General features: G+C 32.9%; 2 protein-coding genes across 4 annotated transcripts; one reads left to right on the top strand and one right to left on the bottom strand.

The window, feature by feature from the left end:
• Positions 1 to 24431: 24431 nt before the first annotated feature.
• LOC132740737 (uncharacterized) lies at positions 24432 to 38389 on the bottom strand. The gene is made up of 7 exons (XM_060728704.1): positions 38377 to 38389; positions 37664 to 37951; positions 36615 to 36902; positions 35947 to 36249; positions 29523 to 29660; positions 27055 to 27085; positions 24432 to 26721 (listed from the first exon to the last, which is right to left on the bottom strand). The coding sequence occupies exons 1-7, from the start codon at positions 38387 to 38389 to the stop codon at positions 26571 to 26573; spliced, it is 1212 nt and encodes a 403-aa protein (XP_060584687.1). The 3' UTR covers positions 24432 to 26570.
• LOC132740736 (uncharacterized) lies at positions 38326 to 65489 on the top strand. Of its 3 annotated transcripts, XM_060728703.1 has the most exons (10): positions 38326 to 38607; positions 44176 to 44268; positions 48928 to 49081; positions 55900 to 56024; positions 57581 to 57776; positions 58336 to 58413; positions 60395 to 60414; positions 60544 to 60604; positions 61250 to 61312; positions 61953 to 65489. In XM_060728703.1, exons 5-10 carry the CDS (start codon positions 57590 to 57592, stop codon positions 62159 to 62161), a joined length of 618 nt encoding a protein of 205 aa, XP_060584686.1. In that variant the 5' UTR covers positions 38326 to 38607; positions 44176 to 44268; positions 48928 to 49081; positions 55900 to 56024; positions 57581 to 57589; the 3' UTR covers positions 62162 to 65489. The 3 variants fall into 3 exon arrangements, 2 of the variants coding, with proteins under 2 accessions (XP_060584686.1, XP_060584685.1); XM_060728702.1 differs by having other exon boundaries at positions 38330 to 38607; positions 60395 to 60604; XR_009627204.1 differs by lacking the exons at positions 58336 to 58413; positions 60395 to 60414; positions 60544 to 60604; positions 61250 to 61312; positions 61953 to 65489 and adding an exon at positions 53427 to 53543 and having other exon boundaries at positions 57581 to 57718.
• The last annotated feature ends 5486 nt before the right edge of the window (positions 65490 to 70975 follow it).

Raw genomic sequence — 70975 nt, 5'->3', positions numbered from 1 at the left:
GTTCAGAGGTTAATTGCCTATCAAGTACTATTTGTTTTATGTGTAGATTGACAAGCTAATAATTTTAAGACAAGAAATCATGTTAAATAATATGAAACATAGCCAAATCGACTCATTATACATGTTTCGAGGAAACATTTTCAAACAAAGATCAAATTTATTATGCCACAAAAATACTGTCGTATCCAAAAACAAAGTGAATAATTCAATAAATGTGTTTACAATTTTGTATTAATAATTTCAAAATATATTTGCAGTTGCATTTAAATAAATTTATTACAGATCACTTACTTTCGAAATATGTTGAAAAGCAAAAAATAACTGCATTTCAAATTGGTGAATATCGCCATCACCCAATAAGTAAGTTTACGCTTCGTTTCTAACTAATGCAAGCTTAAGACACTTTTTTGACTTGAAACAGTCTTTTGGCGCGAGTGAGAAATTCACTGATACCTAAATTAAAGCTTTAAAGCACCATTGAAAATTAAATAAGAACACATGAGAATCTTGTTTATTTGTTTGTTGTTTTTGTTTTCTTTCTTGTTGTTCTTTTTCTTTTTCTTTGTTGTTGTTTTATTATATAAATTATTTATTTTCATCTTCTTTATTTTGGCTATCTGGTAAAACGAAAATACTACATTTGAAATGTACTCCAGGTCTTCCTTTCTGGAATGCCAATACAGCTACATATTCGACTTTATGACTAGGACATCTTTTTATCGAAAAGATACCATAACTACGATTATACAGTGTTAAGTATATCATATGAAATATGACTGATTTAATAAGGACTTTTTCATCAAATATGATAAACAAGATTAACAAGGAAAGGCCACGTTCAATGAACGCAACCCAAATAATTATGACCAAGCAACAAGAACCAGTGGCAAGGAGCCCAGGCATACCACAAACAAAAAGCAGGAAATGGCACTAGGCAGAGCACGGACAGGCTAATCACTAAAATGATAAATAATATGTAACCGACAAGAAATCAAAACCGACAATAACGTCGACCAAAATACTGATAGGGGTCATTGTCTGATCAATACTAACATCACTCTGCAGGCAAAATTAATTGATAGTTCAATATATTGAATGGTTTTATTAGTTCCAATCAAAGGTTTTATAGTGAGTGAAAGTCAAAATAAGTTTACATTTTTGCCATTATTCACTTTTATAATTTACTTCGCAAGAACGAGAAACTAACTCACGTTGGCCAATGGAAGTTCTGAAAATATCAATCGGAATTAACCTGTAACACTCGAACGCTCAATTTTAAGAAAAAGAAGATGGTCTTTTTATATTTCAGGCATATTCAAATTTTATCCTCAACATTTAGAATGTTTGTCTCAATCAAATACAGGTCAAGTTTGAATGTGGATCATCACGGGTTAAAAAGAAGGTCACAGGACCTTAAAATAAATAAAACCTTGTTAACAGTCTAGAGGCTTCAGTTTTGATCTAAATATCCTGGAAATTGACGAGAAAGGTTGTTTTGAGGATTTCTATGTCAAGTTCGAATATGGGTCTTCTCCGGTCAAAAACTAGGTCACGGGAGCTAAAAGTTGAAAAATCTTATTAACACTCTAGTAGCTGCAGTATTGATCCAAATATTCTAGAAATTTGTCAAGAGGGTTGTTTGAATTATTTCTAGGCAAAAAAAAGAATATAGGTCGTCTCTGGTCAAAAACAAGGTCACAGGAGCTGAAAATAGATCTTGTTATAAACAACTACAATATCCATGTAAATACTGTCAATTTATTCGTTAATGTTTTGTCTTATGTTAGCATGTGAGATTGTTTATGTTTCTGTATAGGAAGGAAAAACACCATTAAAATATGAATAAACTAAATTAAGATGCTCAAATTGTAGTTATTTACACTCTAAATACAAGGTAAACCCCTGAATTTGATAATTATTTTAGGATTATACGAATTTGTTTCTACATGAATGCCATATATCTTTTTATCATTGGTACTACTCGTTTCAATTTAATTGTATGTAAAAATAAACAGTCCACTTTCATAGAGTTGTATCTGTGTTAAAACAAGATACATTTTGACTCAAAAAAACGTTTTATTAAGATAATCGTGTAAAATAGACATTTTAGATTATAAAAAATATACATGCATGCATAATGATTTAAAAGACTAGACTCGTCTTTTGTAACATATAATATTAATTCGACAAAAATAAAACAAAATACACTTGATAACCAAACAAAACGTACGTAGTGTCATTCTTAAACACATAAAAATGCAATAATAAAAATTTATTATAAAAATTGTTCCCATTACGCGTGTAATAAAATTTTAATTCAGAGATTAGTGTTAATTTAACTTTTGATTGGGTTGGTTTTGATCTTTTTTCTTACGTAAGAATAAAGTATTTTATGCGGGTTTAAAAGTTTGATGATTGCCGATTGCCAGTTTCACATATATTTTTCTTTAATTTACAAACTGAGAAATAGTAAAAGTAAACAATGATACATAATATATTGAATCAGTAAATAAATATATAAAATCCTAAATTTAGCAATGAAGAAATGGTAGTTCAAATACTATAGTCTTCAGAGTTATCACAGTTAATGTAACAGTTCTTGCAGCATCATTATAAAGAAACGAAATGTCTCACTTAGAAAAATCAAAGAACAACTGTGACTATGAAAGTTGCAAACAGTAAACCTTTTTTCTCGTGATGCATTAAAAATCAATATTATAGTGTCTGGAATCAATAAGATATTTATTATGATTATATCATAATGTTTTGAAAAAATAATATGTTTTTGTACTATAAAACAAAAGCGAAGTTTCTGACCAGGGGCAGTGAACCAAACAAAATACTCAAATTCTAGTTCAAATAATTCAATTTATTATAGTGAAATTTTGTTTGAAATCTTCTTCTCGTGAAATCGTTATGCACAATAGAAAAAATTGTTTGAACTTAATTTTGGCTGAAACAAAATCTCATTTATGTTCATCACGAATAAAACATTAGAAAATAGCAGGAATAAAGAGTATACCTTACGAACAGCTACATTGCTATTTTTTACATGATATTTGTTTATTTTAGGTTTAAAAAGCTCTGCGCGTTTTTCTTTGTATCTAGGGAATATTGCGCGTTTGTAAGTATTGCATGCCATAGTAGTAGTCATACTAATGAAAAACGTAGTGTATTTCGTGATAAAAACAAATGTCATTTTAGTACCTTTTTACTGATTTTATTCATTTACGAAAAAACGAGTCCAAAGTTATGTTGTTTGTTTTTGAATTTGCCTTTTGTAATATGCAGGTTTTCATAACCTATGACCCCATTTTTTAAATTTCCATTTTATTCAGTTTCGTAATTGTTTTCACCTCTAGGGCACATTGTTTGTTTTTACTTTAAGTCCAATCGACGCTTTTTATAGAATGTAACTATCGTCTCACATGTAAAGTTCCATAAAGAGAGTAGCTTAGGGGCACAATGACTACATTCTGTGGACGTTTCTCAATTCAAAAATCAAAACCATTACCCAAACGATAACTGTTTAATTCTGCTCAAGCCGATACAGGAGGGGTATGGGCGTAGGCGATAGGTTTGCAGTCCAGTACCGTCCAATAACCAAGCTAATGAACAAGAGCCTGTAAATTTCTTCAATTTATCCATTGTAAACGTTCTTTGGGGATTCTTTTTTTTCTATATTTTGTAAAAAAACGTTAAACAGCAAATGTTTAAAAACTGTCACGTAAAACAAAAACATATTTAGTTTGGGATTGCTTTGTGTGGGTTTTTGATGTTGTTTTTATGTATCGTTTTCTTTTTCCCTTAGCGTTGTTGTTTTTTCTTGTGGTTTTTTATTGTACAAATGATAAGTGACTTGTCTTTTAAGTGTTGGGAATATCTCTGTCTACGTAAACAATTTCCCTTTTGTAAAGAAATAGTAAACGACAAAAGATGTCCTAATACAAGTAGGCAGTCATTACGTAAAATCAAAAATCTTATATTTGTTGTAAAATCGAGAAAATAAAATGATCCTTCAAATTGAATTTAAGTGTATACAATTTCAGAGAATCAGTTACTTATATAAGTGCCCGTTTGCTTCAAGTAATAAAAGTTCGAATATTTTAGTGCATTATCACCAAAAACTGAGAAAAACTTAATATGACACTAGCAATCTAAGCCACTTGTCTACGGATTCATCAGATTTATGAATCACATAGGTTAAGTCTGCAAAAAAAAATACAAGCAATCAGTGATAACTTGTCACCTGATGATAGCCATTTAAACAGTTATATTGAGGGATAGGATAATTGGACAGTTTGTTCCACCAGGCGACAGAAAATCATTAAAAGGACAAAACGCTTATTTATACGAGGGCCATAACTCAGCAAATAATAATTTAATCGAAAAACACATGTGTAATATGTACTTAAGGTACCGGTCAAGCTTGAAAAATTTACATTCAAATTGTATAAGTAGTATAAGGTACGTTGCAAACTTAAAAAATCAACAATAAAGGGCCATAGCTTCTGACAAGACTCATTTAACTGAGAAATGCTGACCATTGTCTTAGCTAAATTTTGCCCTGATAATTACTGTAATAGTTAAAAAAATGTGAAGGACAGACAGACAGACGAACGGAGTGAACGACAGACGACGGAGACGTGATCACGATAAGCTGTGGCTACTTTGTAGCATGTAGCAGCTACTATGAAGCAGATGACACAAAAAATATTAACTGCTCGAAACGCATATTTTATTCAAGGACCATAATAGGTGGCGCGATAGCTCAGTTGGTTAGACCACTGACTGTCACTCCTATGGTTCCGGGTTCGATCCTGGATAACACCCTTCGGATTTTTCAGATACATTTTCAGTGTTCCCCACCTACCTAGAGGTTTACTGGTAAGAAACCCAGGTAATCCTCGCATGTATGAGTGATATACACTGGACATGTAAAAGAACCAATGGGTCTTTTCAATAAGAGCTAGGGACTGGTTCCCGGACTCCCTTATATCTAATAGCTGTCTCTAGAGTCTGGTGAGGTAAGGACCCTACTGGAAATAAGTGCTTGCACTTTCGTAGGTTATCCTCTACCGCCCGGAAGAAAATCAATCAATCAATGAATGAATCAATCAATCAATCAATAATTCATGCACAATTAATTCAGCCAGAAAACCTGTTTAATGTGTACAAGAATATGAGGCGCCAATCAATCCTATTTAGTTTCATCAAACTGCATTAGTACTGTAAGAGAAGTAGTTAATCTTTATAAAAATAACAATTATTAAAAGACCGCTACTCTTACAAAATTTATAGAAACAGCGTCCCAATGAAGTATTTGTTTGGGGTAATAAAATCAATAACACATAGGTTTGTGATTGCAGTAAAATTTCATCATCCCGAGGAAAATGCTGCTTCTTAAGGAGTTAAAGAATAATCATAAACTATAAATAATGATAATCATTAGGACACTGTTTCTATAGGTTTTTATTTTTCAGATTTGAACTTTGAAAAATACTGTTACCAATGCCTCATTACAAAAGTTTTAGTCACATGGTATACAAACTGTAGGACGGACTGCCATTGGCATATGGGAAATCTATAATACAAAAATAGTGAGGGGTAATAATACAAGTTTAACAGTGATAAGGTGTGTTTATAGAAGTAGATATTTAATGAAAACAGGTTTATCGATATGTTTAGAACAAGTTTATATTTACATTAGAAATTCTTACATAGATCAAAATTTAAAAAAGGTTTTAAAAATTTTTAATTTTTTTAACAAACAAGAAAAAAAATTACCCGGGAACGGGGAAAAATTTTTAATAGATTTTCGGGGAAAAAAATTGGGGAACCCAAAAAGGGTTTAATAACCGGTTGAAGTTTTTAAGTTAAGCAAATAAAATAAACAACGAGTTGAACAAAAATTGTGTGAATTAGGAAATTAAAACTGGAAATGAAAATTTTAAAACGTGAAATTTTAACCTTTAAATTTAAATTTTGGAAATTAGAAAGGAACCAATTCAAAAAGTTTTTAAAGTCCACTCTACCAAAGGGAAGAAAAGTTTTTAAATGGGTTTAAAATGCAGAAAAATTTAATTACAATAAAGTAAGGCCCCGGGGAAACCCCAAAACCCCACCTGGGGGGCATTATTGGTTCCTTTAAAATATACATGCCAAAGATAGAGATCTTAGAAAACTAATCTTTTTTAATTTTTCCTAAAACGAATAATTCAGTTATGGTGGTTTGAAATGAATTAATTTGATATAAAAAGATTTATAAATAGATACATAAACGCTCATTGAATGTATACTTCCATACTATAGATAGGTAGAGACTCTATCATTGTTAGAAATTATTGACATGTTATCTTTTCAACAATTACATTATCCTATACACGCAATTTTAGTAAAAACGCTTCAATGACGATACTTAGCCTGTCGCACTTTCAAACATTATGTACATAATTGTTTATTCCATTTCATCTACAGATGCCCTTGTGATACTACTGAATAAATGTATTTCACAAGGAAGTCTCCGACATGACTAAACATGTATGTAAATGTCAATATACAATCTTAGTTGAAGTTGTATAATGATTCACGAACATATTTAGATACTTAAGCAACCGCTATATCATTAAAACACTTTATCACGGTGTCAATTGGCCTTCATGATAAGGAAGCAACTTACACTTAACTTGACAAGGAGACAATATAGATATTTATCACCTAACTAAAGTTTATAAAATATATTCATCTGAAACGGGGACTTTTTCAAGCAATTAACTAAAAATTTATCAATCGAAAAAAAAGATCAAATATTGCTGTCGGTAAATTGTTTGATGACAGTTAACTGGAAATATTTAATATTTACCGATATCTGATCACTTTATCTATGAATAAATCAATAAAAATGCGAGTACAAGTAATAAATTTTATCAGGTTTGAAAACTCCCCCATTAGACTAACTTTTATACAGAACAAAATAAATTGTAATTTTACCTAACTAAAGACTTAAGCCAGCTTGCGGAAGAACCTTTCACCGTATATAAAAAATTAAATTGTAATTATGCCTTATTTATCCGCATTACACCGGCAACAATACTTGAGTATATAAAGAAGCTTAATTCAAAATTATGAAAAAGCTGAATCGTTACAGTAGATCAATCTATATTCGACAAGGGCGCTTAATGCTATTAATTATATAAATCATAATTTACATTGTGTTTAATATAACGAAAATATCGGAAATAATACTTTGAAACTTGTGTGTGTATTATGTGTGTTCTGTTTAATGTATTGTAGAAGTTTAATGTAGAAGTTTTTTTAAGCGAAGCAGAGTACCATGATTATCCGACTATTTACCAAACCTATTCGATCATTTGGATCATTGCGATCACTTCCCCACCTTCTTTAAAAATATCTTTGTTGTATTTTAAGTTCATAAAGGTAGGTTGCGTTTTGTTCTCAATAATTATATTAAGATAATTTGATTTATAAACGACAAACAGACTGTTGAACAAAGGAATAAATTTAGATAATGGTTAGCATTTTATTTACGCATTTGCAGATTACTGAAAGCGCACAATCGTGGATAATAAACAAATAGAAGTCATCGTTGAAGTCTCACTTAATTTGTTAAAATTATCTACAGAACACCTTTCACTATGAATGTATTGTATGGAAAGTAAATATCAGCGTACAATCTGACTTTTTAAACTCCGCATTTATCGTAACGTACATATCTAGATCAATAAACAGCGTACTTAATCTACTGCAACAATGTTATCACGATATTGATTGACCTACTTAAACAGGAAGTAACAAAAATTCTAAATAAATTTTAAATGTCTTACCGAAGCTTCTAAATTATGATCAGACTAATGAGGGACCTTCTCAAGCAATACTTTTTGTTTTATTAAAAGTAAACTGACAGAATACCGGTGTTGTTATAATGTTTCATACAAGTAAATTGCAAATTACCAATGACTTTATATATGGTTGCTTTATATTCATGTTTATTTTGTTAAAAATGCATGTGCAAAAAATAAAGTTTAGCTACTGTGACAACTTCCCTCTTACATAACTATATACGCATAACCTAGATAACTGATATACCTAACTATTGAAAAGAATATAATTTTTCCTCTTCCTTTTTCAACGACAAAACGGTTCAATTGTGTTTATATGCTTAATTCGCATATACATGTTTTATATTCTATGAGGGCGTGAAGGAAAAAGGAAACAAATAAATAAGGGAGTATCAAATTGAATATTATAAATAATAGTGTGTATAATTATCAATGATTCCATTCATTATATTATGGATATATCATTGCCAGGTAATAACGGCCTGGTTAATAATAATAATAATACTAATAATAATACTAATAATAATTTATATAAAAAAAGCAAAGCATATCTGAAAAAAAAATGTATAACTGAAATAATGTATCTTTCAGACTTGACTATAGGCATTAAAAGTATTTAGTGATTCTTTCGGCGTCTAAATTTTGTTCAACATATATAGATATATTGACGCTTTAATCCCAAAATATATAGAATTTAAACAGAAATTTATGCTGAAATTATAAGAAACGTCATTTTAGCGTGATTTGAGTACATAAGATCATTTTAATATTTTTTCGATATTTTGCCTGAATATCCCTTTAATAATATATAGGAAATAAAGGGAATTAGTAAAAAAGGGATTTTATTCCACAATTTAGGAAAAAAATTAATATAGGAATAAGTTGACAGACTGTGTATTGATTCCAAGCAAAATGTATGCTTTTAAGGTCGCATTATGTCAATGACATTTTATGAATTTGTTTCATTCGCTATACAGTAATGACCAAAACTTCAATTATATCATAAATACTTGACGGATTTCAGATTGGTTGCTTATTCCATACTTTCATAGAGTATTTTAAATGAGGTAAGCAAGAGATTTTGTTGTTGTCATATTTGATGTGAATTATTTATGACAATCGCGTGCCTGGCGTAATAAACAGCAGCGTGCGATGAAATAAAACATAATTATGAGCCGCGTCATGACAAAACCAACATAATGGGTTTGCGACCAGCATGGATCCAGACCTGCCTGCGCTTCCGCGCAGTCTGGTCAGGATCCATGCTGTTCGCTATCAGTTTCTCTACTTGTAATAGGGTTTGTAAGCGAACTGCATGGATCCTGATCAGACTGCGCGGATGCGCAGGCTGATCTGGATCCATGTTGGTCGCAAACGCATTATGTTGGTTTTGTCGTGACGCGGCTCATATATTGTTCGCTAGAAAGCTAAAATTTCATTCAGTAATGGCCCTGTTATTTTTTTAGAAATCCCTTTCAAACCCGAGGCACTTCCTTATTTATTTCACAGTTCAGAATGAAAACAAGTGAGAAATGGGCGTTTAAGTCCAAGTAATCCAACAGCTTATGGCCTTTACCTAGCGTACCTAGGGAACGTTATTCACTAAATTTCCTAATTGGGCCTGTGTCCTTTATAGGGCAGCTGAGCCTGATAAAATTTAATATTAAAAGACAGTAGCATGTTTTTCTATTTATCATGTAATACATAAAAACCGTCGAATATCACATTTTCTATAGAGCATGGGTACTTATACTAGCGAAATTTGACAAATTAACGTTTTTTTTTCCTATGCTGTGTGATCCTCACGCGATAATTATCGCGTTGAAGGGCGCTAACAGATTTCACACTTAAGAGGCGATAATTATCGCGTGTTTAAATTTTGCTAATATCTTATGTTATAATCAGCACCAATTAACGCGATATTCATCGCGTGAAGAAACCACAACATATGTAAATTAAAACCAATTTCGCTGGCATATGTTTCCCTGTATTTTCGTTATGTGATCATCGTAATCGCAACTTTTCGGCCCATTCGTCAGTCTTTGGATAAAGACCCCGATTACAATAGTATGAATACACAAAACTAAAGCGGTTTTTCATTCTAATCTACGCTTAGAAAGTAAACAAGTCAACAATTTCATATTGTTTTTTTTGTGTTTGATCGAGGTTTACGTCGCATCGACACTGTATAGGTCATATGACGACGTTCCAGCTTTACTGGCGGAGAAGACCTCAGGTGCCCATCCGTGCATTATTTCAGGCACGAACGGGCACCCGAGTAGTGTAATGTCATGCTTGGAATTATTGACAAGTTTTGTTTTCAATATATCAAGTAAATTTCCACCTAAAATAAGAAAATTCATAGTCCGATATAAAAGAAAACCATACGTTATTTATATATTTATTACCATAATTGAAGAAACCGAAATTACGAAATGCCATACTGTTGACATAAGTCGGATTTTTAAGATTCTACATCTTTGGGCTTATTTAAATAAAATATGGTTGTTAGAAACAGCCTATCTTCGTTTGAAAATCAAATATATACATTCGTTTTACATTATCGAAGATTACACTCTCTGTTCTTTCTCAGGGTATGCGCTTAAAATTATTAAAATTATAAAAAGAATTCAAAGGATGATAAAAATGAGAACACAAGCTATTGAAACAAGTCTGTTATAATGGACAGGGCTTATTTTTGACTAACCTGATATCAAACATAATAACAGGCAAGTGTTACAATAACAGTTGCACGATAAAAGGGTATTTTATCTGAGTGAAACTGAGAAAAAATACTCACCAGCATTCAAACACACAATTAATCCACTTATTAACGTGTAAAGAATAATATCTCTAGGCATTTTGAAAAATATATTCAGGAGTCCTTCATCTGACTGCATAATTTTCATATTTGAACCAGGAAGCTATCATAAGTATGTACATAAGGACGCTTTAATGTATGAAAATTGATCACTCGGTTTACCAATTACGGTAAACCTTATACAAAATAATGACGAGGGAGATTATTCTTTCTCATTTTACATGCGAGTTATTGCGATAAACGTATCACAATATCCTAAAGCGGTAACGCCATGTAATTGACCGTTTGTTCCACATTGTTTAGTGTGATCTGCTTTTGCTGTTTTAAATTCTTGTTGTAGACGTTCATTGTTTAGTGTGATCTGCTTTTGCTGTTTTAAATTCTTGTTGTAGACGTTCGAATATGTTTCTTTTTATATATTTCTTTGCGGATATATTTTACGTCGAACTCTCCTTAAGTAATAAATAGGTGTCTGTAAACAATCTGATTAGAATAATAAATACACCGATTCCGATTTAATTTTATTCTTGACTACAAATATGTTTCAAAAAATGACAAATTATTACCTCTGTGACCTCAAGTGAATGCATCAATGAGTTATTTTTCTATTTGTTTTTACATAAAAAACTAAACTTACATATGTAAACGATATGTGTTTTAAAAGTGCTATAAAACTTTAAAAACACAGCTTTCCTTATTATTTGACGTCGGTAAAACTACTTTTGCGATGAAGTTGTTTTTGACAATTTTGAATGAGAATATGTTTGAAATTTACATTTGATAATACAGACGATTACATTATTTTCCTCTTCAGGCATTTATTTTCCATACATAAAAATACTTATCTATTATTAAATACAACACTATTATTATTTTTGCAAGAAAATCTACCAAAATGTAATGTTATCGTTGTACATGTTAAACATAAAGGAAAACGCTTTTGAACCATGTATCTTAATTTTTGTATTTCCTGTCTTGGGAACTGGCCTTCACGTCAGATGAAAAACGAGGACTGTGACAATATTCAAAATATCAAAACACCAGTTTCTGTTTTTCTTAGGATTAAGTACCTTCGAACTCATTTTCTTTACGTGTTGTTCGTCATTTAATGTTTACTTGAGCATCGCTTAAAGCTTGCCTACAACAAAAAGAAACAACAACAAAAAACAAACAAGACACATTCATATTGTTTAATTATATTTTATTGCATAAATTCTTTTACATCAACAAAATTACACAGTATACAAAAGGGTTGGGCCAAAAGTTTTAACAGCATTATCGGGGTCCCTTCCCTGTAAATGTTTAACATCTGTTTCATAAAGGAAAGCTAGTTTCTCAATAAAGTGATTATGCATTAAGTAGCTACACATCTTCATTTTTAAAGATGAGCAAATAGACTGATACTACCAACAATCCCCCATACCAATTTTGAAGCAGATACTCATTTGTTAGTACTCAGCAAAAATAACCAAAAATACTTGTTACAGTTAATAAAATTAAAAACAAAGTAATGACGTTATGTAAACCTTTTTGTTTCTTTGATATAATTTAAAAATACCGAAATAACAGTTTATTTTGATAGTCGTTGAAATTCTCGATGCCAAAGAGTAGCTTTTAAGTACTTATCGGTTGGAATTTTCTTGTATAAATTTTGGAAATAGTTTTCTTCTTTGTAAACATTGAAATAAGAAATGTTCGGCATCCTCTATTAAAGTTCTGAATTCTGAAATGCTAAATTAATAGTGAGATGATTTGTAAATAGGTCAGAATTCATGGGCCGTATTCATAAAGCTCCTTAGTTTCTAAGGTAAAATTTTCCCTTAACTTTGAAGTCAAAAAATCCCTAAGTGAATTCCTTAGGCAAGAAAATCCTTACCTTTAAGTTTATCCTAAATTTCGTTTAGCAGTTTTTCTATTTGTAATTACCGAATGGAGAGCACTGATAGTGTATTCCTAATACAAGCATGGTAGACAACAGATACACGATTAGCTTCAATATAAGATAGCGGCACAACCGGAGCTTTACATAATATTTTAAGCTTATTTTTGAATAAAGATAAAGTTTCTGATTATCTTATATGAGTTGGTAATTCGTTCCAAAGTTGTATAGATGATGGAATGACAGTCTTAGCATATATTTCTGTTATTCTTGCTACTAAAGCATAATGAGCATTTTTTTAGCTGAGGAAACATGTTCGACTGTTGATAGGAATAATTGTGATATGTACAACGGTAAAAGGTTACATGTATGGTTTTCTATATATATCAAAGTATTTTTTGCATTTTTCTCCTGTCGTCTAATGATAGCCTTCTACTTTGTTTAAGGATTTTGAATGGAAACAGTTCAAGACCTGTTACAACACTTGCTTCTTCATATTGTAGTTTTACTAAAGTTTCTTTTTCATATTGAGTACAGTTATCCCATACTTATGACGCATATTTGAGCCTTGGGCGAAGACAAGATAAAAACTTATTTTAACTTTGAATTTTATCAATTTCATTGAACCTTTTATTTTTGATGCAGATGAGACGACATTTGCTATATGTTCATGCCAGTTACCATCTTGGCTAAATGTGACACCAATATGTACATGTGTATATGGTTGTCTACAAAAATTGAGTTGAACAATATAAATTAAAAGTATGATTAAAGTATGAACAAGGTCAATTTCGATTGACGTGTGTAAAAACATTACCTCTGTTTGTGCTAGGTTGAAGTAAACCTTACCATTGCTTAAACCAAGGAAGACTATTATCAGCATTTTACCGTTTTCCAATATTCTTGATGCAGATGAGACAGATGGGTTGGCATTTTTGGAAATTCCAAAATCTCAAACATAAATGTTGTTTGTTATTGCTAAAATCGACCGTGTAATGCGGGGACCTATATACTTTACATGATAAATATGAATGATTTTTGTCTGTAATTTCTATCCAAAGCGATTCGGGAAAAATGTTATCCTAAACAAATAAATGTTTTAGTCTGAAATAGCGGAAACATATGTCAACAAACCCTTAGACATACATTATCCGTCCGAAATATATGTTCGAACACAGGTTTTATTAAGTTTTTATCTTGAAAATTTGCATCCAACTTTGTATCTGTAACACACAAAATATAATAATCGAGAAAGTTGTCATTTACAAAGTTTAGTTTATTTCTAATGCCACCAATATTTTAACGGTATATAGTTTAACAGCTTCCTTCTTTTCTCGGGGCCTGGATTTTGCTCAATGTCGCCTTCTCTTAGTAGTGGATAAAACGTAATTATTCTATTAAAAATTAATATGTAATTCAACCTTTGACCACATGAAAAATACAATATTCTTAAACATCTGGTTGTCAGAATATAAAGGGTTTAATTTTATAATTAACTTTAAACTTTTGATGGCGTATTGCCAACAATACTGTGGTTATAAGAATGTGTTATACGTATTTATTTAACAGCCAAATTCTTCATTGGTACTATAAGGGAGACTAATGTTGTACATACGACTTACCAATCTCCTCGCTGCGATCTCCCCTTCGTTCTATAGAAATATGGGTTTGACTAATAACCAGACCTGCACATACACCATTTTGTTCGACTGTCTCACGTGATCAAACTGTCAATTGTCACGCTTGGTTTCAGTGGTTACTGTAAGTAACCGCTGAGAGAAGTTTGACGTCTTACACAATGAGTTATCTGCTTATCATCACACGACCCCGCAAATGATCACCTTAGATACTATAGTGTCGGTATGAAAGTGGCATTGCACAGGCATCGTTATTGATAAATTGTAACTGGAGAGCAACAGCTGATGACCGACACACGCCAGCAAGTATACAACAACAGTTTTGAAAGAATAACTACCATAAAACAACACAAGAAGAATTTTTGGAAAATAGAAAAAAAGAACGTAGGATAATCATTATGAATATTTGGTGCTATATGTTTCTTTTTTTAAAGATTTCAGGCTTGCTTCTGTTTATTTTGCTAACATAAACATAGTACTTATATATTACAGAGAAATAAGTGTAATGTGTTTGACACATATTGCAGGTCATTTGATTATAATAACAAAAAATATATTATTATAATGAATTACAAAATGTATGGATATCTAAGGAGGGTGCTCTGATAATGATATAAAATCTATACAAGTTCGATTTTGGTTGGAACGGGACAATACAAGAAAATCATACTGGCAACTTCACAGGAAATTGTACATCATTTTTTACCCAGCGAGTCTAACCATCCGGCCGACGCTAAAGATATAATTTAACAGGAGAAAAACTATAAAATTCCGTTTTTAAACTAGACTTATTTAGAGACTTATCTTTTTATTAAAACATAATAACGCTTTCTTACAAAAATAGAACAGAAAAGAAAAACAAATAATAATAATAATAATAATAATAATAATACGGATAAGACGTGTTTTTGGTAACTGTCACAAAAAAGGAACTTTTCGGATATTTCAAGTGAACCAAATTGTAGGTTTTTTATATCAGCAGGTAGAATATGTTTATCTACATATAAATATGTACCATTGATTGATGGTTGTAATCAAGCCTTTTTTGAATTTCTTGATAGCAAATTATTACATTTACCAAAAGAGTTGTATATAGATAAGATACGTGAATTGACCAAATCATCTGAAATCACACTTTCAATATATACTAGCAAAGCGTAGTAGTGACCTAATTGTCCTGTTGGAGATCTTATACGGAGAATGACAGCGATCACGTCATCAAGTCCATTGAAATATTCAAGAGACTGTTATTTACTACAAGAGTTTATAGGTAATGGAGATCCAAAAGCAAGATGTGCATGTAGAACTTAGGCATTTACGGTCTGAGATATACAATTTCAAGACTGAATATATTAAAATGGCAAAAACATAACTACGTATGAGGATCGAATCGTTTGTCTAGAAACGGAACTTCATAAATGCAAAACAGACCTAGAAGTACAAGCAAGTGTAAATACAGGGTTAATTCGTAAGTACATAGACTAAAAACCAAATTGTCATATGATAATAAACATGAATCCGAAATGATTCACTCCAATGACAACCAAAGTACTGGACCTTCACCTAGTAGCAATAAGCAAAAGGTAAAATTATTCTCAGCAGCTGTCAAGAAAAAATAAGCAAGGTGACTCATACTGCTAGCAGAAAGTAATAATAGAAATAATAGAAAATAATAGTCGAAAAAAAGAAACAAAATAATGATAATCTACATTCCAACATTAATACGTACAAACCGTCAATGTGCCACTGCTAACAACATGGGAAGTATTGAAGCTCACAGTTCAAAATTACAAACAAATGAAAGCATGAAAATTAACAAAAAAATATAAGAAAAAGATCAGAACATAATTTCAACTGAACACAATATGCAAATGCAGCCGTGCATCACCCAAAAGAAAATGTTCGAGAAAAATCGTGGAATGCATATAAAAATGGACCGAAATTCGAAATCGTCTGAAATCGAAAACATCAAGATATAATGTAGGTGGTATAAGTAGTGACTCTAACAGAGCTTGATAAGAAGAATACCTAACAGAACGAGGGATAACACCAGTAAGTGAGAATTTGTTTAAAAGCAAACGCAAATGTCTCAGTGCTAAAGTTATTGTATATAGGGAAAATGGTAATATGATTAAAAATAAATACTTTTGGCTGACAAAAAGTACTGCCGACGGTGGTATGAAAAAGATGAATGGGCAAACCATTACAATAAAAATGTTTAAATTTGCATTTTATATTATTTGTGTACTGCTGTTAACACCTTTAAATGAAATGTGTTCAGGTACTGAACAATTAAAAATATACACGTTAACTTGGAATGTTCGAGGCGCTATGTCCATATCTGCTAGTTAAAGCAAATTTTGATGTTGGCATATACTTTATATCTGAACATGAATTAAAACCTCGCTGTTAAGACTTTTTTTAAATAGCATCCATATAGACTTTTTGTCTATTAGTAGATTTGATATCTCTACAATGCAAAATACAAAATTGGGAAAAGGAGGCGTTTTATTTTAAATAGAAAACAGTTATCTTTTAATATTAAAGAAATGAAGCATAGTTTTAGTGATCGCATTGTTGGTATTGAAATATGTCACTCAAATGAAATATTCTCATTTTCATTTTCTGTATACTAACCATCTGTTAATTGTGATTGTGATGAATTCAAGTCTGATTTGACATTTTGGAAACTATTTCAGAAAAATATTCCAAAGGAGGAAAATGTTATGTTTTTTTGAGATTTTAATGTTTATGTATTTATTGACAAGCCTTACAAAGGAGATAAATACTTCAAGCAGTTTCTAAACAGAAATAACATGTCTTATGCAAAGACTGCAGGTTGTAATCATACGTTTAGACCTTCCTTAAAGACACTTGATTATATTGTATCCAAGCAGTCTAATGATAATACGATAGCCACGTGTGAAGTAATAGACACTAATCTATGTCATGGTTCACTTCATAACCCTATACACGCCATATTAAACATCACATTTGCTAAATATAGCATTCAAGAAAGTTCTTATCCTAATACAAACTTTTCCAAATGTTCGGAAAACGAAAAGCGTGAATTCGCAAATATAACAAATATTGATGTCAACGACTACCTAGAAAACGCCACGAGAAGTGACAGTATAAATTTGATAGACAATATGAGCATTTATCTTGTTAATTTCTTACTCTGTGCAGCTGATAAAACACTTCCAAAATTTAAGCTTAACAAACACTCAAAGCCATATTGGACATAAGTTACTTTTGCGCATAGTGAACAGAGACATCTTAGATGTATCTGGTCTGAGTGCAAACCACGCTAAAAGGAAATTTGAACAGATTAAGTAAAAGCAGACGTAAATCGTTATTTTTATGACGATCTCGATGAACATGCCAATTGTGACTTTAAATTATTTTGGTGCACAGTTAATCGAAGACGTAAAAAGAAGCAACATATAGTTCGAAGAATTATATTTGATGACAATAGCGTTCAAGATAACCCCATTCAGATAGAAGAGTCCTCTAGAAACACTATCAACCCATATTTCTTCCCACAGAAAGTAACTCATTTGTTTGTTTGTTTGTTTGTTTGTTTCATTTTACGCCTTTTCCTAACATTATTTCAGTCATATAGGCGGGTAGTTTCCTAACCATCGTTCCTGGAGAGTTACACCAGTACTAGACTACCTTCCTCCGTGCTAAACTAAGTAACTCATTTGAAGAAGATTTTAAAAATTAACAACATGAGATGCGTGCTGCGCGCAAAAATTGTGTGGCTAGATAAAACGTCAAAGTATTAATACCGTCTGGATTATGCTTGTTCGGGTCATAACTATATCATTAGTAGGCAAAATTTCAAATAACGGCCTGTCCTTGGGCAATATAATACTTTACACGTATGAATATCTTGTATGTAATTGTTACAATTGTAAACAGAACAAGTTAACTTTATTAATAATTGTTAGACTTGGTACTGGAACATTTGTGCCAGGTAAGTGAAATTCCACCAGCTAGTGACAGAGTTCAAGTGCGGCCAAGCTGTTTGAACCCATTTTTTGCATTTGATTTTAAAGTACGACCTTGGCCTTTGAGAAAGCAACACGGTTCTTGCGCTCATAACTGTGAGCATTTGTAGTACAGTGGAGCCCTGCTAATCCGAACCCTTCTAATCCGGAATCCTTTCTTATACGAACGAAGTGTCCGGTCCCGATTTTATTCGCTCTATTTTTAATAGTAAAAAACCTTTCGGATCCGGAACCTATCTACTCCGAATTCCGGACGATTTTTTCAATTTTTGTTCTTAATTTACTCTAAAATTTACCTCTCGGATCCGAACAGATTTTGCCAAATGTCACACCTTCATTCAAAATAACAAATAATCGCACATCTTGCAGGTGTAAACATACACCAAACTGATAAGTGTTATTTCGCTCGATTAATGGGTGAAACGTATGATCTGTGAAGGTGTGAAAATTACACTTAGCTTGCCTTGATATCTTCTATAATTGCTTAAGTGGTTGTTTTACGTCAGCTTCTATAAATATTTTGATATAATGCAATAGAAATATCTTTTAGTCCCTTGTATTGGATTCAATGATACGTGATTAAGTAATGAAAATTAATGGAAACTGTCAGTGAATTCGGATAGTCGCTGACTCGGACAAGAGTAAACAACAATTGACAAATGCTGGTACGAATATCGAATCATGTCTCGGCCTCCTGTTTAACATCGTAGGTTAACTTACCATTGAGCACATAATATTTTTGCTTATTTATTTATTTCTATTTCTTTATTTTTGTATTCACATGTATTAAAATGAACGATAAGAGACTGCAAAAATAAAATATCTAAATTGCAATTTAAAATGCATTCCCGTTTTCTTTCCTTCAACTATTTTGCAAATAACATGAAAAAACATGTAAAAAAACCTTCTAATTCAGAAACCTTTCTAATCCGGAAACCTTTCTAATTCGAACTTTTCGTCTGGTCCGGACGAGTTCGGATTAGACAGGTTCCTCTGATTTTATTTGACATTCTTCCTACTAATGACACGACTTACGACCAGCACAAGAATAATCCGGACGGACGGGCGAACATACCCCGAACCGCCATTGTTACAACTATGTCCAGCTCTCCACAAGCGGGCTCGACAAAAATGATTCAACTTCAATACTCATTGTATTTAGCCTGGAACCCCGTTGTATCGATCTATTTACCTATAAATCACAACTGCAGTTAAAAAAAATTAAATATCCCTGAATCTTTATTTTGTATCATTTATTTTGATCCCTTTGTCATAATATTTACATGGCAAACATCACTGATATATACTTTTTGGCTTGCAGCCACGGCTGCAAGCCATTTCATTTGGAAAACTTGTTCCGGTAGGTGGTTTCCTGCTTACATCTGTTGGTGCATGATTGAACAGGAAACCAGCTGCAATCGTGCCAATCGCAACTTTTTGGTCACTCTTCGGATTAATGATAATAGCCGATGTAGTTCCGATTGCATCATACTGCGGAATCAGACGACGTAATATTACGGAAATCTAAGCTATTTTAGTTACTTCGGTAATCCCAGTTTGTTTATATAAATAGGATTTCTATTTTTACTTGATTACCGTAATAAATTATAAACGAAATTGTTCCGTTTCAATTGTTTTTCAAGACGCAAAAGTTAGTTTCTTTTATAATTGTTTTTTGTCTGTATTAGTTTTATACAATAGAGAATGGTAGTAGTATTCCGTCTTCCTGCTTACCAAATCACGCATGATCGAGTTATATTTAGATCTACTGAACGCAATTCAACTTCTTGGTGAGGTAATCTAAAAATAGCCCATGCATATCATTAACCTTGCCACATAGCGCATCGTCTATTTGTGATCGTGTAACATAGTTGATACATGCTTATTAATTGGTACCACGTAACGAAGTATTTTAGTGCATTTACTTGTCTATAAAGCAAATGCGAAAAAGGGGAAATGAAATGTGCACACTTGTTTTCCTTCAGTATATCACGTTAGTATTTTTACGATTGATCATTTTCTTTATTAGTTTTATACAATAGAGATAAGAGAACCAAATAAACCCTTTATGATATACAAATACCGTAATTCAAAAAAAAATGTGATAATAAATTGAAACCAAAAAAAAAAAACAATTTTAAAGGGTTGGGATGAAGGCACAACTGTGCAAGCCTTTCCTTTTAAAAGGAAACTTTATTAGCTTTGGAATATACGGATATTTACGGACATGTCAAACAGGTTGAAGAATTAGGTCACGCCATTATATCGATGCATTGTGAGAATCGCTCAGTTAGTCAAAGTTTGGGAAGCCTGACCCATCTTTATGCTAGATTTTTCAGTCAATTAGAATCAAAGATGTCTGTTTTAAAATGTCAGCATAAATTTAGGAACTTTCAACAGACAGAAATGTGATTTTAATAAGAACACACTATTTATAAGTCTATTTATTATCTACAAAGTCTGACGGTACTGGAAACATGTTTTTGGTCATTTTTTCGACTCGAAACAAATGCGAAAGAATTTCGTGACACTGTCGTAAATGTTAGCAATCAGTAGCTAGTGCATTTTGCAAAAAAATTGAAAGATTTGTAAATAGATCGATACAATGAATAGCACGATACAATGGGGTTCCACTATACACAGTATATTTCATTTTTTTTTTTAAATATAAATAGAAACAAATTTCTCAACTGAACAACAATGGTATTATATAGATAAATTGAATACAAACAATTTAATTATTTTATCTCGGGTATATGATATTCAAAGCTTTAGCCCTACATTTATCTATTGCTGAAAACATCATATAAGAGATGTTAAAACATAATAAACTAATAGAAATTTTTACCTTTTCTCTAGCTACTATTTCGGTATTTCTTAAGATACAATTTTACTACCTGGTCACATGATTCTAAACATAAATCAACAGTTTACAGTATACGTGTACACGTATATATTGAACTTGTCTATGCTTTAAATACCAACCAACACACAATGAAAACCGTAGCGAGTTTTATTGTTTTGTTGTTGTTTTTTCTACGAAAAAGCTTTTGATAAGGCATGTACCTGAAAACATTCACGTTTCGAAACATAAAACATATTTAAGTTAATGCCTCAATCTTTAAAGCGTTTTAACTATTCATTTTATATTTTAACTGTGACATATTAAACTATGTTAATTAATCGTATTGTTTATCTAACTATAATATACAACTTAACGATTATTTCATTTCTGCAAAAGGCAAATGTTGAAATACAAACGTCAGAAATAGCATTATCAAACGCTTGTCAGACGTAAAACAACGCCATGTACATTCAGTCTGAGATATTATATGTCTGCTCCTTTAACAGACTGGCCATAGTTTTTGCAGAAGCAGTGGATCCATCGTAGCGGCGGTTGAGAATTCGTCGCAGAAGAAGTGGATAAAATATGGATGTTTGCTGTTGTCGGTAAGTTAATGACTAAAGTTTACTTTGTTTAAATGTTTTACTGGAAACATCTAGTGAGACGGGAGCCCACATATGTACTCTTCCAACTTATTAGACGCACACGTTACAATGCATTACCATTTATGCAAATACTTCTGTACAGTTTGACGAGGGACGCCACTTTGTCCAAATTTAAATTTATATAACATAAAAAACAAAAAGGAAAAAAAACACACCAAAAAAACACAACACGGTCTGTTAAAGTAATAAAAATGAAATTATTCTCATCAAATGGACATCATCTATTCATGGGATAATATAATGCAATTTGTTATGCATAATATCTAACTTCTAGTCATTGTAGATCTTAAGAAGAAGATTTGTAGAATCGTTTGCCCTAAACGTGTATATAAACTAAGTGACCCCAGTTTCGACTCCATGGGTATGTTATTTTTTCTTTTTTAAAACAGCTTCCTTGGCTAGAGGACTTGATGATGTTTCTAATTTGTCTACTCGATAAGAGTGTCTTCTGGAGCGAGGCTGATTCTGATTCACTGGGCATAATAAATAGAGGATATAGAATGAGTGTCAGTTCAATACTAAATTTATTGCACGAGTTGAATAAAAATATATTATGCGAGCCGTTGGCGAGCATTATATTATTTTATTCAACGAGTGCAATAATTTCAGTAATGAACTTACACGAATTTAATAATCTATTTATCACATACATAAAATAAATACCGTTTAAAGTATAATTAGAGTCATTTTTCATTTACGCGCCTAAAGTATAACGCTAATATTTAGCGCGTCTTTACACTATGTTTGTAAAACGCTGATGACGTCACGTCAAAATATATGCACGGCCGTGCAATACCATATTTACGGAGTCGCAAAATCGGCACGGGTGTGTGATAAGTAACAATAGAAGAAAGAGATTGTTGACTTCATTGTTTAGGTAATTGCCTCTCCACCAAGAGATCGTGAGATTGAACACAGCTGTGACTGCGACCATGCTTATATAATTATGATGACGAATTTCATAGTTTTAGTAAGGAAGATGCATTGACGTAATTACCATGTATACTTAGTTTACATGTAAAATCGGATAATAACAAAGTGACCCTTTCGTTTTTGCAATCTTGGGATATAGAACAAATTTATATACCCTTTGTAGAAGCTCATTTTGAAAATATTCGTAGGTAAAATTCACGCATCATAGTTTCGTGTAAGACTGCCAAAATAACTATGAAAAAAAAAACATAAAAAAAAAACAAATAAAAAAAAATAACAAAAAATACCATGGAGCAATAATAAAAAGGTTAATTTGCAAAAGTTTGATTTTGTCCCTTCAAGATAACGAAAGGTGCGACGTTTTTTCCATAAGCGACATTCAATTTTCAACAATTCACTAGTGGTTAAGGTGTCTTCCTCTCAACCAAGAGATCATGGGTTCGAGTCTTTCGAATTCTCGGGTCACGACAATGTTTCTTTATATGACACCAGTATTTGTTGGTTCCAAGAAGCGGACTCAAAAGTGATTAATATAAGTTGCAAGAACTTGTTGCGCAATCGGGCTTAAATACATATGTCTTAACCAAGAAATATCCACACATATGTTTATTCAGAAACGTCAATGATCAGGTAGAACCAATTAATTTTCTTAATATGATATATACACCGAAAGGGCACAACAGAATTGTTAACGAAGTGAAAAAAAAGCCTGACCTCAGAGCCATAATTTTTAGAAGTGGTAATATATTTTGACTCTATGTATTTAAGTGTCACGCGAGAAAACTTCTATGTAAATTTATAAATATATTAAATTAATCGAGCCGTGGTCCGGCACAGGGCTGGACAAAATGAGTTTGAATAGAACCTCATGTTGTTGTTACATGTCAAATATCTGTGAGTTAGGCATTGTAGTTTCTGAGGAGAGGTTTTGTAAGTTTTAAGCTTTGTTTCCAGATTTTTATACTTGACAACAGCTGTGTGGCAGCTGTAAAAAGTTGTCCCGTACTTCACTTCAGTGTTGTTATATTTTTCTGGTCAATCGGGATCATTGATGCCAGCATTATTAAGTGTTGAGAATTGAGTACCGCTCAAGCCGGTGCTAGGGGTGCATGAGGGATGTTGCACGTATTCATCATCCCTCATGTATATACTTAATCAAATAGATAAACACAACATCCCTAAAGAAAGCCCAACACAGTCTGAAATTCTCTTGTAATTTTGTTGTGAATAATGCTCCTGAAGATCACTTTGTTTTAAGATTTTTAAGGTCTACAAATGTAAAGGAAATAATAACCAGTAACAACATATACAACGGTCATGCAATCTATTAAAAGTACATACCTAAATACACTGATAATACTCTCTGGTCCTGGTTAACGTTATTATAAAAATAAAATTGAATAATTCTAACAAATGACATGGTTCAAAAGTTTTTTAACTGAGATAATGATTTCATTTGTAGTACAATGAGATAACAGTGTTCGATTGTTTGTTGTTTGGGTTAAAATTCTCACTAACGGTGTACAGGTAATATTGTCACGTATCATCTTTATTGGTTGAGGCAGACTCCAAATGCACAACGGTACATTAATTTGGCCCGAGCGGCCACTGATATATTTATCCTGATAGCTCCCTCACATGAAAGAATCGAAAGTCACGTGTTGAATTTGAACATCACAGCAGGGCGACACAATTACTTTATATATGTTTGCATATTAAGTGTGACGAAAGCCCACATTGTTTGGCCAAGGGGTATTTTTTTTTATATCTTTTGTACAAGCCTTTTAGATCCTTTTTATTTAAATTCCATGCATTGTTTCTCACGAGTATAATTAATTGAGATTTCCTTTAAATTAGATAATTTTCTTTTCATTAAACTAAGTGATTTCCGTGCTTTGCTTATGTATTCAATTTATCGACGAAGGCAGGCACATGAACTCTTGTAAGTAAATAATCCCATTTCCTAGTGTTATATTTATGTGTAAACAAATCTTGCAACGCAATTGTGCAATTAACATACGAATGGTGTTTTATTAATGAGGTCTTGAATACAAAACATGATTTAGTACATGAATTACTAATAAAACAGACACTACAAAAGGTGAATAGATAGTGTACTTATACTTAAAAAACAGCTTTACTCATCGAAGTAGTTCATTCATCCTTTTCTTTTTAATTATTCAAAGCTTTTTTTATTTCATCATGAATACAAACATATGAGACACTGTATGTTAATACCCACTACATAGTAGCATAACACTTTACATATCAGAATTCAATGTGAAGCTGAAATATCAACATTTTATATGGTTACGTTCAAAGATTATTTTATCCTGGGTAAGGATCTGACGAAAGTTATTAAAATTATCATTACTTTAACTTGTTCAAGGCATTTAATCGTTTGTAAAGTAAGCTTATCTATTTTAATTTAAAGGAATTTCCATTTAGAATTGAAGTTTTTGCAAACTATCACTGCAAGAGAACACCCTATCTACAATTATTAATGAAAATTACAAATACACACACAACGACACGAAAAAAATAGCATTTAATAAGCATTATTTTATCACACACACACACACGCCCGCACGCACGCGCACACGCACATAAAATATAAAAGAATAACATAAAAAATTGTTGCAGTGCCTTGCCGGTATAATGTTGTATCTGTACGACCCTCTGTATATTGCAACGTATCAGCAACCTAATGTTTATACTTACTTCAGGATCAAGATTTCTTTGGTTTGACAAAGTGACAGCTAACAGCCAGACAGACGAAAATAATAAAATGACATACATAATCATCATATACAAAATATCATCAACCTAGCTTTGGCACTTCTTGAGTAATAGCACTATCCAGCTAAATTTTTATTGGTTTTCATCTTTCCGTAACCATATCAACCTCAATGAAAAGAATAAATATCGTACAAGACCGTCCACATTCCATGTTTGTTAAACAAAGGTTTTGCATTTTATTCATGACTGAAACCAGAATATGTGGTCGAATGTACGGGCAAAGAGTAAACCTCTAGCCAAAACGGTTACCTACGTAGAACCACCGACGTTCTTAAAGCTAGCTGAATATTTCGTTTCTCACAGTCATAGAGAATCTGGAAATGCAGGAACAGCTGGTCCTACAGCGGCGATAGGCAAGTGGCTAGAAGTCATCAGCCTTAACGACTCAGCAACAGCAACCCTAACGTCTGATTTCATTTATCTGTGTTAATCACCCATAACAATATCAAACACAGTAATAGCTTCACATGAACAAATCCTACGCAAGCTTTACAAAATGATATAAAGTAAAATGGCTTTACGAATATCCAACAACTATAAACAAAAAGCTGCAAACAACTATAAGATTATTCATATCAATAAAATAATGAAACTAAGTTTCCATGGCGAATGAAATAGAAAAGAAATAAGCAGCTTACAATATACAAAAACACAAACATAAAATAAAAACATAAAAAAATACAACAGAGATTTAAACTCTACAGGCTGTAACTGTCACAGAAGTTGATTATAATAGGGTCTATTCCATAGACATTCCTTTATTTGTTTATTTATTTATTTATTCATTCATTTATTTATTTATTCTAATTTATTACTTTCTTTTAAAATTAAAACCTGTGCATAGTTTTGTGTTTAAATAAAACATAATTTTACTACAGATCCATAATAATCATTATATGATTGCTTTTTTAACTTAAAGGGCACATAAAGTATCAGGTTATGACTACAAAATCCATTGCTAAATCAATGTTCTTATTAGTACATTTGTAAATAAGACTTAAAAATAATCATCTCTATTACACGCAAACTAACATCTGTCTACAACAATTAATAAACCATACAACAATTAATAAACCATACACTATAATGCACGTGCTGCAATCTCACAAATACTTTCTAATTTTGTAAGAGTTCATACGCTGTATTATCGTTTGAATAACTTGTCAGTTCTGTATATTGCTTATCTGATTCTTTTTCAATAACTGATGTCTCTTCTTCATTTTGTCGTACCACTGTAATGTCGGAAAGATTAACTATGTTGTCGTTCCTATAACAAGAAATGAATGTGAATTCCCTATTTGTTTCTTTTGTTTTGAATCTAAAAGTTAAACATATTAGTTATGCCGTATATTTAAAGATCTAATAATATGCTTGTAGACAAGGACGGACACGCTTTTATATCAAAATTCGTTTTTATGAACCAACTGCTTTTTTGCATTTTATGAACATACTCCTTACATAAACTTTATTTATCTATTTATCGATAACAAACATTCGAACTGACATTTAAGGAAAATAAATAACCAAATATTAAGTAAAATAAAACAACAAACAAATTGGCACAAAAAGGAAGGGACTATTACAAAACTGCAAGACTTACGTATTGTTTCCATCCAGGTGTGATGATGTACCTAGAAGGGAAAGTAATATTCAAGATTTTAAAGCAATTACGACCCCCTAGAGCATTACCTTTGTTTTGCTTAGTATTCAAATAGGTTCGAATTACTGTCAACTGCATTGAAACAGAGGGGCGAAGGTACAAACCCGAAAAGGGTAAACTTTTTTTCTTTCTTTTTTCTTCTTTCAATCTTATTTATGTAATTCTCTGAAAAAGACATTAATTATTTAACTATAAGTGTAACTGATTTGCTCAATATTGCCAAAATTTATAACAAATGTTGTACCTTGTTTTTTTTAAAGTTAATTAATTTAAAACAAAAACAAAAAAACATTTCATTTGCATGACAAGATCAACCAAAACCAAAATTTAGGCAAACTCTGAAAACAGTCCCTCATTTTGCTAAAATTGAAAGAATATTTTAAATAAGGATCTTTAAAAAGGCAAATGATCACATAAGTGTTTAAAATGAGAGGAATAGTGTAATTTTGATACATATTTCATATTACATATTTGTGTAGAATTCTAACACTCCTCGTGATTTTGTCACCATACACAAAGAAGAAAAAACAACTTTAAACTGCCAATAAACACTTGTTAGGGAATACATGTACATGCGGCTGTTATTTTTTCTCCCTCGATAAAATAGTTAACACAATTTTAAGACAATAATAATAACGCATTTTTATTATTATTTTCTATTCTTACAATGTTTTCTTTTCCTATAATGCTAAAATAATATCAAATATCCATTACCGCTACAGGTTTGATCCATATCAGTTCATAAAATTTATATGACAAATCGGCGCCGATTAGCATGCAGCGTAATGACGTCATGCTAAGTATACAACTCATTAATGAAGGCACTAGAAAGACGTCATTTCAAACTGACAAGAATGATTAACCGAGCGCTGATGTAAACACAATACAATCCTGTCTTACACGTAAGTTTTAAGTGTTGAAAACTTGATAGAAAACCTTCTTTTCTTATTTTTATTTATTTTTTATTTTTTTTATTTTAGCAACAGTAGGGTGCGAAATCGAACAACGTTGTACGAAAATCGGCAACGGAAGTTATCTCCGCTTGTAAAAATAGCATTAGTTAACTCTTTTATTTGTCATATTAGAATCGAAATAATACCGATATGAGTGGTGTTTGTTAGCCTTTTAACACCTGTTTTGTCGTTTTGATGCGAAAATATACCAATCAGGGCTTCGGCCTTCATAGTCAATTCCTACTCATCAAAACTCCAAACCGATGTAAAATAGCCGATACACACCGTTCAGACTGATAATATTTGCTCATTTTTTAACACTATCGGAGATTTCTCTTATATAAACAATGAAGGCCGGAAGCATTATATATTCCAAAACAATGCACTCGCCGTTCCTATTTCCTCCCTCTGTTTTTTTTTGACCGACACACTGACCACTTTTTTTGAAAAAAAGATAAATAACAAACACTCTTTTGATGAATTTTGTTTTGAAAACTATCTAGTATGATAAAAATGTCTAACTAAGAAAATAAATCTGAACATCAATATCTTTATTCAAGTCATTAACGCTATACAGAGGTTAAAAGTGTTGTTAACGTGACGTCACAATGCAGCGCCAAACAGCGCGCGTGCAAAACAAAAACACTATTTCAGTGTCGCAAACCAGTTAAATTTCACATTTGTTTGACCATAATTACTTTGTATTTCGCTTGGAAACTATAAATTAAAAAAAAGAAACACAAAATTTTATCAACGTTTTCAAAATTCATTATTCTCAAAAAGTTTCTGCCAACGATAGACTTAACGACAATTATTTTCATTCGGCTAAAAGAGCTTATAAAAGGAAACTCTGAGGCGAAAACAAATTTAATCAACAAAATATATAGTCCAACTATATTTCTACTTGACGTGTTTAGAAAGGAAATAGATATTATTTGTGGATTATAGTAAAATAATGGACGATTTTCGTTCAATCACTTAGGCATATCGGTCGTCGTGATTATGTTCCTACGCATTTGAACTCAAATCGTGTATTATTCTACATTCTAACACGACCCGCATTTTTCCCTATTGAACATAGAAGAACCGAAAGTGTGTGTTATTATGCATTTCCTAAATAATAAATTTCAATTTTCATTTGTGTTTTTCAAGCTTAATACTATAATCATATTTGTTTCTAAACAATAACCAACAGGAAAATAAATTTATGATGACTATATTATTATACTTTACCATTTTGATAGCTATGCGTTAGTTGCGAAAATGTCCATAATTCGTAAACCATACGGTTATGTTAACCTTTTAGATACATGTGTCCTTATAACTTACATATGTGGTTATTTTTACAGTTCCTGATTGTTCCCATTGTGGGTCATACCGTAACTGTAAATACTGGATTTTCTTTATAAGAATGAGTAAAATGATGTAGGTCAACTTCAAGTAAAACATATTTACCTTTCTTTTGAATTTTCCTCTTGTACAGAATGGTCAAGCATGTTGCGTAGACTACCACAACTACGCATACAGCTCCGAGAGCTATTGACATTGTATAACTCGTCTTTATTGTACTCATGCACGAGTTAGATCTGGAATCTGATACAAAATGACTGGTACAGATGCAGTAATAGGACATTATGATAATTAAAGTATCTCTTATTGGCATATAATATCTATTAAAGTGTTATTCACGTTTTAATACAATAGGTAAAAGAACAAAAGCAAAAAACAACAACAAAACAACAGAATTCCCAAACAATATCCAAAGCGGTAAAAATGAAAAAATTGATTGCTATGTTTGATTGAGACTGTTCATGGACGGTAGTGGTTATTGCATGCTACCGTCCACACAACCTGCCTCTGGTGTTAGCAGAACACAAGATTTATACACGAAAATGATGACATTTTAAATGAAAAGATAGACACAGATGTGTCCATACGGTGGTTATAATGGATCTTTTTAATGCGGAACGTCATGCCATTGCACGAAAAGCGGCGTATGGTCCTAAAGTAATAGAATAAACGAGAAAACGATTGGCGGTCTAAATAAAGTAGCTTTATGAAAGGGTGTAAATGGCTACGAAGCCTGCATATCACATGCCAGACGTCAGAAGACAAATTAACAAAGCAGGCAACAAATAATCAAGGTGATTATACAGCATTCAAATAGCAATACCTGAACAACCAAACCAGAAAAAAAGATAGAATCACCTTTATGCAGCATGCCTCCGGATTTATGTGAATTTTCATGAAAAGTCTGAAAATGTATTTTAATGTAAAAAATGTGTTCATGAAAATTTCATAAATCTAATAGTCAAATATTTTGTGTGAACTATGAAGATAATTTACACATTAAAAACGGCCCTAAAGACACCAAAAGAAAACAAAATTTGTAAAAATGCCCCTACTGCGTTAGTCACGCAGTATAAAACATGTAGATTAATACTGCCAAATCAATCATTACTCACATATTATATGTACATAAGTTATAAGAAATTTATCTGTATATGTATATAAAGCATTTGAGATAAGAAGATGTAGATATAATATTAAGATAGTATATTGTGTTACATTCTTTAATAATTTTATTGATTGCGCATAGTTGTACTGCCTCATATACAAAGGAAATATACATATTCATATTTTCAATCCAACACGCTGATAGAAAGATAGCTAATAAGTATGTGTTAAACTTCATGAATAGTATAACATTTAATTGTTGATTTTATCATGGCTTTAACTAAACTCATGGTTGAATATATGACGTCAAATGGCGTGGAAATATTTATATTTAAGTTAAATGATAAAAGCACGCAGCACTACCATGTATTTGTAAATAGGAAATAGTAATAAGTGTATTAGAAGTAAAAGTATTATGTGTGTGTGTACACAAATTTATGTATGTACGTTCGTACGCACGCACGTGCGTACGTACGTACGTAAGTACGTACTGACATGTTAGAAAATTGTTTATACAAATAATACCAAAAATAATAAGATGCAAAATAATGTTTTATACTTAGTTTTATATTTAATATCAATCATAAAAAAACATTTAAGATTTATATATGAACAAAACAGATATTTTAAAAACAGTCACAATTTTAGGAACTAGTCTCAGACATATTCTTTTGTATTAGATATTTTGAAATGTAAGGGAAGTAATTACGAAACAAATGCATTTTAAGCTTGTAAGAGTAGTGTATCCTGTTTCTTATTTTGCATCTTACTATGTTTACATATATATTCTGTTTATTGTTGACTAATGCCAATATTACTTCATAAGTGTATATACTAAAAATGTGACTATGCGCTATAATGGCTTTGTCAATTGTGTATTGTGAGATTTATGAAAGAAGGAAGCTTCTTCTTGAGCTTCTTCATATTTCTGGGATCTTGAATGATTTACCTTTTTCTTAAAATCGTTTTACATTTGGCATAAGTTAACACTTCTTGAAATATTTTTGGTCATCTGAAGGCATGTAAACTTAAAACATCATAAATATGTACACTATGGTGGCTGATTTGTGCCATTGGTGCTTTCACACAGCCACCCCACCAAGTGAAATGTCGAGAGTAAACAAGTAAAAATGCCGGGGTTTGGAGCGAATATATGCTAATTAGCGGGACCGTGGGGCGAAAAGTCGAGATTTAATTGCAATAAGACGGGGCCAGGAAGCGAAATATTTTTTTCTATAGGACGCTAAATAGCGTGTTGTTGTTCGGGCACCGTCAATGTGTTCTTAAAAAGCTCGACTTTTCGCTCCGCGCACCGCTAATTAACGTGTGTCCGGTCAGCGGCACCGACGTTTGAGTAGTTAAAATCAGTGCCCCCGCTTATTAGCGTATTTTCGCACTGCGTTACCGCCGTTTTATGCATTCATTAAACCTCGTTTCGAGCAGCCGCTAATAAGCGTATTTTGGTTTAACATATTTGTACTTTTGTAAATAACAACATAACAATAATTATAGATTTAAACCGAAAGCAGAAGCTTATAGAAGCCATTATCTAACAATAAGAATTTTCAATATCAGTGTAATTTACAAGTTACCAGAAAGTGAACACATTTGATAATGCAAGATTGAAAGAAATAATTTTGATGGTAAGGACATAATTTAAGTAAGTTTTGACAAAGCAAACAAAAAACTACAGAAAAACAACGAAAGAAAGAAAAAACACAAAAAGAAATTAAAAAAACAAAAAACATAAAAATAGAGATGAATATAAGCAGCATAGCAGTAGCGTCATGCATTATATAAAACGTTTTAAAGAATCAATATAAGGGTTAAGAGACTAGAACAGCTCTACGTTCTGATTGTTTGAAAAGGACCTTGAACCATACAAAAGCAGAGTGTGAGTTATGATCAGAGATCTATCCAGCTGTATGGTGTTCTTATAGAGGATATCTCGCTCATGCTGATACAAAGGACAGATTAGATAAAAATGACACACTGTTTCTGTTTGACCAAAAGCGCACGTGTTTGATTTTGAAATATTTTTTTCCGAAAAGAACATCATGTAAGAAACAACAGCCAAGTCTTAAGCGATTATGCAGAATTTGAAGTTTGCAATGGCCTGTGTTATAATAATTAGGGGGTTTATGTGGGTAAGAAAGAAGTCGCTTGAATTGTTGTAAAGAATCTGATGATTTAGTATTCTGAGGGAGTGTGTTCCAAGAACTGATACTCGACGGGATAGGAGAGTTTTGATAAAAGGATGTTTTTTTGCTCCGCGTCACCGCCGTTTTATTTCTTAAATCTCGCTACGCGCCCCGCGGGTCGATATTTTTTAAATTTTACTTCGCCCCGCGCCCCGCTAATTAGCATGCTTTCGCTCTATTAAATGCCGTTTTATTTCTTAGATGTCGCTCCGCACCCTACGGTGGCATAGAGGGGACCTCAGAAATATTTTATCTATCACGTACGCACGCGATGGGGGGCATCAGAAATATTTTATCTATCACGTGAGCACGCGATGGGGGACACCAGAAATATGTTATCTATCACGTGCGCACGCGATGGGGGACATCAGAAATATTTTATCTATCACGTGCGCACGCGATGGGTGACACCAGAAATATTTTATCTATCACGTGCGAAAGCGATGGGGGACATCAGAAATATTTTATCTATCATGTGTGCACGCGATGGAGGACATCAGAAATATTTAACCTGTCACGTGCGCACCCGATGGGGGGCATCGGAAAAATATTTAAATACCACGTGCGCACGCGATAGCTACCACGTGCGCACGTACAATTTATTACGTGCGCGCGCGATAGCTTTTAATTTCAAACAAGTCATGTATAAGCACTCCCCTGTCCATTTTAGAAATGGAAGGTATTACGTGCGGACGTAGAAGTTATGGCGTGCGCACGTAGTAGCTGTCGCGTGCGCACGTAGTAGCTGTCGCGTGCGCACGTATTAGTAGTAGCGTGCGCACGTAGTAGCTATCGCGTGCGCACGTGATAGATAAAATATTTCTGATGTCCCCATCGCGTGCGCACGTGATAGATAAAATATATCTGATGTCCCCATCGCATGCGCACGTGATTGATAAAATATTTCTGATGTCCCCTTCGCGTGCGCACGTGATAGATAAGATATTTCTGATGTCCCCATCACGTGCGCACGTGATAGAGAAAATATTTCTGATGTCCCCCATCGCGTACGTACGTGATAGATAAAATATTTCTGATGTCCCCCATCGCGTGCGCACGTGATAGATAAAATATTTCTGATGTCCCACATCGCGTGCGTACGTGATAGATAAAATATTTCTGATATCCCCTCTATGCCACCGCAGCAACCCCCTGGGGCGACGTTTTATGTATTTGCCCTGCGCTTCCGCTAATTATCGTGTATTCGCTTCGTTGCCCCGTCTTTTATCTTGTTAATTCTCGATATTTCGCTTTACGGGGTCTCGAAGCGAAATCACGAAATGGCACAAATCAGCTACCATAGCACACACAACAATAATATTGCGCTGAACAAACCTCTAGGGAAAAAATATAACATCATAAAATGTACTTGGCTACTTTTACCGGCTTTGCAAGTCACTAAGAACACTGATGCGACGATAAAATGAAAGTTAATACAATTTGAAGTTCAATGCAAGAAAATATTATTTCACCAATTGCTGTCATAATAAGACTTATTTCCTTGCTTGTTCATTTTATATACACGAAGTTCAGATTTGGTACTTCATTGACTTCTTAACTTTTTTAAAATGCGTGATACCATTACTTTAAAACCTGTATGCATTTGCTAACATCATTATTATTTAGTGTAAATAATTGTTAGATTTTTTTGTAATCATATTTTAACTCCTCATTATTATCACTTTCTACATTTGTATAAAATTTACTGTAATATGTTCAAACAAATATTGCTTGTCTTTAAGTTGAACGTTTAACATTAAAGAATCACTTATTTCTACTGTCATCCACTTCTTTTTGTTGATGGATACATTTCCGGAATGTGTCACGGTACGCTGATTTTGGTATACTGGTAAGGTATTGTTGTAAGATCCAAGTGATAAACATCTTGTTCAAGCGAGGACGTTTTCAATTTTGGAAAAATAAAACAATCTCAAGGGGCAAGGTGTTTTGGATAAGCAGGGTGCGATAAATTTATTAACTTTTCTTCTGTGAAAAGGTCTTATAATGACAGACATATGAGCTTATGACTTATGAGGGACGATATCGTGTAAATGTCGTACATGTTTAAACCTAATTTGATAGTATAATTTCAAATTTCTTCTTTAAAGTACTTCCATGTAACAATTTTGTCTTTCTATCACTGGCACCTGAATTGCACCACTTGTACTACGAAAAAAATGCAAACAAAACCTTTTTTTGGTACTCATTGAGTTTTTCAGTTACATCTTTTTTGCTAGCTTTGGTAGCTCATTTTTGATTGTTTGTTTTTCGTACAGCTCAAAGTTCATTACCAGTTACTACATTTCGGAAAATATTTTGAGAATATCTTTCTGCTGCTTTCACACAATTCTACTCACTGTATTTCTGGCATCTCTTTCAACAATTTCATTATCTTTTTATATATTTTCGGGATCAGATGCTCACCTCAGCCTTCACGTTTTTGGTGTGCGTTCAATACAATCTACCCCAGACTCATTTTTCCCATATACGAACAGTGCCATAAGTCATTAATGATTGTGTAAATACAAAATATTTCGGCAAATTTCGGTTTCAAAGAAATATCAGGCTTATAAGTAGGTTATATATGGGCCAATATTTCTTCATTCTTGTCAACGTTTTCAGTATGTTTATTCCAGTCTCAATGAGTGTATGTATTCGTTTGGTCAATTTTCTTTTGTTCAAGCAAGTATATATCCACCTTTTTACTCCGTTGTAAACAACACGTTACAGGTATGCATTGATTTGTTACCATTCTGATGAAGAACGAAACAATTATAATATATGGCTAATAACCTTCAGCGTTTCATGCATTGATATTCTTAAACAAATCATTATTGGATCATATCTTATCAATTGATCAAGTTTTCATTTCTAAATCAAATGCATATTATACTCCATCCGATGCTTTTTTCTTTTTTTAGTCCATATCAAAATCTTATTGTACTTATTGGTATTCTTATCGTACACAGCTGCAAAACCTATACCACACGCTGCTAGCGCCTCGTCCAATATAGGTTGGCAGCTGTATACACGTCCAAAAGTCTTTAGTATTGTACTCAACAATGTACAGTTACATCAAATTATAAGAAGATGATTGTATTTTATAATGACATTAATCTTCAGTTAATGAGATATATTAATATATGACAAAATAATGAAAGTGTGCAAATATAACATATGTATGAATGCTTAGAAAATTAAAAAGAAGCGACTGGTAATACCTTTTTCTGAAAGAAAAAATATCTGGTCATATGAGCCAATTTTGTTTACAGCAGTAACACGATATTTTCCATAATGCTCCCGAGATGCGTTTGAGATTGTTAAATTAGTCTCCAAACCAGACGATGAAATTTGAAAATCTTTGTTACTTAATAAAGAAATCCAATTAAGCCTGTCTTCAATGAACCATTTAAAGCCTTTAGGTCCCGGTTCAGGATATGCTATCACTTTGAAGGTAAGTAATATTGATGAACCAATCTGACTGGTTATGTTGTGAAGGACTTGTCGTATTGGTCTTGGTGAACCTATCAATATATAAACAATTTCATTTTTTTCTTCAAAAATATGTTTAACCTAAGAGTTACTAATAAAGTAGTTTGTGCTTGCACCTTCATCAAAACATATATGGTGACATTTTGATGAATTTATTTCGCTCCTTTAAATCTTTAATATTTATATTTCAAAAAGTGGAATTAATGTCAATTGCTCATACAATAACACTGATTTGGTTTAAACATATGTAAAGTCTGACGTAAAGTTTATTCTGGTTATAATAATTAAGAAAATGTAGGATCAAACATATCCCTTTATATCTTTTATTATACAAACAAATTTAAATTTAGAAACCTACGATCAGCAAATAATATACAATAGTATTTAACTAACTTACACTCCACAAACAATTCAACCGTTCTGCTTGTAAACATCCCGAAAATATCAAAGCCTTTGCAGATATATACGCCACTTTTAGCGCAAGCAATCTTTCCAAAATTGTATTGTAGCTTATTTGTGTTAGACCCTCTTGCAATAATACCCCCCTTGAAACTAACATAAATTTCGGAGGCAGGCATTCCACTAACAACACAAGTAAGAGGAATGTTCACATCGTGTTCTTCAAAGGTAGCTACTGTTTGACTGTCATTTTGACCAATGTAGAACGATTTTACTGTTGCCCGTTCTAAAATAAAGGTTCTAAAATCATGAATTATAACAGTGTATACTATTGACAATAAAGTATGTGTACATTGCTCATTAAATTCACATAATATCAACATGTTTATACATGTATCAATATGATAGGAGGAATAGTGAATAAACTACTATATTTAAATTAGACATTTTTCAGACGTCGATATTAATGAAAAGTATTTTTTTCAATATTTGGCCAAATTCAACTTTTAGAAATATAACCGTCTCAAAAGTTTCGTTTATTACAGCCTCATTAAATGATGCTAGGGTAGCATTTGTTTCTTAACAGAGCATTTTTCAACATTATTTCTTCCAAGATTTCGTCCACATTTCTGCATATCTATATTAATATATCAATCATTTTTATTATATAATGAATCATTTATTTAAAGCGTGCATAACATGACATTGTTAGCATGAATACAAAATTAAAACGTTTCAAAACTCTTTTGAAAGTGAACGTATTAATAAGTTTAATGCGATGGAGACATTTTATATAATAAACTGTAATCGTCTTTCTAGCACGCTGTTTTAAGGTTAAATTCTTCTTGCATTAGGCCCAGCTGCTTAAGGCAAACACCTTTATCTGATCAAAAGTATATCACACGGGGGCAATTCTACGATTAGTTTTTGTATTCATGAGATGTCTTGTTAAATGAGACTTTCTGTACGGATTCTGCACTATTATAGTGTCACGAATTCCTGTTACATTATTATAGCCATAAAAACACTTGAAGGAAATTATATCACCTTGTACAAAGAGTGTTGATTTGTATGAAGTGACAGCTTGACTCTCAGGTTGTGTGTTAAACGCTTTACAGTAAACTTGTTTATTATGATCGTTGTTCTGTGGGTTGAATGTTAGGGCTGTAGAGGTTGATCTTTGTTTTTCTTGTGTTCCAATATACCATACTATTGTAGCTGCTGGTTTGCTTACATTTGTTTCACATGTCAGAGTTTTACTTACACCACTTACAACTTGTAGTTGTTCAGAAACTGTACTTGATCCATCTTTGAGTATACTTCCTGTTACCTGAACTAATGAATTCACAAATGAAAGGTCAGTTTATGGTGATTGCTTAGATTTATTTCTAGTGGAGCTGATTTTGATATTTTCAAAAATGTAAAACAAAATAAATTAACGTATACGTCAATAACATAAATAATAATAATTATATTATCAGAATAAAAGACAACAAATATCAACCATACAAAGGACTTTAATTTAATTGACAATTACAGCTACTCTCCAGCACAAAACGGGTCTAAAACATCAGCCTATCTGGTTAAAGTTATTAATTTCGAACAGGAGAGAGAGAGAGAGAGAGAGAGAGAGAGAGAGAGAGGGAGAGAGAGAGAGAGAGAGAGAGAGAGAGAGAGAGAGAGGGAGAGAGAGAGAGACGGAGAGAGGGAGGGATGCTGTATGGGCTTAGGTAGGGACATTTAATGGTCATTTCACCCACCATCTTGGGACATGGTTCGGCAAGTGGGGACAAAATATATGTCCAAACATAAACGGTTGTTATATTTAATAAAATTACGTATCCGACATTTTGCCGAAGTTTCCGAAAATGAGGACAGTAGTGCCCAGAAAACGTATCTCACTCTCACTCCCCATTTTATTACGGTCTTGACGGAATTTACTATTTTTGGCGCGCTTAACTTATCCAAGATGGCGACGCGATCGATGAAAGGTTGTACACTTTATTTAAGATTTAATTACATCGCATTATGTTACTGTATAATTTAGATAATTACAGTTCAATCGAAAACTAATTTCATACACCAACTCTACGTGTGTGTTTGTATCTCTGGTCAGCTTATTCAATGTTGAAATGTGCCAATGTTTGTGATTGCGAGAGTTTTCGTCCCCCAGAATTCTCGAACCCCAGAGTTGTCGACCTCTAAGAGTTTTTGATCCCAGAGTTTTAGACCCCTAAGAGTTTTCGACCCCTATTGAGAGTTTTCGACCCCTTAAATATTTTGCAATACTGAAGTTTTGGAAGAACCACCTACGGCTATAAAACGGTTTCTATTATGATTACAGGACTTGCGATAATTGAGTAGATTTTTTTTGTTAATTTATGATAATTAAATATTTCATTAATATAAATAATTAATGTTTGTAACGGTTGGAAGCATTATACTATTGTGAACACATTAACCACGTCTGTGCCAGAGGGTCCATTTGACCATTTTATTTTCCTACTTTGAAGTTTCACGACTCCAGTTGAGTGAGAAAAAAAAACATTGTTTTTCTTGCATTTCTTGGTTGTATTTTAAAGGAATTTATAAAAAAGAATACTTAAACAACCAAATATTTATTTCACAATTTTTAGCTGTTAACACTCATCAAATATAACAATACATACTTCACATAAACAGTTCTTTATTTGATTAAGTTTTTTGACAAAGGTGCAATGAATAAAAACGCACTCATTTTTTGAAAAGGTGTTAATTGCGACAAACAACGTATAACAAGCAACACGTGTAACTTATTATTAAGTTTATAATATTTAAATTAAATTTATTAATCTTGTAATATATATATCATTACATAAAATATTTTACTTCAGAACACTTATATTAAGTTTTTAGCAAGTGAAACATATTTATTCATAATGACAAGTATAATAAAATATGGTAAATCTAAAAATATATAATATATAGTCACTTTACTGATTACCGTTGTTTACTAATTACCGGTGTAGTCCGACTATTCTGAATTTTCAATGTCAGTAAGCTGCACTTTGACTTTGTTAACCGTTTTGTGTAAATATTTTCTCCAATATTATCGGCAAAATTATGTACTTTTTGTTGGTTGGAAAAATGTTATAGTACTACCGAATGTAGACCACTATTAAAATGTTAACACACCGGTAATTGGTCAACCCAGTATACTGATTTGCTGGTACATCTGTATTTTGAAAAGCAAGTGTCATCTAGTCATAAGATTATTTCATCATATTTAATTAAGCTATCATATTTATTTTACCCCAAATGGAGCAGGGGTCAAAAACTCTCAACCAATTTCATCTTTATATGGGTCGAAAACTTAGGGGTTGAAAACTATCGTACATTTTCTAAGGGTCGAAAACTCTGGGAGTCGAGAACTCTTGATACCTCTTTAAGGTTACAAAGTGGTCAGAACAGTGCTCGTCGTAAATTTAGAACAAATACTCCTGCAAAACCAGTGATTTTTTTCGTATATTTTACAGCCGAATACAGGCTGTTTCCCCTAGCCCAGAAATGCTATATTTTCCCTTAAATTTAACTAATATAATATTTTCCCCTTGAAATAAAATAGTCCAATATTACTATCACTTAACAGCATTGCAATGCATGAAATCATCTCTCATTATAGTCAACCTAGTGTGTGAACCTTGCCTGTTAATTTAGATGGTTAAATGTTTGGTTATATTTGACTGTTCTTAGTTTATTGTATGATTATAGATTTTCCCCTTTAAATGATATATTGCGCTATATTTTCCCCTTAAAAAGACACAGGTGGTTGTGAAAAATCCAAACAAAATCACTGAAGACCATTTACTTACCAACTGATACATTCTATTTATTTACAAAAGTAATGTTAACAGCACCATTTTGAAGTTTACAAATGGAAAGAAAGATGATGCCACTTACTCAGGGCACACGGACACTTTAGGTCGTACCCTGGCCTTACTAGTTCGGCTTATGGGATGACCCATTTTATAGACTGATATTTTATAGATGTCATCCCTCTAAGCCTTACCCATAGTTGCAATTTACTGTGTGGACAATATCAAAATCAAACCTTTGAAAAATGTAATAAAGACAATAAAACTCTCTTTTAAAAACATTAATGTTTATTAGCTCAACATCTATACTGAAAATATTGAAATTCTTAATATTAAAATAATGGAGACAAGCATAAATAACAGGAGGTAAAATTCACTATGACTCGTTTACGGTACCACATTTCGTTGATTTAAATGAAACAAATAGCTATATATTGATGTTTGAAATTGTAAACTTTAGATTTTTATACCTGATTATGCATATAAATATTCATTTTATCATCAATTGGGGTCAAATTATTGATACTTCCTCTAGGAATAGTTTCCCAAAAGGTTTTAATTGGGCATTTTCCAAACAGAAAATTGCCATTCTTATATGTACGTGAAGGGCAGCTACCTGTCACAAAATTATCATGAATGACCGAAACGTACAATTATTTGGACTAATCATACCCTACCCACCTCCTTTGTGCTCTGTCTCTGGAAATTGCTGGCCAAAATATTGTTGCTTTTAAAACCAGTTGCGCACACCTAACAATTCATACAAAATATAAAATTTAAAGTTCAACATGTTTTTTCAAAATTTTGCAATTTACTATCAAGCATACAGTGGTAAAGATAAATGACTCCAGCGGCTGCAATGCATAATTTCCGAGCCAACAAATTATCACTGTTGCCCTGCGTCATGCAAGTAGAAAGCTAGTGCCGGGAACTAGGTTTTGGTATCTATTCATGATGTGAAAATACCTGCAAGTTACTAAGTGCCTCAAAAGCTAAGTGGGCTAAGCCGCTGTCTCTGAAAACTAATTTTGCCCCTTGGTTCACAGGTTTCTGTTCCAACAAAGAGCAAAATTTTTTCACTCAGTTTTTTTGGTGTCAGAAAAAATGTTGTTGTTTTTTTTGTTATACGGAGATACTAACTTATTCCATTTCAGTATATACAAAATGCTATCTATTTATAACTAAAAAAATGCAGACAAAAATTAAAACAAGGCAAGTTTTTTATTTTTACAGTATGACTGTGTTTTTTGAAGTATATAAGAAAAAAGAAATGTTTAAAGGGAAAGGCATGGACGATTGGAAGTCGGATAATCACTTACTAATAAAAAATAATAACAATTTTGCTTTCCAAAATTAACGTATAAGAGATATATTAGCATTTTTTTTGATAAATTTATCATTTCAATGGGCGCGGCCATTCTAACGATATTTGCTCTCGCGAGAGCAGCGAGATCCAAATGTGTGATGTGTTATACCCACTTCCGGTTAGTGCGTCCGCGCTCATACGTTGTAAACCGAAATTGATAAAATGGATACTTTGTATCATCATTTTCTATTTACAAGTTAAAATTGTACATTTCACAGGCAAATATGATTTTATACATTCTTATCAATTACTTATATATCGGGGAAAATGCTGCAGTGAAAAGCGATAAACTGTGAAAATGATTTTGGATCTTTCATTTTCAGTAACGCGGCCATATATGTGAAAATGGTTAGAAAACCTTCGCAAAAAGATTTGTTTTTTAATACAATGAACACTCTTATACATTTATTTTTCAGTTATTAGCAATTCTAAATAAATCAATAGATTATGAAAATTGAATACCTCTTCAATTTTTTATCAGTTATCTTTATATCACTAATCATAAGTATATTATATTTGAAGCATTCATATTTCTGAAAAATCTTAACATACTTCTCTAAGTTTTAGCTACTTAAAACGTAATAAAAATTTCTGTCCCAAGCTAATAATCTCGACTATTTAGAGCGTGAAAAATCAATACTGTCACATCATTTAGAGTGTTATAGTCGTCTCCTAATATACGTTGCAAGTGATAATAAGTAAACATCCTGTTCAACAAACATAGACCAGTATATTATAATTGCAGTAGGCGAGAGATTTATGACACTTGTGCAGATTAAAAGACCATAAAAGATTATCAAATTGACATCCTTATCAAATTGTTAATTGATTAACAATAACTTGTTATTAACACGCTAGATGGACGCGATCATCAAGGTTGTATAAAAGTTAATACAATTTTACAATGAGAGTAAATTTGAAAAAAATCCATATTTTGTTTTATTCAATTTCTTCAATATTTATCGAAGTTAATGTAGTTCATGGTGTAAGATAAAACTTTCATTTACTTGTTATGGACTTAGTTCTGCTGCCTTTGAAAGCTATTGTCATACATGTAATATATACGGTCCCTGTCTGAATAAAAGAGACATCTATGACATTGCGATCTAACATAATCATGTTAAAAGAGGAATGTTGTGTTTTGCATATCGTCGAAATTGCCAAGTGTTCAAACACATTTTCTTTAATAAAAAAAAATTCTATTATTAAACAGTTTTCACAAGCATAAAAGTCTTGTAAGTCAAAGTTTGTGACGCATATTGCAGTTCTATGCAATTCAACATCTCGGACATTTCAGTGATATTGAATTCATGTTCGAAATAATACAAGATCAGTCCATCAGATTCAAGTCTTTCAATTTTTCTTTCTTTCTTTTCAATAACGATGGCGAATGTTCAGTCGAAATACTTCTGCTATATATCATTAACGACTGAAGGGTTATGATTGGACGGTAATGTAGTGGGTATCATACGTCACGCGCACCTGCATTTCGACTGGTCAATTTACAAAATGGCGCGGCCCTTGGGTTGATAAAGTAGCGAGAAATCGATTATTTGATTTTAAAAATTTAGCTTATATAATCGGCTTTTTTAAATAGGTAACATTTATATCAATAATTTATCGCAAGTTTTATCAAATAAAAGATTTTTTCACAGCCTTGCCTTTCCCTTTAAAAAAAAGTGAAAAAAGTTGGCTCCTATTGGGACTTGTACCTATGAACCAATGGGCAAAATAAGCTTTCGGAGACAGCAGCTGAAGCTGTAACGGGTTTGTTGTAGTCCCCATGCGACTCTACACAGGACTTATCTATGGGTCACTTATCTATCACCCCTGAGCATTTTTCAAAGGGGAAATGTGAAAAAACATTAGACTTAAATGACGCCGGAGAGTCAACAAGCTGTCTTTTGTGAGTAATTATTTTTACACACACCAAGAAAAGAAATGACGGGCGCTGATTGGATAAAATCTGAGCGCGTTCTATTGACCATGCCTCGATGTACCAAAAATTTAGCACAGTAATCACTATCTATAAACAAAATCACTGTAGCATTTATAGCAACTCTGTAAAATTCAATGTTTATTCTCTTTTGAGATTTAATACACAACATCACGTACTTCCTATAACTGTATCATTTATAGCAAGACTATACTATGCAACTTGTATCATTTCTTGCGATCACTGGAAGTAGATCTTGTTAGTGGTAGTCAGATAATCTGTCTGAAGCTTGGAATTCACCTATATTTGAAATAAGTTGAATTGTTGCACTCCTAAATTCAAGTAACTAAATTCTTGGCTTATATGCAAGTTTTGTATACATTTATACCTATTTTCTTTATAGGTCGCAAAAGCATTGATCCAATGCAACAAGCCAAGGAATGGGTTAATCATGAAGATCCACCTGGATTTCGAATTGCTGACTTTGGCATAAAAGGTAAGAGATTCTGTTAATTTTAACCACATGACTAAGGTAAAAACTAAATGGTTTTTACCACCTGTTTGACATATGCTGCACCAGATGAAAATTAACCTTTTGGATATATTTTGCGATGTTGATTTAGTTGCTACCTATACCTGCAATATATTTTGTTCTTTGATCGGTACTGGTAAACAGACCCATTCCCAACAGAAAATATTGTCCATTTTCCCAATCTCTGATCTAAAAACTCCCAAAATATTTGTTCAGTATTAAGGAAGACCCGATGATCAAATATGATAAAATGAACACAACAATTTTTTTTATCCAGTTGGAAATAGTCAGGTACCGATTAGATTGGGAAATTTCACATTGTTAAATCTTATGATTGGCAAAAAGAAGATGAACATTTCTTTTTACGTTTCCGTAAATTACTGGAGACTGGTATTCAGTATCAACAATATTGTAGATCTTTCACGATAAAACGTTGGAAACCAGTCTCAGTTAAACAGTCATGGCCGTTTTGACGGGATTTACGCTTAACACAAACAGCATCAGAGTAGCTCCCTTTATTGTTTACAAATATTGGCTGTAACAATTATGGCAAAATTTAGCTAAACTTTTAGGTTTTTTTTCACTACAAATTGTGAGAAAACATACTTTTTGGCAATTGGGAATGGGTCTGGTACTGGACAGGTCCGGATCAAATTGGGAAAGGGTCTCCTTACCGGATCCGTCTAAAGACGGTTAAAAAATGCTGGAACACCAATCATTCCACTCGAGAATCTTAAGATAACATACAGGATAAATATATTATGTACGATTAAAATCAGCGTGCCAACAAAAAGGTCGTGACTGTGAGTCTTAATGACCATATTTCTGAAAATTGTACACTAGAGCTGCAACAAATACACCAGGTAGCGAATATGAATACGTATCATGATACAGGGTAACGATTACGAATATTTATTCATGAATAGCAAAGTAACATACATGAAGGCTGGTTTATACTTTAATGAAAAAAAAAACCCCAATTGTTGAAAGAGTTTAATGAGGTATTTTCAACATTCATGCTTACCAACTCTTCCGTTTTAGACGGGAGTCTCCCGTTTTTAACTCATTATCCCCCCTACCCTGCTCGGGAGATAGAATCTCCCGCTTTGTACAGCGATACCGCAAAAAATATCAATGTACATTTTTTTATTAAAAATGCACTCGTTCGAAAGTTAATCAGTGCTACTTTAGTGGATGACGTAATCGAGTCACTCTTGGCGAAACAAGGGTTGTTGACGCATATATTGACCCGTGTAATGATTAGCGAGTTTGTTAAAAAAGTTGGGATTATGTCATTGAAATTGCAGATCACTGTTAATTACATGACTGTTGATTTAGTTTTGATAATTATGTGTCATTATGGAATGCACATGTTAATTACGTACCAGCAATATATGCCCACTCATTTTTTAAATAAAGGGTACAATCATGTAACCCCTGTCTCTGCAAACTGGGGTTACATCTAAAAAATTGGGGGTACAGGATACATCAAAACTAAGTCATTGTCTGATACTAAGGCTTGTATTAGTTCAGTATACAATGCAGATGTTGGCTGTTTATGAAAATAGACATCTTCTAATATATATTCATTCACGTATACGCAATACAATTTATCCTATATCACATACACTTTTTTCCAAAGGTGTTCGGCGCGTTGATTGGTCACTACCCCCGTGCCACCCCCCCCCCCCCTCTCACCCACTCTACAACCCTCCTACCTCAAAACCATGTAAACTGCAGTATTTTTCATTTTAAACATGTTTTAATATTTGGTATATGCTTTTAATTCAATTACCTTCATCTCCCACAAAAACTAAAAAAATGCTATATTTATATTACTAAATATAAATATATCATTTTTTTAGTTTTTGTGGGAGATGAATTTCTGCATTTTGCAGACCGCTAGTCTATGATAATTATACCACGCATATGACGGAGGTTGAGACTAAAACATTTACCAAATCTGTACAGGATACGTTATTTTAGCATAGCGGAAGTACGATTTAGACCGTCCCAAACATTCGTCAATTACATTGCCGATTTCACGGTGTAAAATGGGAGTTTTAAAATTGTGCGTGCATGTACCCTTTCCATGTGATTTTTGTGAGTGCATCCAGTATTTTGTATGTGAAACACGCACTGAAGTGCCTTAATGGGCATGCTGACATACTGAAAAACATTAAAGAAGCAGTAAGTATTTGAAATGGATATATGATTGAAAAATTTGTTTTGTTTACTTAAAATAATTTTGAGCAAATTATCCGTTGAAATAAATACTTATGAAGATTAAGTTAATGCACATTTCATTTTGAAAGGTTTCTTTCTTATTGAAATAAATCATCAAAAGATACATGCAATGAAAGCATTTGTTATGTATGATGAGAAATAAAGAGAACTAACTTTTGATCATCAAGAAATAAATGCAATGAGAGAATGTGTTATCTACAATATTATGAGAACTGTACTTAACTGGCTTTTGAGACCAAGAGACAGAAGTTGTAAAAATTGTTGACAGCATGCTGATATGTCACATTGTTTTGAATGTCATTTATATCATGTGAAAATTAAGTCTCAAACAGTAAAGCGCCACCGCAAAAATCTCCCTCTTTAACGCCAAAAACTCCCTCTTAAAAATCTCAAATCTCCCTCCTAGAGTCTGAAAAAAGTTGGTAAGCATGAACATTGGACGCAAATAAAATAAAACAATGCTTAAATTTACTTAGTTTCATTTACACTTTCCTAGTGAAATTAGATTTGAACAAAAGTAACATACTTCAATGAAAAAACCCAACTAATGAATTTGCACAAGTCTTCTACTTTTCTGTTTTAATTCAAGAAAATAAAATAAAAGTTATTTTTTCTCAAAAATATGTTTGAATCTTGTTATTGTATAAACGAGACAAAGCTACATGCATGTCTGATTGACTGATTCACCTTGCATGTTTCTAATTCGAACAAATTTACATTACATTCATTAGGCAATTACTGTACATTGTTTTGATAATGATAAAATTATAGACCCTTTTAAAAGTTATAAAATAAGGAAAGAGAATCAGATAAATTCAAAGGTTTCACTAAATACATGAATAGCTATCAATGCATTCATGTACATAGCGCGTGAAAATCTACACTAAAAAATTTCATTTGGCAGTAAACACGGCATACCCAATTTCGTGGCTACATTATTTGCATATTGTAGACGTATCCTTTGTAATATATTTGTCTCCATCTTTTGTTCTTGGAAATCTGAAATATTTCCATACAGGTGATTTTTATTTGGCAGGAGCATCGACGATTGTTTCATTGGATGACATATTGCGGGAAATATTTCAGACTTGTTTGTGTTGTTGTAAAGTCGTCTACATGTATACAAATTTTGATTTTTGGGTTTTGAGAATAATTTTATTATTTTTTAGATTTTAAAAAATAATTAAATGTCCAAATATATTCTAAACTAAGGCTTCATTTCTGAAAATAAATGTTTTACTATGTCATATTTTGTTTATTTTTGCGACAAATGTGCCCCGGTCACATTTACTCAATGCATTTAATTGGGGTAAATATGAGAGTTGTTATACACATTCAGTGTCAATATATTGGGTTAAATATTACTATAATTTATTTTTTAAGCAAGACTTTTCATCTTGAATGATTGTATTCGTAAATATTTGAATATTTTGCTGGCGAATAACAAATACAATTCGAGTACTGGCCATATTCGGTGCACCGTATATGGTGCACCAAATATACAAGTGTATCATTGCAGCTCTATTGTACACTGAATTGCCACGATTTTGTTTTGTCACGTTTTCTAGACCGCACATTTTTATGCTTTTTAGCAGATTCAGGTATTTGAAGTGTAAGCATAAAATATCTGTTAAATAATAACTTATCTTTATTTTTCAAAGGGTTGACTTTGACTGAGAGACTAGTACAGTTTTTCATGAACTTCATATAAGATACATAATTAGGATGTAATTTGAAAGTGAATGTGTTAAATTAGAATTTAAAAGCTATTGAAATTTGTTGTTGCTGAAAATTCCCAATTTCATGTAAATTGTCGTGATTTTTCCCTATACCATCGGTACCAGACCCATTCCCAAATTGCTAGAAACAAATCGCTGTTTACCCAACCATAATTTCAATTTTGCCAGAGTAGGGAATCGGAAACAAACCATATTTTATTTTTGGCCTTAGACAAAGAAGGGATAATGTTATTTGATAAAAAAAAGTCTGGAAAAAAAATCATCAATGGTATTCTCATTGGCCTGGTCTTGAAAGTAAATTTCCTGTTTCCTCATATAGCTGACATAGACAAGTCAAATGTTGTATTGTTTTGAATGGACACATAACCATGAAGACAGCTAAATGGCGTTAATCTGTTTGTCATTGCAGCACACCTTTCCATCTTATCATGTAATATCTTTACACTATTTTTCAACTTGATGAAATAAATGAACAAAATAAACCTCATTAGTCAATTAAAATTTTAGTGTACTACTGGCTTGGACAGTCTTTTTAATATTAACAACCAAATTGTTATTTTTTTTACTCTGATTCTCTAGTCTAGTAGTCTGATACTATTGGTTTACAGAGTCATATATAATATAATGTCCTTTCTAGGTAGAGGTATAGTGACAGAAGTTGAAAGAAAGAGGGGTGATTTCCTTCTTGTGTATAAGGGGGAAACAGTCAGTGCAGATGAAGGGGAGAGAAGGGAAGAAGACAGTTGTTCCGGATACAGATTTTTCTTTAAATCTAAAGGAAGAGAGCTCTGGTGAGGAAATATATGCTTGTTAGATTTTTATTTGCCTGTTCGAAACTTCTGCCTAGGCAGGGTTCAATATAAGACATTGACTTCAAACTTTGAAGATAGCTTTATGGCTATGAGGCAAATTGCACTGCCTGCACAAGAACCATTGCTTGACCTAGTGGATTTTTTTAATTCAGTGATTTTGTTTGGGTTTTTCACAACCACCTGTATCTTTTTAAGAAGAAAATATAGGGCAATATATCATTTTAAGAGGAAAATCTATAATCATACAATAAACTAAGAACAATCAAATATAGCCAAACATTTACCCATCTAATTTACAGGCAAGGTTCAAACACTAAGTTGACTATAATGAGAGATGATTTCATGCATTGCAATGCTGTTAAGTGATTGTAATACTGGACTTTTTTATTTTAAGGGGAAAATATTAGTTAAATTTAGGGGAAAATATAGCATTTTTGAGCAAGGGGAAACAGCCTGTATTCGGCTGTAAAATATACAAAAAAAATCACTGTATTGCCCTTTAATTGCTTTTTAGAGCATTGCTGCCGCATAATTTTTAGAGCACCTCATACTTGCAGCATTATCTTAAAAAGTATGTTATATAAGGCATTAGCTTGAAAGTTTGAATATAGCTTGGTTGCATTGAGGCAAATTATTTTGCATAAGAACCATAATTCTACCTAGTGCAGTTTTGAGTTATTGCCCTCTGAGGCCATCCTTAAAAAATTCTTTGTTTGCAGTAACGCGACCCAGAATTTTAGGTATGAGTAGGTAAGTCGATTTTTTTTTTTTTTTTCGTGTGTGTCTAGGTCCACTTAAATCATTAAAATCATTACTGAGTGTGCAGAATCAAAATGTAACTGCACAATCATAGTCATAAAAAAGAAGGCATGTGTCTTTATCATTTTGTATTTCAAAAGATTACATGAAATTTATATGGATGACATACATACAAAATACAATTTCTTAAAAAAAATATTGGGAATTTTTTGTTAACATTGATTACAACCAGTGTTTTCATATAGACAAGATTATACTAAATTAATTTAACATTTCAGTGTTTAAATATTATACAAAAAAATTCAGAGATATATGCTTTATAATTAATCTTTAATGAATGAAACAATAGTCACATGAGAAAGATTGTCAAAAATCATGTTTCAACAGCCATTATGAACCAATTAAGCATAATTATACAATGTCATTAATCCATGAATAAGATTATTGACATTTGATAAATTTTTCTTATAAAATCATTTAAAAGGCAAAAGAGAACTTGTACATATACTGTTTTCTCGTATTCTTAGGGTGCTAAGGTTAAATTAAATTTTCTAAAAGGATTAAAATGTCTTCTGAAGGAGAAAGATACCTTACTTGCACAGAAATATATATTTAACAAATCTAACTTGACAAAAACAACAGTGAAAGTTTACGTAGAACAATTGTTATGACTTTCTAGATACTGACCATGACTCTCTAGATTATCTAGACACTTTCTCATATTCTCAGGGGATTTTGATTGGCTGCTATTGACAATAGCTATATGCAATTTTCATTCTACACATAAGTTTATATTTTGTAGTTCAACCTCGATTAGTATATACAAAGAAATTGTAGTCAGTAAATTAATTTTAGAAAAGTTGATATGTTTTTGGATATCTTTTTGTCATGTGCGTTGATTCCTTTCGTTTTAACTAATCCCAGGAATATGAGAAACCCTGAGAATACGAGAAACAGGGATACCTACTGTTACTCAGCAACTTTAGGAACTGTTTCAATCAAGGACACTAAAAGCATCTTTTGATGGACTCTAAGGCATATTTTGTCAAATTTTGGTTGCAAATTATCATCTTATATGTCACTACATAATTACAAATTGTTAAAAAAAAAAATTATATATATGTGTCTTTATAAATACATGTATGTCTTATTTCAACTTTGGAACTTGAGATTTGGTTTGATTGCTCTCGAAGGAACGACTTTTACCAGAATTTTTATTCAGTAGAGATAACATCATTTTGTTGAAACAAATTTGCTTAATGGTAGAAATTTATATCTAATTATAACAGAAAATCAACTTCTTTTTCGTATTTGTATGAGTGCAGAGTTGGATCAGGGCCAAGTTAACTCTTTACCCCAAGCGTGAGGCATCACTATCAAGAATTTTCATATTGAAAGTGATATATTTTAAATTTTCATAATAAAAGTCAATAAGACTTTTAATATTGTTAGATGGATTTGTATCAAATTGTTCCATTGAAAAAATAGTTCTTGCTGCATTAATTTTGTCATTATTTTCCAAATCGTTGCGGCCCAAAAATTAGCTATTCATTTTTCTTTTAATAGTCGATCTCTTCAAACACAAAAAACATGTGCTATTTTGGTTTAAATTTCCTGATTGTATTTTTTTTGGCAAGTATCATGGATATACTATCATTTGAGAAATCTTAACGGTTACAGCTAATCTATACGAAATGTTTGATCGGCATTTTCATGAGCGCCGCCACCTTTCAAGTCGAAACTACCGAAAAGAAAATTTAAACACGGAAAGGACATATTTCACGGACTGATTTTTCGGCTGCAAAAAAAATCTCTTTGAAGTCTCAATAAAAATGTATGAGTCGGGGTGATTTTTGTGAGTCGGTCGCGTTACTGCAAACAAACATTTTTTTAAGGATGGCCTGATTGATTTTTTTCAAACATTACTTTCTTGTGTGGAGCATACCATGTATCTTTATCACCGTATGTCCAAATGACTTAAAACTTGGTATCCACCACTTAGTTCACTTTGAATTACCACCTGTTGTCAGTTTGAATCAGTCTAATGCACCAGTCATTTGCAACCACCACCACCCCACCCCTGTGGCAGTGCAGGGGATAGCAGGGGAAAAGAGCTACGTTTTTCACCTTCCAGCTTCCCCCGCACTAAGGGGCCACTGCGGTGTCGGAAGAAGTTGTTATTGAGTGGGAGCTACTATATTGTATATATTATACAGATCAGACTTTGAAAAATGGTCATTTATACAAAAAGAATCTTTACATTTTTGGTGGCATTTGTCATAATGTAATTTTTCCCAAATTAATGTTTACCTGCGTAATTTTCCCCCCTTACTAAGTTAAATACATACCTCATAATTAAAACTAGAGGAGAGAACTTATTGAAACTTGGCTTGATTATAGAATATCAAAATCTGGAAACAATTTTATGAAAAATCTTACTTTCAGTGGCAGATTTATATAGCTCAAAAAGTAGTATGATGACCTAAAGATTTGCATAAAATTGTTTATATTTTGATACTATTTAATCTTGCAAAGTCTTAGAATAATTTACGCTCTGTGCTAGTTTTAACCAAAATTTTGGAATTTAATGCTTATTTTCCTATTAAAAAAAGACCATGCCCTTTCCCTAAGAAAACGAGAAAAAGCAAATAGGGACTTCTCATTATTTTGTATGAGGACAAAGATGTCTGCCACCACATGCCAAATAAACCATTGTTTAAACAAATCATGTTTATTTGTTTTAAAATGGAAACATATTCGTATTTTATCTAAAAGATTAACATTTTTTGAAAGATCTCAATGCCATGTGCATGCTATCAGTAATGGATTTCTTCTTGTTTGTAATTTTGAGTCTCTTTTTGAACTCTGTGTTAAAATTCTTCAAGGAGGGAACATTTTTCATCAAAAATGGGTAAGTAAATTACTAAATAAGTGTTAAAGGGAAGCAGGAAGTTTTGTTTATGATAATCAAGCAGTGGAGCTTGATTGAAATGTTGAACCTTTTTTGGACAATCTGTATAATAGTATGATAGTGGTAGATTTTGCTCTCAGTTTAGGGAAGATCCTCTGTCTTAGAGTTAAAAAGGCACGAAATCCTGTGGAAAGAGAAAGATAAGTTTAGCTTAACTAAGCAAAATGTGAGATTAACTGCTAACTACTTTAACTCTCAGCAGGCAATGTTTTGAATAATAAATTATTTCCAGCATCACTTTCATTCAAAATGCAACATAAGTTTGTTTCCCCAGAGAAATTTATTGTACAAGTTTTAAATTAACTTCTTAATAATGAACACAACCATTTTCACCACCGAATCATATATGGAACAAAAATGCTAAACATTACATGTATACATGTATATTTCATACTGAAGACTATATTTACCGGAATGTCTGCATTGGTGTAACATTTTGTCCTAATTCATATAACTTTAAACTTGGCTATGTATTCTTTAACTAATGTGTGTTGTGGGGATATTAATCACCTTAAGTATCAAAGTGACAAAAACAGAGATGATTTTGACACAAGTTGCTTTCAATTGAATGACAGTGTCAAGTTATTATTTCAGTGTTGACGCAACTGAAGAAAGTGGATTTCTAGGCCGACTGGTTAACCATGGCACAAAGAGAGAGAGAAATTCAGTCATGAAAGAAGTGAATGGATACCTTTGTCTGTTTTGCTTGAGGTATGTTAAAATCAACTGAACTTTCACTAAAGAATTACATTACTTGTTTAAATTAAAAAACTGTTAAATTCTTATTCTGTCAAAATATGCCTATAACCAACCCCCACACACCTCCTAGATTAACCTTTCTGTAACATAATTTCACAATTGTAAAGCTTGAACCAAAACACATTTAATGTCCATGGTGTGAGAGTTGACCTTGCACTTACATTAGCTGTTGATGAATACTGCAAGAACACTGCAAGAACACTGCAGATTGTGATGGTAAATTTTGTTGCAGAAATAACCATTAAATGGTGGCTGCCACAAATAAGATGTGCGAGATGTGGTAGCGAGGACATGTGCCAACATAAATTTTCTCGGGAGAAGAACATTTTATGGGGACCAGAGAAAATTCAAACTCGGGACCTGTCCCTATAAAATTTCTCTCGGCGAAAAGAGATTCGTCGAAGTGGGAACATGCCCCTAGTGGATAAGGTTCAAGTCCCCTAAGTGGCCATACTTCTTACTGACGTGACGGGTTGGAGAGCCATCAGTTTAATTAACAATTATAACCTGCATTATTTCTGGCATTAAAGAACAAGAACCGCGAGGTACTACTATGAAGTGTCAAAGGTGCATCATAAACCAGTTTGACTGCCCCTTTCAGTAGGGGCGACACTATAATAAAAACAATTTCAACAGTTTCAACAAAATTATATTTTCAAGCAGGGCAAATTTTCATCAAAAACTATTACAAGGCTAGCCCAAGCCACCGATTACATAATCAAAAATCCCTGACATGGTTCCCTCCGTTAATAAATTCTGTTTCATGTGTTTCAAACCGCATGTTACTTACTCCATTATTAAAAAAGTTATGACGATTCAAAATTGGTCTGTCCCTCATAAAACGAAGTGTCAAAACTCGCTAACACCTTCTTATGACCCAATCACCACTGACCAATTAAAAATTTGTGCATAAATTAGTATTTTATTTAAGAAATTTATCCAAAACCTAATGTGATTTATTGCCCGTCTGATATCTATCGATCTAGCGGTAAAATTTGAGGCACTCGGTTGGGGGAAATAGAACGCGAGCAGTACCGCGAGCGAGTTGAAGTTATAAACAATGAACTTTAAAATGTATTTTAGATATCTTATATAAATGAAGCTGATTATTTTTATTATTACAACTGTTTATTATTTTTATGGTAGCGATAGAATTGTACTAAGTTTCTGATGTTGATAGCATTTATGTGATTAAGTATGTATAATTCATACATGAATAGTAGCTATATTAGCTAAGTATAAAATATATATTGTCCGATACTTTTCTGTAAATTCAATTCCAAAATAAAAAAAAAGAAAATAAATAAACAAATAAAAAAATAAAAAAAATAAAAAATAATTATTACACTGAGCTTTCAGACTTCTAGCTATTAGCATAATTATACTATTTGGCTAAAAAAAGAAGACAATATATTGTGTTTAAATTCATATGCGATACAGTTAATTTAAGAAAAAAAATAAAAGAAATGTGAATAAATGTTTCTTTTTATACCACGAAAAAATTATCACCGCTTTGCATAGAGCACTTCGATATTGTATATATTTAACAATAAGCCGCGTATTTATCATTTGACCAATTTTCCCCTATTGATGCCTCAACAGTGGGCGGAGCGTTATCAATAAATGGTCAGCAGAATAAAAATTGTATGGGTACCGTCTTTAAACGTTCAATAACTTATTTTTAAGACTCGTTTCTTCAGAAAATAAATAATGAAAGTGTACAGGAAGGTCTGAAGAGACTTATAATCAAAAAATCTCATTTTAAGTATTTTTAGCAAAAAATTGACTCGGCTGTCTCCTTAACCTTTAACTAAATATATGAATTGTAAGGTGAATAGCAAGAGTCATATGTGACACAATGTTTAAATAATACATTGATTGAGAATAGCCTAGCATGCTGTCCCTGCTACAACTTGTTGTTTTAATTGTTTTACTTATTTCCATCCCTTAAATTATTCAGTGTCACTGTGTGTGGTTTTTTTTTGCTTGTTTTTCAAATTTCCACCCCTTACCTCACAAATGATACAAACTGTGAAAAAGTACCCTTCAGGCAATATAATGCTCCTTTCTGTGGTGCAGTTGGGAATTTTGTAGATAGTGTCAACTAACGAATGAACTATGAATTTGACATCCCACTAAATCATTTTTGCAGTCACTTGAATTAACAGTACATGAATGAAAACATGTCGGTCAACAAAACCAACATGTAAATATGAAAAACATAAAAATTTTAGGCATAGGATTTCACATATATTTTATTGCTTTCTCGGTTCATACTCATTTATGTGTACTTTTTGTAACTTTTCAGGGCAGCAGAAATTTCATAACAGGTAATGAAGCCCTTAAACATGTACTGGATAACATCCCTGAGCTTCAGAGACCTGAGTTGCTGAAGTTTCCAACAATGAGAAATACCTGGCCACTGTTGTGCAGGTAAATTATGTTAATTTTTTGTGAACAGCATTTCAAATGATTCCCTACACTTGCATTTACATGTACATGTATCACTAGATTTAAAAGAGATGCACTGGAATGATGTATCTTATCTTATTTTAATTAAAAAGTAAGTGATGAATATTCATTTATAAATGATGAAATGCATTTTATAAGAACAAGCATTGTAAACAACTTACTTCTTAGAAGCCAATAAATCATGTTTTTTATAACACCTGTCTTTTTGTAATAAATCATTGCAAACTTGTTATACCCCCGCACAACAAAGTTGTAAGAGGGGTTTACTGGAATCAGCTTGTCCGTCCGTCAGGCCGTCCGTCCGCACTACCGAATAAGGATAGAGGGCCATCTAACTGTAAACAGAACAAAAGAGAACAATAGAGTTCATTCCGTAACAATAGAGTAAGGGGCCATTGGCCCTTTATTAAACAATAGAAAATAACAAAAGAAATGGCCCTTTATTCCATTTCGGCCGGACGTCCGTCCGGCTGTCCGTCGGTTTTTTCTTGTCCGCCCAATAACTTAAGATTCCTTTGACCCTTAGTCTTCATATTTGGCATGGAGGATAGTCATGATTAGTAGATGACCTCTATTGATTTTGAGGTCACTGGGTCAAAGGTCAAGGTCACAGGGGCCTTGACTTCAAAAAGCTTGTTCCCCCCCAATAACTTAAGATTCCTTTGACCTACAGTCTTCATATTTGGCATGGAGGTTAGTCATGATTAGTAGATGACCCCTATTGATTTTGAGGTCACTGGGTCAAAGGTCAAGGTCACAGGGGCCTTGACTTCTAAAAGCTTATCCGCCCAATAACTTAAGATTCCTTTGACCTACAGTCTTCATATTTGGCATGGAGGTTAGTCATGATTAGTAGATGACCCGTATTGATTTTGAGGTCACCAGGTCAAAGGTCAAGGTCACAGGGACTTTGACTTCGAAAAGTTTGTCTGCCCAATAACTTTAGATTCCTTTGACCCACAGTCTTCATATTTGGCATGGATGTTGATCATGATTAGTAGATGACCCCTTTTGATTTTGAGGTCACTGGATCAAAGGTCAAGGTCATAGGGACTTTGACTTCAAAAAGTTTGTCCACCCATTAACTTAAGATTCCTTTGACCAACAGTCTTCATATTTGGCATGGATGTTGACCATGACTATAAGGTGACCCCTATTGATTTTGAGGTCACTGGGTCAAAGGTCAAGGTCACAGGGACCTTGACAAAAAAAGCTTTTCTTCTCAATTGCTAAAGAATGTCCTGTCCGCAATGTATTGATTTTGACATTTTCACATTTGAAGCATGTAGAATACATAACTTAGCAATGCACTGGCTTAGTAACCTCAGACAGGGAGGTTGTCCTTGAGCTCTAAATGGCCATTGTTGATTCTGACAAAGTGGTATGCGGGGGTATTCGCGCCATGATAGTGGCAGTTCTAGTTAATGTACATCAACAACTCAAGTCTTTACCTAGATAAATTAGTATTTGTTAATTCCATGATACCAGTATGACTGTTATTGTGCCAATTTTATCAGGTGTTTGGAATGAAAGAAAATGATGTCCAAGAGGTGGCAAGACATATGGGGCATGAACTGGCGGTACATCGCAAGTTCTATCGTCTGCAGGATGATGTCATCGAACTTGCGAAAATTTCAAAGTTGCTGCTAGCCGTTGAAAGTGGACAGGCTCATCATTTCAAAGGAATGTCTTTAGACGACTTGGACTTGAAAGGTACAGAAGTTAAGAGAAAGGTTTTGAAAATGTAGCATAGCCTCTTATTTCTTATATATAGCATTGCTCTTGTCTGTTTTTTCCATTTTCATTGACAGATTAATAAATGATCAGTATATGAAACCTGGTGGAGACATTTGGACATAGCCAAAAGATGGCATCGACATGTATTGATTTTATGATGAAAATCATAGTGACCTTATGCTAAACATCATTGTCCAGGGATTATACTTATTGTGTGTTTGCCCTTTTGATAGAATCATTGGTTGTAATCATTGGGTACAGAGTTTAATTTACAGTTCACAAGCTCATGTCCAGTGTTAATAGTGATATTGGCCTTGAGATTTTAGAATACTTGTCTAAGAAGTAGAGATCTGGTTCATAAAACTTGGTATGGACCTGTACAGTGTAGATGACCTCAAGGGCCCAATGTGATTTGCCATTGAAAGCCCTTGTGACAAGGCAGATTTAGCCCTCCTTTTGACTTCCTTATACAGTTTAATACTTTCCATTTTTTTTTAAGTGACTGTCTTTAAAAATCTGCCTTACTCTATTTTAGATTTTCCTGACGAGGAAACTGATCCAGTAGATCTTCTATCATTTACAACAGAGGAGAACACAATTCCAGAAACATTAGGTAAAAATATTAATTTAATCATTATGTAATTTAAAGCTCACTTGTTTTCTGATGTGCCTGATGGTGAACGTATTTAATACATGTATCGAGGGCTGGATGCAAAATGCCCCTCAGGTCACCAGTTTTACATAGACTTGTATTCGTTCATTATTATAACAACCTGCATGTTTGATTTCAAGCTTGAATATTGATCATGCTGTGGCCAAAACTGTGAGACAAGGCCAAATCTTGGAAAATCCTTGTTTACATTCCAGTGGTTGCATTTATGACGTTAATTTAATAAATTTGGTATTAAGTGTTGGAATTTCTCCTTGACAATTTGTTGGCCTAGTTTCAATAGATGTATAGGTTAAAAAAAACTAGGCCACCAGGTTAAATTTTAGAAATTGTTATTTATACTCATGTGGCCACCTTTGTGACCCAATTGAGATGGAATTTGCACAGAATGTTTGTCTTGGCAATATCTAGGCCAAGTTTCAATATGGGCCGTGTCAGATGTAAATTTAAACTAGATCACCAGGTCAAGTCAAAAGAAAATTGTTTACACTTGTGGCCAAATTTCAATGCAATGTGTTTCAGAATGTTTGTCTTAACATAACTTAGGTTATGTTGAAATATGTGTCATGTGTCAAAAAGTAGGTCATCAGGTTGAATGTTAGAAAATTCTTGGTTACATTCTAGTTGCAACATTAAATTCAGGGACTACTTTGGCATGTTGTCCAGGAGAGTAATAGAAGGCCTTCTTGACTGTCTTGTTAAAAATACAATAAAACTGAAAAGTAAGAACAGATATTCCTGTTGTCAGATTTTGAACATGTTTTGCTGCACTGAAATTTTAAGACAAGACAGCTTAGACAAAAAAATTGTCCAGACCAAGACATTTAGATATACAGTAAACTTCACTTACAGCGAACACGGTTATAGCGAACTTCCGGTTATAAGGAACAATTTATTTTGGCCCGAATTTTGCCCTTCTTTATTTAATATAAAAATATACGGTTATAGGGAACACGGTTATAAGGAATTATCGCTTATAAGGAACTCATTTCTTGGTCCCAATTAAGTCAAAAGTACAGAAAATTACACTTTTATAACGAACTCCAAAATATCGGCTATCCGTACATAGACTTTTGTTTTCATTGGCACAGATTAAAACTCGGCCAAATGTACCGTTTATTGTTGTTTGTACTTCAAGACATCTATTTAAATGAATTTTTATAGCAGTACATTATAGTTTTCAAATCACAATATTTTTTGCATGAGTTCTTGTCACCAAGATAAAACAGTTATTCCCTTTTATTCTAGTATTTCTTTCTTTAAAAGTTTTGCTCGAGTAAAATAATTATGATCATTTATAATTGGTTTTCAACATAATCAAGCATGCTTGCTAAATCCATTTAAATCTACAAAGCACGCTCGATTTAAATGAAAAGAAATCTATATCTTTCATAAGTAAAAAGTCTCCCTTAAAATATAATAGAAGATATTCGATATAAAATGAAGGAAAAATCCAAAATATTGTGTATTCTTGATCATGGAAAGAACACGAAAAGCACTGAGTTTAGAAACAAAATATGATATTTTATGAGAAATTGAGAAAGGGATTAAAACTAAAACTGAAATAGCAAAGTATTTTTTAATTCTAAGGTATTGTGTGTAAAACAGAAATAAATGACAATTTTTCTTAATCAAATGCTCTTAAAAATGGCAGACGATTGTGAACAATCAGTTCGTTATATGTAAATCTGTTCACTATAAAAACTCCTGATACAAGGAACTAATTCGCTGTATGCTTACAAGGAACTCCGGATATAAGGAACATATTTTGAATGTCCCTATGAGTTCGTTATAAGCGGAGTTTACTGTACGTATATTATACTTGAGTTTAATATACTCAGAATGATGACTATTGAATTCTTAAATGCTCAAAACACTGATTACATTGGTTCCCAAAATAACGATATTATATACATTTATTTAGTTGGAAAGCCAGCCAATACCACCTGTAAGAACCAGCCACTGCCAGCCCTGTCAGATGACTCTACCTGTAAGAACCAGCCACTGCCAGCCCTGTCAGATGACTCTACCTGTAAGAACCAGCCACTGCCAGCCCTGTCAGATGACTCTACCTGTAAGAACCAGCCACTGCCAGCCCTGTCAGATGACTTTCCTTTGGATCCTGCCTTAACAGGTTAGATACAAGCATTTTTAGTCCCATGTTTAGTCTGCTCCTATTTACATGTTTAACAAAATGTATTCGACAGGAGATATTAATTTGCTTGTTTAAAAATTGCAATGATATTTCAACATTTAACTTGCAGAGTCTATGCCTGTTAATGGATCTGTAGTTCAGCATAGTTATTCTTGTTAGCCAGTTTAATTTGCAAAACCAGAGTCGAGATTTTGAGAGTTCACAAGATTATGAATTTGTTGTCATTTTTAGCTCAACTATTTGAAGAATAAGGAGAGCTATACTAGTCATCCGAGTGTCCGTGTCAACATAATGCTTTGTCCAAGTTTGCGTACCACCTCAAATATTTAAAAAGTCCTTTGAGATACTGCTTTGAAACTTTGCACACCTGTTTTGTAATCTCCCGCAGTTTAAATTGGGAGGAGGATACTGTTTTGGTGGTTGTCAAAATTGTCTCCCCTTTTGTGCTTAGAATGCTTGTATTTACTATCAAGTACTGAGAATAATAGAGCACGCTGTTCAGGGACAACCCTTGTCTTCTGGACTTTCAGTTGAAATATCTTGATTGCAGTAATAAGGCATCAGGACCTAAATATAATTCTTTTTGTTTGTTTTTGATGACTGTCACTTAAAATATTGTTTCAGAAAGTGAAAGTGAGTCTGATTTGGAATGGGACACAAGGATAAAAAAGAAAATACGACGCACTGGTAAAGATATATTTATGCATTTATTAGCCTACATGACTAGAGAATTTCAGTGCTAATTGTGAGCTATTGTTGTCTGTGACTGTTGGTCATCAAGCCTCACCAACAATTGCATTAAATGACCTCTCCTTTTGATCCAGCTAGCTTACAGAAGGTCGTTGGTTCTACCCAGGTGCCTGCTCATGCCTGAAATAATGCCTGTAGGGTCTTCCTCCACCATGAATGCTGGAACAGTCTCCACATGGCCAAAATATGTGTCAGTACGACTTAAAACCCAACAAACAAACTTTTAATCCACATGCAAGATTTCTAAAATATTTCTTGTATGACCCTTTATTTGTTTTTAGCACAATGCTTCATACCAATTTTCTTAATAAACATTCTTGTAAAGTTTATTATAAAAATCTTGGTTGACTTGATATCTGGCATAACCACTGTAAGAAGTCCATAAGCACCTAGATCACATTAAGCTCAATCTATGGAGAATTACATGTATATCTTTGTAGCAAACCATTTTATACAAGATGCAGTTATTGGTCAATGACATTATAATGGTAGAAAGTGGGAACATAAGTATCTTATTGAGAATTTCTATTTATTAAAATGAGGTTTTAATATTCAAGATTTGTTGTATTTATTCTAGGGGAGAAAAAGAAGTGGACTCTAAAAGAAAAGGAATTGCTTAAACCTATGATTTATCGTGCGGTTAGGTTAGGTAAGCCGCCAACTAAACAAGATGTACAGTCTTTACAAAAGAAGAACCCAGTACTTGCACCACTACCGTGGTTGAAAATTAAGCATCAAGCGTGGGCATTGGCCCAGGCTGAACTTAGAAAAGACAAAAAATCATGAAAGATTTGAACTTGTGAAGTGTTGATTTACATGTACTGGCATGCGAGCAGTTCCCGTACAGAAGCAGTACCCGTATTTTTCATTTAAACGCTTGATTTTTACATGCATTCTTCAAAAATTCATTTCAAATCAAGCCGATACATAAACGAGACAAAATCTAAGTGTCAGTTCGACAGTACGTATAAAAAGTCTCATTTTAAATCACTTTCACCTGTGCGTTGTCAAAACATGACCTTGTTTTATCTGGGGGATTTCCGTCCTTGCGCGCATGCGCAAATATACTTACGCGTGAGGCATGTTAAGGGGTTTTCCACTTATACCACCTGTTTACAGATAAGAAGGCAATGTGACGAAAACTTGTTAAATTATCAGAATTTTGACCAATATTACTATATAAAATAATTTTATGGCTTTGATGCTTAAAATATCATGCATACAAGCATGCCATCGCATGTGAATGCGTTGGGGGTAGCGGTACCGGGTAATAGATACACGCGTTTAGTGTACTTTCTATTTCCTGAATTACATCTATTTAACTCTTAGAAAATGGTCTGTTCAACAATTATAAATGAAAAATAGGTCCGATATAATAAAACTGTATAATTATAATGGGTTCAATTTTATGTACGGGAACTACTCCTCTTCATACAAAATAATGGATAATTTCGGTACCCCATATGAGGCCTCATAACTAATATAAGGGTTATTCTATGTTTAGAACATGATGGAATTTCCATGATTTGTGTGACGAGCCGAATATTGATGTGTAACGTTCAAATTTTGGTGAGTGAACGAAATAAAAAATAATGTTTAAGTAACTAAGATTTTTGTACGGGAACTGCTCACATGCCAGTATGCATATCCATAGTATATCATTGATGTATTGAGGTTAAGCACTTTTAAACAGTTGTAATACAGTTTACTTAATGTTGTGTGCACATTCCCATTCAATGCCATGAAGCTGTGTTGACTGATGATTTTGCATAAAGTGTTGTTTTGTTAAAGAAGTCAAGCATTGTACACATCTTATTTTTGTTTGTGCTCTATGCCATTTACTGATTTACTGCATAAACTTTGCATCATGACCCCAACCTCTGGGCAAGAGTATGTTACTGATGAACCCAACCTCTAGGCAAGAGTATGTAACTCTGTTAGTCGATAGTTAGGAAAATATTTTTTACATATACATATAAGTTTTCATTGAACATATTGTTTTGATACTTTGCTTCGTTTAAATTTGATTTTAGACATTTTCTAGTGTTGACAATAATTTCTTTGATCTTATTAGCAAAAGGTATTTCTCCTTTTTAATTCAATGACATCTTTCCCAAAATACATGTATATTTCATTTATAGATACTTTTTTGTTAAAGAAAAATGATAGTTAAACTATGGAACTGACTAAAATAAAAGAAAATGAACATAATTTAAGGCATTGTGTATGTATTTGTATGTGGGCTAACAAAGTTGTATTAACCAACTTCATGTTTGCATTTGTGGGAACTGAATAATAGTTATGTAAGCAGCAACAGCGTCAACCAAATGTAGTTATGATTGTCGGGACTAAAAAATATGGTCGGCCATCGGGGTATTACAGGTTTTTCATGACCAGTTGAAATTATAAGGAGCTAATAGGGATACTAAACAAAAACAGACTAGTGTGTGGGTATACAGTGAATGTTTTTATAACCCGGTGTCGTTGCCAACAAGTTTTACTGTATATAAACAAGGGGTGATTGGGAAGTCTTACAAGTTGACAGCACCTGCCATCTTAATGCATTCAATTTTTGTTAAAAATGATTGTGAAAATCGAATTCTTGAACCTGATATATGCTCATTGCTTCTGAATTTCGGAATTTAAATAAAAATACCATATTCCCCCCCATTAACCGCCCATACTCCTATAAGCTCCCACCCCCTTCTTTGCTCTCTAACTTGATTGTTTAAATCTAATCAAACAAAAACAAAATGGTGACAATTTTTCAAAAATGCATTATTAATAGCTAGGTAAATCCCACACTTTTTGATGGGGCGTATTTTTTGACATTTTACACTTGTTTTGGATTGTGTTTTTTTAGGGAAAACCAGCAATATTTTTTTATATGTGCTTAGATAACAGTTAATACATGTGTGATTTGATAAAAGTTTTACTGTAGATGACAGTTGAAATAATTTTGTATCTTGTTTGTTTTGAGTATAACAATTTTTGTGTCGCCTTGAAAAGGTGACATATAGGGGTTACTTTTGTCGGCGGTGTCGGCGGCGGCGTCTGTGTCGGCGTCGTTGTTGTTGTCGGCGTCGGCGTCCGCTAAAGCTTGTCCGGAGCATAACTCAGTCACTATAAGTCTGATTGACTTCAAACTTGGTATGCATGCTTCTTTCAATAACCCGAAGTTCAGTGCACAAGGACCAGTACTCTGCAGTTCTTATTTTTTGAGTTATTGCCCTTTGTTAATTTTCATACTTTAATTTTGTCCGGGCCATTTCTCTTCAACTAAAAAAGCTATGGACTTGAAACTTCATAGGATGATAGATCTCATTAAGAAGAAATGCAGTGCACAAGAACCAGTACTCTGCACTTCCTAATTTTTGAGTTATTGCCCTTTGTTAATTTTCATTCTTTATTTTTGTCCGGGCAATTTCTCCTAATGTATAAAAGCCATGGACTTGAAACTTCATAGGATGATAGGTCTCATTAAGAAGAAGTGCAGTGCACAAGAACTGGTACTCTGCATTTCTTATTTCTTGAGTTATTGCCCTTTGTTTATTTTCATACTTAATTTTTGTTATAAAAATTATGGACTTGAAACTTCATAGGATGATAGATCTCATTAAAAAGAAGTGCAGTGCATAAGAACTGATACTCAGCATTTCTTATTTTTGAGTTATTGCCCTTTGTTGCTTTTCTTACTTTATTTTTGTCCTGGTCATTTTTCCTCAAGTATGAAAGCTATGGACTTGAAACATCATAGAATGATAGATCTTATTGATAAGAAGTGCAGTGTACAGAAACTGCTGCTCTGCACTTATTATTTTTTTAGTTATTGCCCTTTGTTATTTTTCATATTTCATTTTTGTCCTGGCCATTTCCCCTAAACTACATTGTTCACAAGACGACACATCCGACTCGCGGAGTTCTAGTTTAAGTGGTGATATCTTTCAGAATTGTATTACAACGATAACAATGTTGACTACTTGTACAGTGATCAGTGACCTTTATTTGCTCATAAATGGTCCCGTTGTGTCCTCAATAAGGTCAGAAAGATTGCTGCTTTTGGTTTTATTGGAGAATTGCATATAAATTTTAGAAAATAAAAAAGTAAAAAGGTGACTGTGTTCTTTATATTTTAAACATCAGATGTTGTTAAGACTTCCAAATGCACATCAGTGGAGTCACCAGACCCTTTCAGCTCACCATTACAAAAGTGCTCACTATCAGCTATTACATGTGCGGCTGTCAGTCGTTGTGCGCCGGCCTTGAACTGTTTGGTGGACCACATTTGTGACCCAATTTTAATAAAAAAAATGCTGGAATCCTTGGCAAAGGTCGAAAATGTCTGATTTACCAGGTCAAATCGTAGACAATCCTTGTTGACAATATACTCTTGTGGTCACATTTGTAATATAATTTTGTTGAAACTTGTGATAGAACACCGTTAAGTAAATTGTTTTTATTATAGTGTCGCCCCTACTGAAAGGGGCAGTCAAACTGGTTTATGATGCACCTTTGACACTTCATAGTAGTACCTCGCGGTTCTTGTTCTTTAATGCCAGAAATAATGCAGGTTATAATTGTTAATTAAACTGATGGCTCTCCAACCCGTCACGTCAGTAAGAAGTATGGCCACTTAGGGGACTTGAACCTTATCCACTAGGGGCATGTTCCCACTTCGACGAATCTCTTTTCGCCGAGAGAAATTTTATAGGGACAGGTCCCGAGTTTGAATTTTCTCTGGTCCCCATAAAATGTTCTTCTCCCGAGAAAATTTATGTTGGCACATGTCCTCGCTACCACATCTCGCACTCGTCCCCATTTAGTTTTCTCTCTATATACTTGATGAAAAGCAAACGGAAAAATAAATGAACATGGTGTAGGGGAGGGAACTCTGATTCAAAAACACCAAGAGTTGTTTTTAGAACTAGTCCTTGTACGAGTCCCCAGATTGTAGGATTTCGTTTACTGTCACCTTTGACACTTCATAGTAGTACCTCGCGGTTCTTGTTCTGTAATGCCAGGAATAAGGCAGGTTATAATTGGTAATTAAACTGATGGCTCTCCAACCCGTCACGTCAGTAAGAAGTATGACCACTTAGGGGACTTGAACCTTATCCACTAGGGGCATGTTCCCACTTCGACGAATCTCTTTTCGCCGAGAGAAATTTTATAGGGACAGGTCCCGAGTTTGAATTTTCTCTGGTCCCCATAAAATGTTCTTCTCCCGAGAAAATTTATGTTGGCACATGTCCTCGCTACCACATCTCGCACTCGTCCCCATTTAGTTTTCTCTCTAAATACTTTATGAAAAGCAAACGGAAAAATAAATGAACATGGTGTAGGGGAGGGAACTCTGATTCAAAAACACCAAGAGAGTTGTTTTTAGAAGTAGCCCTTGTACGAGTCCCCAGATTGTAGGATTTCGTTTACTGTCCCCATTTAACGGTTTGAAACATGCCACTTTTGCCTAATTTTGATTAAAACACACATAAAGGTGTGAAAATCGACTCCTTATTTCACCGGCATCACATCGTATGAATAATACTAACACGAAACAATAATATTTTGAAATGTTTTGAAATTGATACTGCCTGTTTATAAAATAAATGACAATAATGAGTACAACGCAGACTACGGTGGTCCGATACCATTATATCAATTGAAGGGTTTTATTTGACATATAACGTACATTTCAATCGAGTGCAACATTTTCCCAATTTGACATCACGTTTAGTCTACGTTCATCAACTATTTTTTTTTATTACTAAAGTATTTCTGTATGTGATCAGATATCGATTTTGAGTTGTTTCATGTGGAGAAGTAATGCACCATCCGAGTTAAAATGCGCAGTAAAGTAAAAACATATATAGTGCCCTTTCTCTTTATATTCATATTTCCTTTAGAGACCATACCTTTAAATAACAACCCGGACCGAACAAGAATCAAGGCCCAGCGGAAACTAGGAGTAATGGCATCTGACCCTGATGCACCACCGAAAGGAAATTTACACATGTGCAGGGAATTGCATAGACCAATTGATATTTAAGTGTTTTATTGATAAGCATTTGTTTGTGGTCGTTTTCTGTCTGCATGTGTTTGAGTGACTAACATAATTAAAAGTAGACATTTATAAATAATGCCTATAATACATCATATATCTGTGCCTGTGGTGTAAATTCTTATACTTTTACAGGGGCAGACAACTTATTCATACGTCTTAAAATCCGTCTTCCTTGTTATGTTTTTCATTATATTTTTGCACATTAAATTCTCAAAAACAACATTAAATTCTCCAAAATATTTTGTTACATGTTTTCAAATTTCATTAGAGGTAATTTAAATTCTTAAAAATAATGCCATTTTTCTTCGATAAATGTCACAATTTAAGAAAATGTTGAAAAAGCTATATCACGAGCAGGTATTAAAAAAAGTAATACATGGAAAACTTTTCCTAAAATGACACTCTGTTGTAGAGATAATTTTTATACAAATTGGTGTTCTCAGGACAGTGACATTGTTCTTCGTAGTCAGGTTTTGTTAATCTTTACCGTGTCTTTAACATGTTTGTTTGACAAGAAAATTGTTGAACCTTGTACCTACGGTCCATTTTAAGTCTCAGATTGAACGAGGTCTATTCTATGATAAAAGCGGCCAAATGAGTTTTCAATTGAAAGTAAATGGAAGCTGAACTCAGATATCTATTTATATATATATTACTTTATTGTTTTAATCACAAAATTCACACGTTTCTCTGATGTCAAAGTAAGAACAAAGGGTTGAATTCATTTGAAAAGTGCGTTATGTCAATTTAAACCCTTAATATAAACACTAATTGTATCGGGGCCAAAGCACTGCGTTGCAATCGAATCCGACGAAATCATTTTTGTCAATTCTTTTATAGACGGGCAATAACAATTTCGAAACATTCCAAAATATGGTTGTTTTGTGTAAGAGTCATCCATCCATATTTTAACCAAACTTAGGCAAAAGTGCCATCTCCTCGTTAAACTGCACAGAAGTGTTTGCATAAATGGCAATGAATTGCACCGTGTGCGTGTTATAATTTGGTGGTGTACATATGTGGGCTCTAGTCACACTTGGTGTTACCCGTAGAATATTAAAACATAAAAAACTTGCAGTCATTAACTTACCGACCACAGCAAAAGACCATTTGCGACGAATACACCACCGTCGCTGCGATGGATCCACCGCTTCTGCGAAAGCTATGGCCAGTGTGATATTCTACTTAATAAAAATCATTTAAATCGTTTTAAGAGGACAATCGGCTTTTCTTTGTTTTGGTGATCAAATTTTTATCCCTAAGATAAAATATGCAAAGACTGTGCAATAGAATAAATAGCACTTATTTAACGTTTTGAACAAATATTATTATTAAAGGAAAAAAACAATGCTCACTGCCATTTGATGTATGAATTCCTGATGTAAATGTTATTAATAGCACGGTATTAAAAGTATTATTAAATAATACTCAAGATCACTATAAAATTAAATGTAACGATAACTCTAAAATAAACGTACAGAAATGAGGATAGTTCTTTAACAATTAGTTGAATTTGTAAATGATTACACATTTTTTAAAGTCAAGCGAGAAACAAGTAAAAATGACACCTTAAATAGAAGTTGTTCTTTTTTGAAAACTCAATATTCTTTTAATTTCAATGTTTACAAAATGGATATTTTCTTAATAGCTACACAAAGTAATTATCATGTTAATGTTATGCAAGCATTGCTAACATTTGGTTAAAAAGCTCCAATTCACGGTGCATATCTATATCGGTACCCTCTTTGCGAAATCTACTCAAACTGTGCCCTCTTTGCACATGCACAGGCCATTATCTGCTTAAAACAAACCAGCAATGGATAACAACCCAAAAAAACTTTCATTGTAACGAGGAAATGACGCATGTAATGCGGTAAAGTAGTATACCACGGAAAACTAGAATGTTTAATGTATTTTGTCATGTGCCCATTTTTCAATTACTGTAACTTCACAATAAGCTGCATAAAATGGACATGTCTTGCCTCGCCCGTCGCTTTGACATACTTTTGGGGTTTAAATGGACCAGTGGCTTGATTATATATGCATCATAGATATTACATATGTTCATTTATATATCTTCTTCAGATAAATTGCATTAAATATTCAAAAATAAATGTAATATTCATAAAAAACACCCTACTTTCGGTCTTGCAGCGGCACGGGCTACCTCTTTCCTTTGAATTTTTATATCACAGGTAACCTCTTGCTCAATTTTTTTAACGCACGGGTACCCTTTAAGCACCACATTTGTCTTTACTTTTAATTTCGTTAATCGTTTATGATAGGAATGCAATGATTGTTTAAGATTGCTATCTCATTTATTTTTATTATGTGTGACATTGACTCTTTTGCTTTTTTCAGCTCATATATATAGTACATCTCAATTAATCGAATGCCTGCTTTTTAGCTTACCTGAGCAGCGTGTACTCATTGTAAAATTTTTGTCAACCTGTGTTCGTTTATCGTCGTCAAGTTGCGTCACACATTATTGGATTCCTTTTAATGTTCTGGTTGCCATAACGACAAACATGAATTACTTTAAAATCCTATTGTCTGCCAAATTGTTAGCTAACGCCCTGTGCCTTGGCTTATGTTGATTTGATAATAGTTAAAAAATTGGTTAATCATGTTAACCATGGATTATCGTATAATGGACCACTATACAGTTAATTATTGGGTGGCCTAAGGTGACTGGATTTCAATATATAGCGAAAACTTTATAGAACCATATTTTTACAAATTACACAGCCCCGGCATTTATACTAATAACACAACTCAACACGCCACCATTTATTTTGTTTCACATCTATATCATATACGGCACAAAAACACAATTATTTTTCACCCCCACATAACAAGGGATACAGGGATACAAGAGTTACACAAGGTTACAGTGGGATACAGTGAGTTTCTATCATGTTACAGATATTTTTGAAATTAGATTTTGACTTTTTTGTTATTTATTTCACCTAGAGATATTATTTGAATTAAAAAAGGAGATCTAATTTTACTTATAATCGATAATCCATTAACATAACCGCATCAAAGGGGCTTGTTAGCTGAGTAATTAGTGAGCAATGGCCTTAGTGGATACTAATTATTTATTGAGAAAGATACCAAAAACTTTATATTTTGTGACTAATGTTATAAAATCATTTTTAGACTAGAGCTGCAGTCAGAATCAAATTAATTTTAATCTGGTGAAACTGATTTTTTTCCTGTGCTAAAACATACTTCAATAAGGCACAGTCATGTAAGCTGTATTACAAAAGATAAAAAAAATTTTCCTCCAATAATTATCAATGTTTATTTCTGAATAATTAAAGTTCAACTTCATATCAACATATTTATTTAATATTATAATTAGAAAAAAGACCATATCTTATTTGGAAATAATATAGATATATAATGCAGGATTCCCAGATTATACTAATAATCAAATCACAAATCATTATCAGTATATCACCACTTCAAAGGGCCTCGTTAACTTGGGAATATAGCCTAAGGCTAACACTTGTTTATTGAAATTCTTGTGGCCA

Source organism: Ruditapes philippinarum, unplaced genomic scaffold, assembly GCF_026571515.1.
Source record: "Ruditapes philippinarum isolate M1 unplaced genomic scaffold, ASM2657151v2 ctg5752_1_1_1_1, whole genome shotgun sequence".
Classification (NCBI taxonomy): Eukaryota; Metazoa; Mollusca; class Bivalvia; order Venerida; family Veneridae; genus Ruditapes; species Ruditapes philippinarum.
Note: the sequence above shows the minus strand (reverse complement) of the source record. Positions and strands in the feature narration are given on the sequence as shown.

Coding starts and splice junctions, on each gene's coding strand:
- LOC132740736 (XM_060728702.1), top strand. CDS start 57,590: ATGAAAGAAAATGATGTCCAAGAGGTGGCAAGACATATGGGGCATGAA. Junction 57,777..58,335: donor AGACGACTTGGACTTGAAAG/GTACAGAAGTTA, acceptor ACTCTATTTTAG/ATTTTCCTGACGAGGAAACT. Junction 58,414..60,394: donor CACAATTCCAGAAACATTAG/GTAAAAATATTA, acceptor ACATTTATTTAG/TTGGAAAGCCAGCCAATACC.
- LOC132740737 (XM_060728704.1), bottom strand. Junction 36,903..37,663: donor ATCAACACTCTTTGTACAAG/GTGATATAATTT, acceptor CCTTTATTTTAG/AACGGGCAACAGTAAAATCG. Junction 27,086..29,522: donor GAGGAAAATTCAAAAGAAAG/GTAAATATGTTT, acceptor TTTCCCTTCTAG/GTACATCATCACACCTGGAT.